The sequence below is a fragment of the Homarus americanus genome, unplaced genomic scaffold, assembly GCF_018991925.1.
Source record: "Homarus americanus isolate GMGI-L3 unplaced genomic scaffold, GMGI_Hamer_2.0 scaffold7063, whole genome shotgun sequence".
In the NCBI taxonomy this organism is placed as follows: Eukaryota; Metazoa; Arthropoda; class Malacostraca; order Decapoda; family Nephropidae; genus Homarus; species Homarus americanus.
In genome coordinates, this window is record NW_024740801.1 from 1 (window position 1) to 72,089 (window position 72,089).

At 41.5% G+C, this 72,089-nt stretch overlaps 1 protein-coding gene across 1 annotated transcript; it reads right to left on the reverse strand.

The window, feature by feature from the left end:
- Positions 1 to 14,202: 14,202 nt before the first annotated feature.
- Positions 14,203 to 56,838, reverse strand: LOC121875547. Its single transcript, XM_042380128.1, has 5 exons — positions 56,730 to 56,838; positions 32,963 to 33,046; positions 25,424 to 25,491; positions 15,183 to 15,335; positions 14,203 to 14,322 (listed from the first exon to the last, which is right to left on the reverse strand). The coding sequence occupies exons 2-5, from the start codon at positions 33,021 to 33,023 to the stop codon at positions 14,203 to 14,205; spliced, it is 402 nt and encodes a 133-aa protein (XP_042236062.1). The 5' UTR covers positions 33,024 to 33,046; positions 56,730 to 56,838.
- Between the last annotated feature and the right edge of the window lie 15,251 nt (positions 56,839 to 72,089).

A 72,089-nucleotide genomic window follows, 5' to 3' on the forward strand; every position in this document is an offset into this window, starting at 1 on the left:
CCCACTGCCTTTACCATCTATTAAATTTTAATAAACCCCAAGTCAAGTGAGAAATTAAAGTCCAGAATTCGAACCGTTACATATATATATATATATATATATATATATATATATATGTATGTATGTATGTATGTATGTATGTATGTATGTATGTATGTATGTATGTATGTATGTATGTATATAAATATATATATATATATATATATATATATATATATATATATATATATATATATATATATATATATATATATATATATATATATATATATATATATATATATATATATATATATATATATATATATACAGTAGTACCCTGATTTACGATTTACGCAGTCAATTGAACCCACAGGGTACCGCGGAAAGTGAAAACCACTTTAAGTGAACAACAGAACATATGGGATTAATTCCAATAGAGACTGGCCCGACCCCCAAACTCCACTTTTTCCGACACAATACCTATGTTGTAGTAAAAATAACATCTAAATTTTATGATGGTATGCTCACACAATTAATATTTAAGAGAAATACAGTCGCCAGGTTAATGTCCATTCAAATAATGGACTCAAATCCCCCCCCACTCTTCCCAGCTCACTGGCCCCTACCTCTCTGAGAAATGATTGGGTGAAACACTAGATTTTAACGTTTAGTAATAAATAATACCTCAGACTAAAGTTAGGATAATATAATTGACATTTCTGGATTCCTTGCAGGTCAGGGAATATTTTGAATGTAAACGTCATATATTTTGCACAAAAGATAAAATATTTGCTTTGTGTAAACCAAATTATTACGTTAGATCTAAAATTTGTATGTCTAATGCAAAATCCATGATGTTTATATTCAAAATGATCATCATATTGTAAGAATTCCAGCAATGTAAATTATATTCTGGCCGGGTAATTTGTATTACACTGCACTGCACTATACATTGTCAATATGTAAAATAAATTTCAAAATGACCAATAATTTGCTTGGAAACACAGAAAAAAGCATTTAGTTGAAGAGAGTCTCAAGCAAGATGTTACCTCCAGTGAAAACAGAGAGAGACTAACGCCTGTTTGCTGTGTTAAGAGGCTGGATGCCGCGCATAAAACTAGTCACTTTACCTTCACTTATGTTCAATAATTGTTAAAATGACTAAAAAATTTAATATTAAACTTTTAAAATTATTGAATAGTATAAACTTCTTGATATATACTAAAATAGTAAGGAATTTAAGCCCTAGAACCGATTAATGTATTGGCGGACTAATACTACAGCTAGTTGACCGCCCAGTGCAAGCCAAAACTTGTTGAGGTCGGCTCGTAAGAAACTCGTTAAACGAGGGGTTGCTCGTTAACCGAATTTAAGAATCTTATGGGAGGTAACTTGTTAACCGAAATCTCGTTAACCGAGGCGCTCGTTAACCGAGGGACCACTGTATATCAAGCACAGTATGAATAGAATATCATTGTAATATAACAGAATTTTAACAGAAAACTATTAAAAAAACGAGTAACATCTTAAGAACATGAGAAGCTTAGGTAAAGTCTTTTGTTTTCGTCATGTATTTTATCCTATTTTACATTGAAATACATCACGTTTCAGCAAAACTACTATTTATTTCCGAGAATATATTCATTCAGGCACAGTTTAGGTAAAATATACGTGTGATGTAATAGTTTTTTAACTGAAAACGATTCGAAAAACACGTACCCTCTAGCCCTGTTAAAGGAGAGGACTGGGAGAAGCTGTTTGGTGCTGCAGACGATGACAAGGAAAATGATTTTGATGGATTTTAATGAAAATATTCAGAAATATGGTATCGTAGTATTTATTCAAGTCAATTAGGATAGAATATTATTGTAATACGACTGTTTTTTAACTGAAAACCATTCGAAAAGCGATTACGGTAACATCTTTTGAACGAAAGAAAGCGAAAGTCATTGTTTTCGTCACGATTTTATCCCACTTTCCACTGTAATACGTACGTCATTTAAGCAAAAATATTACATTTCCGTGAATGCATTATATCAAGCACAGTATGAATAGAATACCATTGTAATATAACAATATTTTGAGTCCTACTCTTTCCATTTACAGAGTATTGTACAAGCCCATAATTATGGCTCCTAAAGTAGATAAACTTCGTTGTGTGAAGAGAAAGAAGAACACGTTGAAATTGAGTGACAAACTCGAAATAATTAAGAAACTAGAACGTGGTGTGAGCAATACTGTTCTAATGGAAACATATGACATTGGAAAGTCTACAATTTATGACATAAAAAAAAGGCAAAGAATAAAATTCTAGAATTCACAGCTTTTTCATTAAAACTGCTCGTTTTGATAAATGAAGCATGCTATATTTGCTAATGAATAAACTATCAAAATGTACCTGTTCATCTCTTCTTTATTCATCTTTAATTTTGAATTTTAAAAGTACTGCCTGAGAATCCGGAGCGACCCAATCCCCAAGCAGTCCGGATTTTTGGACTTCTACTGTAGTTATCAGCATACACCTGGATCATGTGCACCTACAGTTACGCATATATATATATATATATATATATATATATATATATATATATATATATATATATATATATATATATATATATATATATATATATAATATATACTATATATATATATAATATATATATATATATATATATATATATATATATATAATATATATATATATATATATATATATATATATATATATATATATATATATAACTATATATATATATATATATATATATATATATATATATATATATATATATATATATATATATATATATATATATATATATATACCTATACTATATATTAAGTAAATCACTGTAGGTGCACGTGATCTAGGTATATGCTGATAACCACAAGGAAAGAAGAAAACACGAAGTTCCCAAGCGCTTTCATGTAATTTACATCTTCGGGGGTGAGTACAGACTAAGGAGAAGTACAAAACAAGGTGTATATATACAGAGGAGGGTGAGATCAGGTCCACAATGGTCAGGTATTAGGTAATGACCCTACTAATCTTTAAATAGCACCTGACTACTGACCGTTGCAGTGCTATTTAAAGATTAGTAGGGTCATTACCTACTACCTGACCATTGTGGACCTGATCTCACCCTCCTCTGTATATATACACCTTGTTTTGTACTTCTCCTTAGTCTGTACTCACCCCCGAAAATGTGAATTACACGAAAGCGCTTGGGAACTTCGTGTTTTCTTCTTTCCTTGTGGTTATCAGCACGCACGCACACACACGCACGCACACACCCAAGACGGCCAAAGCTTGACCCAAGCAGGTGTAAGGCGTCAGTTGTCTCTCAGCAGTAATATTATTTACATTGCTGGATTCCTTGCAAGACAGCGAATAATTTGAATATATACATCATATATTTTTCACAAGAGATAAAAATCTTAGTCCTATAGTGTAGTGCAGGGGTTCTCAAACTTTTTTCAACCAAGGACCCCATATATACCATGACACATACAAATATTGTCAATAATCAAAGAATAAATCATAGTCCAAAGCATTTGTTCATTTCAACCCAAATCCAAAATATCCTGCGAATTGGAATCACCAAATCTCTTACAAACGTTAAACACACTATTTCTCAAAAACTTTTTGCGGACCCCAGTTTGAGAATCACTGGTGTAGTACATTTAAGTACAAAATTTTAAACTTGTATTTTTGGGTAGATATACAAAACTTTCTTCATTTATTTTCACTCATTTACATGCACACACTATCCTAAATACATAGTGTGAGTAAACTAAAAGAAATAATTGTCCTTAAGGGCAAACCTGTAGTACTGTACAGTATTACCCCGCCTAACGCGGTTTCACTTAACGCGTTTTATCATATACGCGGTGCCTCGCCAGAGCTGAACTTTCACTTAACACGGATTTTTTCCACATATACGCGGTGAGTGTCCGGCTCGAGACGCTATTTTTACATTTGCCCCACCCGCCACCCTGCCTGACTGCCTGTTTTAGCTCATAAAATTCATACAAATTACCCGGCCAGAATATAATTTACATTGCTGGAATTCTTATAATTTGGTGATCATTTTGAATATAAACATCATATATTTTGCATTAGACATACAAATTTTAGATAAAAATTTTTCTCAGAGTAACAATGTTATCTTTTGTGCAAAATATATGACATTTATATTCAAAATATTCCTGGTCTTACAAGGAATCCAGCAATGTCAATTATATTATCCTAACTTCAGTTTGAGGTATTATTTATTAAAATTTAGTGGTTATCCCACACATCTCCTTGGGACGGTTGGTGGGGGGTGGGGGGGAGGGAGGGACCGACCGACCATCTGTTACCCTGTGAAGAATTATTTTTTTTTTTATTAACTGAAGATATTTGTTTTAGCTCATAAAATTCATACAAATTACCCGGTCAGAATATAATTTACATTGCTGGAATTCTTATAATTTGGTGATCATTTTGAATATAAACATCATATATTTTGCATTAAACATACAATTTTTAGATAAAAATTTTTCTCTAGGTAACTATGTTATCTTTTGTGCAAAATATATGACATTTATATTCAAAATATTCCTGGTCTTACAAGGAATCCAGCAATGTCAATTGTATTATCCTAACTTTAGTTTGAGGTATTATTTATTAAAATTTAGTGGTTTTCCCCAAAAAATTTCTCTGAGAGGGAAGAGCCAGTGAGTGTAGTGTGAGAAGAGGGGGAGGGAGTTGAGTCCATTATTTGAATGGACATTAACTTGGCGACTGTATTTCTCTATTTCTCTTAAGTATTAATTGTGTGCATGTACCATCATAAAATTAAGATGTTATTTTTACTACAACATAGGTATGTGCCTTCAAAAAGTGGAGTTTGGGGGTCGGGCCGGTTTCTATTGGAATTAATCCCATATGTTCTGTTGTTCACTTAACGCGGATTTCACTTAACGCGGGACCCTCTGGGTTCAATTGACCGCGTTAAGTGGGGTACAACTGTACTCAAATGCACTAAATAATTACTATTCTTTTTATATCTAGTGCAAACTATCGCATGTTTATATTCAAATTAATCTCTATCTTACAAGGATTCCAGCAATGTAAGTTATATTCTTACAAATCAATTCACTGACATTTTATAAGATAAAAACTTTACTCCTTCTGTATGACTGATAACAACGCACTGGGTAATGTCCCTGCCGGCTGGTCAATACCTCACCTCACCCCCCTCCTCCCACCAACTGGCCCGTACCCTCACCTCTATAACCTCCCTCCTCAACCCTCCCCTACACCACCTTTGTCAAGCAGAAGTCGTCAATGTAAGTGTTATTTAAGATGTATCTACCATTGTTTTTCTTTATTAATGAGTAAGGTAAAAGAATATTTATTATGACAGTTACATGGTTCTTCCCCTAACCCGTACCATTTACATGTATTTTTATGGGAAAAATATTTATTTTAATTTAAGCATTTTTGTATTATGCTGTGATTTTAAAAACGTACCCCCTCCCCCCACGTAAAATGAGAGGTGGGTGTACAGGTAAAGGAAATTACTGTCTCTAGAACAGATGGCTCCCTGTCCCAACCACAAGAATGATGGCAATTTTAAAACTACCCGCAGACATTCTTGGGTACATCCAGGGTGCCATCCACGAATAATAGAGGACCACGTAAAAAAACCCACGAACTTGGGGGCCCCTCTACTTAACTTCCCCAGTTTGTTTGATTTTGTGTGTAAAGACATTTGATATACTGTACAATACATTGCTTTCCATTGACATACTTGCTCCATAAACCTCAATAAGTTGGATTTCAATATGTCTTGATTCATTTTTTCGGATTCTCTGAGGTGCTCACCACTCCTATATTCACCTGAAAAAAAAATAATCTGGAAAATCCAGCATCTGTTCAGACGGTGTGTGTGTTCATATATGCGGTTGAATGTCCGTGCATGAGTTCATGTGACACGTGTCTCACAAACTCGGACTCTCAGTCTCAGTTCTAGCCCTGCCTTCATATGCATACTACAGTAAGTCCTCGTTTAACGTCGGGGTTACGCTCCTGAAAACGCGACGTTATATGAAACAACATTAAGCAGATCAATTTTTCCCATAAGAAATAGATAAAATACTGGAGTTACTTTCCCCAGCCTCCCTTTGCCTCATGAAAAAGTCACATACTGTATACAGAAAATCATTGCCATTTCTATAGAGAATAGTACATAGAACTACAGTACTAAGTTTGTATTAGTACTCACTGATGGGCGGGGGTGGTAGAGCAAGTGTGTGGTGGGTAGTGGAGCGAAGGAGGAGGATGGTGGGATCGGAGGAGGAGGGTGGCGAGTCACTGAGACTCTGCGGCTGCCTCCTCTGACTGGGGTTCCTCCGCTGCTGGTTGACTTTGTAAAGCTAATGTTAACAACGTGTGTAACTCCACTTTTTCCTGGCAACCTCAATCTCTGATTAGATTATATGAATAGACATAGGAAATTCGCATGACCAGTGGCAATTGGGTGTCATAGTTAAATGTACAGCAACTGAGTTGAATGTAATTTCTGTCATTGCGTGATTAGCCTTTCTGGCATGTGTTCCGCAAAGGCCTGAGTTGCCAGTTAGCCCCTCACATTGCCGTGTCCCCATTCCAGCCAAATCTGCTAATCCAGTGCCTTGCCAGAACCTAGTATTCTCATACCCGCTGTCGCTAACGCCCATTACGCCGGAGAGTGTCAGCGCGACGCCATGAGATTTTCCCACGCCACCCGCCTGCCTGCCTCCTCCTCCGCTGGGCAAGCGGCGCGTAAGCGTTGGCGCAGTGTGCCCGTTATGTTATCACCGACGCGCCATATGACTTACGACCTGTGATTGCCATGCATCCCCAATACCCTCCTCTGCTGCCAGGCCAAATACTACGTAAAGTATTATGACGTATTCACCCCGGGAGGGAGGAGGAGGAAAGACGACGCTTGACCTAGCCGCCGAAGCAGTTTCATCCTCAAGGCCAATTCGTGTTAACGCCAGCATCCATTGTTCCGCTAAATGGTCTCCGCCGACCACCACCCCCAGAGAAAAACCTTTCCTTAACGGACCCAGCGCACTAAGCCAAAGAAGACACGACGCTTCCTGTTACGAGGTGAAGTACCAAATTGGCTCCAAGATTTGGAGAAAGGAACACGCAAGTTGATCTCGCTACCAGCATGGCGGCCAATGAATCTACGACCAGCACGAACAAGAAGGATGCAGCCAAGATCAAAGAGCATGGCGAAAATCACAAAGTCTGCAGGTGCCTGGCGATCAAGTATTTTCACAACCAGGTGCTTCTCAAGACAGAAAAATTACTTAGAGGTACTGCAGCGCCAGGCGCCGACGTGGAATATGGCGGTTTATTATCGCCGCCTAGAAGGACTACGACGTGAACTGTACATGGCAGGTAATTAAAGATGGGGAATTACAGAGCCCAAACCTTTAATGCTTCTGGGTGGTTACAGAGGTTTAAGATCCGAACAAGATCACCAATATAAACATTGGTGGTGAAGAAGCGAAAAGCGATCGTAAGCTGCGTTCGGGAATTTCTCCGCTTTTACGGAGATTATGGAGGAAGGACAGTACAGTGACGATTGCGGGTGTTTATCATGGACGAATCTGGTCTTTCTGGAGAAAAACTACCTTCCAAGTCCTACATTGTGAAGAATGCCAGCAGGATTCGGGGTCGAAAATGAGAAGGAACGCATCATTCTGTTTGCCACCAATGCCTCCGTACCTGTAAGCCTGCTATCGGTGATCCACACAGCACGAAGCCGACGCTTACAAAAAAACATGGACATGACCTTTCGTTAAATGTCCACTGGCTGACTGTTAACGTGAAGGGCATGGATGTTCTCTACATTGTCCCTCTCCTGGTTTGATGACTGTTTTGTTCCCTCGATAAAGAAATTCTGTGAGCAAACAGAATGTCCCATTTATTTTGTTGTTGCTGGACAACGCACTAGGACACTGCCTTACTGTTAGATCACACCCCAACGAAAAGTGGTCTTCTTCTCCCCTAACACTACGCCTATATTACAGCCCATGGACCAAGAGTTAATCTGTAATGTAAAAGCTGCATTCTCTACTTAAAAAAATTCAAACTCCTGAACACTACACCAACACTAGGGAAGAGTTGGCGCAACCTGGAGTGACACCACCACCTAGAGAAAAGAGCTAAGAAGATGAGATCAACAGTTGGCATTACAAAACACTGTTCAAACAATTCTGAGAGTATTAACATCAAGAAAGCTAGACTTTTGGTGAGTCATGGGATCAGCTAGTTCATTGCTACAATTGGGTCACGCATGGAGACATGTATTGCTTCTGGAATACCAGGTGAGTGGAGGAGTCAATCGTGACCAGGTGAGGTTCACAGACTGTTGCAGTAGCAGGGACCTTGCTAGAAGCTGCGAGATTGTTACAGTTCCAGGCTTCCGAGACCACCAAACGATTATCCTGGAGGTGATCAGAGATCCTTATGACTGCCGACGCAGATGATGGAAGAACAACACGTCAGTGAAGAGGAGGAAGAAGGTGCGCCAGTCTCCGGCTACCCATAATTTAAGTCATAGTGATATTATGTTGCGGAGTGTGTAGAGAAGATGAAGTCCTTTTCCTTTCCCGCAACAATGACGATGACCGCTTATGAAGTCTTCTCCATAACCGCTGGTGCAGGCTATGGAGCCAGACATCAAGGTGTATCAACACAAATATCAACGCCCAGCCGCCAAAGCATAACAGATTTCTTCACCCCAACCCACCACAGCCAGCCCAAGCCAGTGATAGTGACAGAAGTTGACTTGAGGATTTGTCAGGAAGCCCTGACAACTGTGGGGGTGACAGTGATGAGATTCACCCAGTAATGGTGATTCACCCAGGCTGCCAGCACCCGCCCCTGCCTCGAGAAATCCAGCCTCCATCCCCTCGTGATGCCTAATTCCATCTCTTCTACTACCGTAGTGTTACACCAAATTTTTAAGGTTTTTAACCTATTCTTTATTTTTCCTATGTTAACCTTTTATCTTTCCTAACCTAACTCCTTCTATTACTTGTTTTTTCATACCATCATAAAGTTAAGATAAAATTTACTACAACATAAGCGTGTCGTCAAAAGTGGAGTTTTGTGGATCAGCCTCGACTCCATTTCAATTAATCCCATATGTTATGTTGTTCACTTTACGCGTTCCTCACTTTCCGCGGGACCCTCCGGGTTACATTAACCGCGTAATGTGAGGACCAACTGTATAAGCTCATGCACAGGGGAGCGTCACACCAGTGACGCTTATCCATCATTATCTCAGGCACTGTGTGTGTTGGCACCACTACTGAGGTTCGGTAGCCGCCTATGGGCAAGATGGTTCTTGAAGGATGTCTTTAATATGGCGAGATTAGAATCCGAGGACAAGATTACCCAGGGAACACCGTGCAGAGACACTGCACCGAGTCTAACCCCCCGCGCCTTGCCAGTGAGTTTCGGCGGTTTGTGAAAACAAATCCCGCCACTAAGGGACGCAGTCTTGTCCGGTCCATTTATCTTGGCTATATGTATTGAGCAGTATTGATATCTATGATTGGGGATAATTAGCAGAAATATAGTTATCCCAGGTTGAGTATTGAACCCATGAATGTTGGTATTACCAGTGGTAACGTTGGCATAGGGGTTGAGTCCACCAACCAGGTGTACTACCACTGAGTCTAGTTAAAGTGTCATGTTGTTCATTCCAAACTAACTTGATGTGTTTAATAATATCTTAATTTTGGATCTTGTCAAGTGTTATATAATCATCTGTATTGACAATGAAGTAATATAATGAGTGTGTAATGTTGTAATCAAGAATTGAAGATCTATTTTGCTATGTAAAAGTAAGACCTAAGTGGTCCAGTCTTGTCTGAGTGTACTTAATTAACATCTTGCTCAATCCATATGCTAATAAATATTAAATTAGTAAACTACGAGTATCACCGCTCTATCCCTGCTACCCGTTGGTTCTCAGAAAATAACTTTGTAACTCACGTGCCAAGAAGCTCACTAGCACGCTACCTAACAGTTCAGAAAGATATGTTATATTCTAATAAAAGTCTGGGTGGTGGCAGGCTACCGTTGTAAATATAATAATTGTTATAATAATAATGGCATGGTTTCCCAGACTAATCCATGGTTTAGAATATAACTAAAACAGGATATAATTGAGAGAAAGTAAGGACATAAAATTCAGAAAATACAATAATATATATGAAAGAAGAAATAAAGTAAAGAAAAGAATATTGACTTGGAAAATATAAGCAAAGAAATATAAGATATACTGTATACATATACTGTAGAAAGAAAGTCACAGCATATGAAATAATTAAACTATGTACACCAGAAAAGATTAATATAAAAGATAGATATGAGCAAGAAAATAAGTAAATAAGTACATAAGAAAGAATAAAATAAAAGAGAAGAAATATATGAAATAAAATAAATCTGAAGGATAGAATAAAAAGAAAAAGTCCGCCCCTTACACCATTACCCTGCATCACCTACCATACCTCTGTGTCACCTATCATACCTGTGTCACCTACCATACCTCTGTGTCACCTATCATACCTGTGTCACCTACCATACCTCTGTGTCACCTACCATACCTCTGTCAAACCTCCTCTGTGTCACCCATCATACCTGTGTCACCCACCATACCACTGTGTCACCCACCATACTCTGTGTAAATATCATACCTGTGTCACCTACCATACCTGTCACCACCATTCACCTGTGTCACCTACCATACCCGTGTCACCTCATCATACCTGTGTCACCTACCATACCTCCTGTCACCCATCATACCCTGTGTCACCCATACAACTGTGTCACCCACCATACCCTCTGTGTCACCACCATACCCCTGGTCACCCACCATACCTGTGTCACCTACCATACCACTGTGTAAACACATACCCCCATGCCACATCATACCCTGGTCACCTACCATGTCTTCCCAGGTCACCCACCATACCACTGTGTCACCTACCATACCCTGTGTCACCCACCATACCTGTGTCACCCACTACCACTGTGTCACCCACCATAATCCTGCTCACCCACCACACCTGTGTCACCCACCATACCACTGTGTCACCCACCATACCCTGTCACCCACCATACCTGTGTCACCTACCATACCCAGGTCACCCACCATACCCCGTCACCACCATACCTGTGTCACCTACCATACCCTGTGTCACCTACCATACCTGTGTCACCCACCATACCTCTGTGTCACCTACCATACCTCTGTGTCACCCACCATACCTCTGTGTCACCCCATCATGTCTAGCCACCCACCATACCCTCTGTGTCACCCACCATACCCTGTGTCATCCCAACCTGTGTCACCTACCATACCTGTGTCAACAAATCTTCACCCACATACCTCTGTGTCACTCCACTACACCTCTGTCACCTACCATACCCCTGTGTCACCTACCATACCTGTGTCACCCACCATACCTCTGTGTCACCCACTACACTCTTGTCACCTACCATACCCTCTGTGTCACCCACCATACCTCTGTGTCACCTACCATAACTGGTCAATCACCCATACCCACCACCCACCATACCTGTGTCACCTACCATACCTGTGTCACCTACCACTCCGCATCACCTCTGTGTCACCTACCATAATGTCACCCACCATACTTCTTGTCACCCATCATACCCAGTCACCTACCATACCACTGTGTCACCTACCATACCTCTGTGTCAACACATACCTGTGTCACCTACCATACCTGTGTCACCTACCATACCTTGCACACCCATCACACCTGTGTCACCTACCACACCTGTGTCACCCATACCAACACCCACCACACCTGTGTCACCCACCATACCTGTGTCACCCACCATACCTGTCACCTACCATACCTCTGTGTCACCCACCACACCTGTGTCACCTACCATACCTCTGTGTCACCTACCATACCCAGGTCACCTACCATACCTCTGTCACCTACCATACCTCTGTGTCAACATCATACCCAGTCACCTACCATACCTGTGTCACCTACCATACCACTGTGTCACCTACCATACCAGTCACCCACCATACCACTCTGTGTCACCTACCATACCCCTGTATCACCTACCATACCTCTGTGTCACCCACCATGCCTCTGTGTCACCTACCATAATCCTGTGTCACCCACATACCCCTGTGTCACCTACCATGCCTCTGTGTCACCCACCATGCCTCTGTCACCCACCATGCCACTGCTGTCACCCACTATACCTGTGTCACCCACCATGCCCTGTCACCCACCATGCCTTCCATCACCTACCATTCCACTGTCACCTACCATGCCCTGCATCACCAATGCCTGTGTCACCTACCATACCTCTGTCACCCACCATGCCTCTGTGCCTCACCATGCCTGTGTCACCCACCATGCCTCAGTGTCACCCCACCATGCCCATGTCACCCACCATGCCACTGTGTCACCCACCACACCACTGTGTCACCCTCACCACCCACTGTCACCCACCACACCCCATGTCACCCACCATATCTCTGTCACCCACCATACCTGTGTCACATACCATACCACTGCATCACCCACCATACCTCCATCACCCACCATTCCCTGCATCACCTACCATTCCCATGAGTCACCCACCATACCTCTGTGTCACCCACCATACCTCTGTGTCACCACCATGCCTGTGTCACCTACCATGTCTCTATGTCACCTGACATGCCCTGTGGTCACCCATGCCTCTGTGTCACCCACCATGTCCTGTGCGTCACCCACCATGCCTCTGTGTCACCTACCATGCCCCAGGTCACCCACCATGCCCTGTGGCTCACCCACCATGTCCTGTGTCACCCACTGCCCTGTTGTGTCACCCACCATGCCTGTGTCACCCACATGCCCATGTCACCCACCATGTCTCTGTGTCACCCACCATGTCCTCTGTGTCACCCACCATGTCTCAGGGTCACCCACCATGCCTGTGTCACCCACCACCATCTCTGTCACCACCATGCCCCTGTCACCCACCATGCCCTGTCACCCACCACCACCTGTGTCACCCACCATGCCTCTGTACCCACCATAACTCTGTGTCACCCTACCCCTTCCCCTACTCGGTCACCATATCTCTGTGTCACCTACCATGCCTGTCACCTACCATGTCTGCTCACCTACTATGCCCTGTGTCACCTACCATGCCTCTGTGTCACCCTACCATGTCCTCTGTGTCACCATGCCTTGTGTCACCCACCATGCCTCTGTGTCACCCTACCATGCCTCTGTGTCACCCTACCATGTCTCTGTGTCACCCACCATGTCCTCTGTGTCACCTACCATGCCTCTGTGTCACCTACCATGCCTGTCTGTGTCACCCACCATGCCTGTGTCACCTACCATGCTCTGTGTCACCCCTCTGTCACCTACCATGTCTCCTGTGTCACCTACCATGCCTGTGTGTCACCCACCATGTCCTGTGTCACCTACCATGTCTCTGTGTCACCTACCATGTCTCTGTGTCACCTACCATGCCTCTGTGTCACCTACCATGTCTCTGTGTCACTACCATGCCTCTGTGTCACCCGCCATGCCTGTTGTCACCCGCCATGTCTCTGTGTCACCCACCATGCCTGTGTCCCACATGCCTGTGTGTCACCCACCATGTCTCTGTGTCACCCACCATGTCTCTGTGTCACCCACCATGCCTCTGTGTCACCTTGCCCTGTGTGTCACCTACCATGTCTCTGTGTCACCCACCATGCCTCTGTCTACCTACCATGCCTGTGTACCTGCCATGTCTCTGTCACCTACCATACCTCTGTGTCACCTACCATGTCTCTGTGTTACCTACCATGCCTCTGTGTCACCTACCATGCCTGTGTGTCACCTACCATGTCTCTGTGTCACCTACAATAAATAAATAAATTTGACGAATGCGACAACCCCTGATCAGGCCACCACAACCCCACCCCCACCCGCTTACATACACAGTGTCTTAGCTCTCGTTAGGCCTACAGCAAATTTGATTAGACCATTGTACAGTATTCAGTAAGCAAGTGTTGTTCTTTTCATAAAGATACTGTACTAGAAACTCTACAAAAAAAGTTCACATAAATGAGTGTAGGTAGTGAGGTGTGGCACACTGATACTATACATATGAAGGCAGGACTAGAACTGAGGCTGAGAGTCCGAGCCAGTGAGACACGTGCCACACGAACTCATGCACAGACGTTCAACCGCATATTCGTTATCTTCTATTTTCCTGTTGTAATCACCGATGAAGATCCTCTAGCACCAGTATTAAAGCTACACTAGAAGTAACATAATTAAATGTTTATGGGTTAAGTTTTTAAACACAAATGGTCTTTTCTCCATTTATCAAGAAAATAAACAACATACTGCACAAACAGTTATGATATTACTGTAATTAACACTATGAGATGTGAGCATTAACAAAAAAAAAGAGAGTACGTGTAACGAGCTCTGTGACCACACGTTTGCAGTGGGTGAGAGACTGAGAACGACTGGACAGGTGCTGTGTACTTACTGCTGACCCACGCATTCAAGGTACGGGAGAGGACAGTAGAAAAACACTGTCACATATACAGTTATGACTACTCACTGCTCATAGTCTAGTTACAGTGGGTGATAAAATGTATGTAGCCCACATTTATATAAGTAATGCGGTCTGTTTGATAGGGGCTAATACACAAACCGTCTGGACTGATGTTGGATTTTCCAGACAATTTTCCTGGTGAACAGAGGAGCGGTCCACAACACCTCATAGAGTCCGAAAAAAGCAAATGACAATATATTGAAGTCAGATTTATCAAGGTCTTACTGTGTGTGTACGTTTCCTTTTCTCCCAGTCTACAGTGAACAACAATGATGTTGTGTTATACCACCACAAGAAGTAAACTCTCCAAGTTTAATATCTTACACATGTGAATATCATTCTAACCTTCAATAGAAGATTGATCTGGCACCCAATAACATCTGAGGATGAACAATAACTAGACTCTTAGATATAAAATACATTACTTCTACATCAGCAATACTGTATCCTGTTTAATATTCATAACCCTGTACTGTACTGAATCTACCAAAACAGTACAGTACATAACAGTTGATCATAGTACTGTACTTACATCATTAACAATTTTGTGCTCATTAACTTGATCTGTGTAGTATTCAACATTGGCAGTAACTAGGCCATTGAAGTAGAGCTTGACTGTTAGTGTCATAGTGTCCGAGCAGCATAGCACCACGTGGTTCCCGCCTGGTACTTCACACACCGACGTCTGCAATAATGACCATTTTTTATGTAAACAAGGTAATCACAGGTGGCCATTTAACCATCTTGCTTCATTAACATGTGAAAAACCTCTCCCTCTATCTGACTCATTAAGCAACTTACCTCACTGGCCTACTGGTTCAAGACTGTCAATGTACAGTAGATAGTTATAATACTGTCAATGTACAGTAGTTACTTATAATACTGTCACTGTACAGTAGTTAGTTATAATACTGTAAATGTACAGTAGTTACTTATAATACTGTCACTGTACAGTAGTTAGTTATAATACTGTCACTGTACAGTAGTTACTTATAATACTGTCACTGTACAGTAGTTAGTTATAATACTGTCACTGTACAGTAGTTAGTTATGATACTATCACTGTACAGTAGTTAGTTATAATACTGTCACTGTACAGTAGTTAGTTATGATACTATCACTGTACAGTAGTTAGTTATAATACTGTCACTGTACAGTAGTTAGTTATAATACTGTCACTGTACAGTAGTTAGTTATAAGTGTCACTGTACAGTAGTTAGTTATGATACTGTCACTGTACTGCAGTTAGTTACGATACTGTCACTGTACTGCAGTTAGTATATGATACTGTCACTGTACTGTAGTTAGTTATGATACTGTCACTGTACAGTAGTTAGCTATAATACTGTCACTGTACTGTAGTTTGTTATGATACTGTCACTGTACAGTAGTTAGTTATAATACTGTCAATGTACATTAGTTACATATAATAATGTCACTATACAATAGTTATAATACAGTCACTGTACAGTAGTTAGTTACGATACTGTCACTGTACAGCAGTTAGTTATAATAACTGTCACTGTACAGTACTTAGTTATGATTCTGTCACAGTACAGTAGTTAGTTATAATACTGTCACTGTACAGCAGTTAGTTATAATACTGTCACTGTACAGCAGTTAGTTATAATACTGTCAATGTACATTAGTTAGTTATAATACTGTCACTATACAGTAGTTATAATACAGTCACTGTACATTAGTTAGTTATAATACAGTCACTGTACAGTAGTTAGTTATAATACAGTCACTGTACAGTAGTTATAATACTGTCACTATACAGTAGTTATAATACAGTCACTGTACAGTAGTTAGTTATAATACAGTCACTGTACAGTAGTTATAATACTGTCACTATACAGTAGTTAGTTATAATACAGTCACTGCACAGTAGTTAGTTATAATACAGTCACTGTACAGTAGTTAGTTACGATACTGTCACTGTACAGCAGTTAGTTATAATACTGTCACTGTACAGTACTTAGTTATGATTCTGTCACAGTACAGTAGTTAGTTATAATACTGTCACTGTACAGCAGTTAGTTATAATACTGTCACTGTACAGCAGTTAGTTATAATACTGTCAATGTACATTAGTTAGTTATAATACTGTCACTATACAGTAGTTATAATACAGTCACTGTACAGTAGATAGTTATAATACAGTCACTGTACAGTAGTTAGTTATAATACAGTCACTGTACAGTAGTTAGTTATAATACAGTCACTGTACAGTAGTTATAATACTGTCACTATACAGTAGTTAGTTATAATACAGTCACTGTACAGTAGTTAGTTATAATACAGTCACTGTACAGTAGTTATAATACTGTCTCTATACAGTAGTTATAATACAGTCACTGTACAGTAGTTAGTTATAATACAGTCACTGTACAGTAGTTATAATACTGTCACTATACAGTAGTTAGTTATAATACAGTCACTGTACAGTAGTTATAATACAGTCACTGTACAGTAGTTAGTTATAATACAGTCACTGTACAGTAGTTAGTTATAATACAGTCACTGTACAGTAGTTATAATACTGTCACTATACAATAGTTATAATACAGTCACTGTACAGTAGTTAGTTATAATACAGTCACTGTACAGTAGTTATAATACTGTCACTATACAGTAGTTAGTTATAATACAGTCACTGTACAGTAGTTATAATACAGTCACTGTACAGTAGTTAGTTATAATACAGTCACTGTACAGTAGTTATGATACTGTCACTGTACAATACTTAGTTATGATACTATCACTGTACAGTAGTTACTTATAATACTGTCACTGTACAGTAGTTAGTTATAATACTGTCACTGTACAGTAGTTAGTTATGATACTATCACTGTACAGTAGTTAGTTATAATACTGTCACTGTACAGTAGTTAGTTATAATACTGTCACTGTACAGTAGTTAGTTATAATACTGTCACTGTACAGTAGTTAGTTATGATACTGTCACTGTACTGCAGTTAGTTACGATACTGTCACTGTACTGCAGTTAGTATATGATACTATCACTGTACTGTAGTTAGTTATGATACTGTCAATGTACATTAGTTATTTATAATACTGTCACTATACAGTAGTTAGTTATAATACAGTCACTGTACAGTAGTTATAATACAGTCACTGTACAGTAGTTAGTTATAATACAGTCACTGTACAGTAGTTATGATACTGTCACTGTACAATACTTAGTTATGATACTATCACTGTACAGTAGTTACTTATAATACTGTCACTGTACAGTAGTTAGTTATAATACTGTCACTGTACAGTAGTTAGTTATGATACTATCACTGTACAGTAGTTACTTATAATACTGTCACTGTACAGTAGTTAGTTATAATACTGTCACTGTACAGTAGTTAGTTATGATACTATCACTGTACAGTAGTTAGTTATAATACAGTCACTGTACAGTAGTTAGTTACGATACTGTCACTGTACAGTACTTAGTTATGATTCTGTCACAGTACAGTAGTTAGTTATAATACTGTCACTGTACAGTAATTAGTTATAATACTGTTCCTGTACAGTGTACAAAATTACTTATGATACTGTCACTGAACATTAGTTAGTTATAATACTGTCACACTACAGTAGTTAGTTATAATACTGTTCCTGTACAGTGTACAATAGTTAGTTATGATACTGTCACTGTACAGTAGTTACTTATGATACTGTCAGTTTATATTAGTTATAAAACTGTCACTGTACAGTAGTTAGCTATAATACTGTCACTGTACTGTAGTTAGTTATAATACTGTCAATGTACATTAGTTACTTATAATACTGTCACTATACAGTAGTTATAATACAGTCACTGTACAGTAGTTAGTTATGATACTGTCACTGTACAGTAGTTAGTTATAATACAGTCACTGTACAGTAGTTATAATACTGTCACTATACAGTAGTTAGTTATAATACAGTCACTGTACAGTAGTTATAATACAGTCACTGTACAGTAGTTAGTTATAATACAGTCACTGTACAGTAGTTAGTTATAATACAGTCACTGTACAGTAGTTATAATACTGTCACTATACAATAGTTATAATACAGTCACTGTACAGTAGTTAGTTATAATACAGTCACTGTACAGTAGTTATAATACTGTCACTATACAGTAGTTAGTTATAATACAGTCACTGTACAGTAGTTATAATACAGTCACTGTACAGTAGTTAGTTATAATAGTCACTGTACAGTAGTTATGATACTTTCACTGTACAATACTTAGTTATGATACTATCACTGTACAGTAGTTACTTATAATACTGTCACTGTACAGTAGTTAGTTATATCTGTCACTGTACAGTAGTTAGTTATAATACTGTCACTGTACAGTAGTTAGTTATAATACTGTCACTGTACAGTAGTTGGTTATAAGTGTCACTGTACAGTAGTTAGTTATGATACTGTCACTGTACTGCAGTTAGTTACGATACTGTCACTGTACTGCAGTTAGTATATGATACTGTCACTGTACTGTAGTTAGTTATGATACTGTTAATGTACATTAGTTATTTATAATACTGTCACTATACAGTAGTTATAATACAGTCACTGTACAGTAGTTAGTTACGATACTGTCACTGTACAGTACTTAGTTATGATTCTGTCACAGTACAGTAGTTAGTTATAATACTGTCACTGTACAGTAGTTAGTTATAATACAGTCACTGTACAGTAGTTAGTTATAATACAGTCACTGTACAGTAGTTAGTTACGATACTGTCACTGTACAGTACTTAGTTATGATTCTGTCACAGTACAGTAGTTAGTTATAATACAGTCACTGTACAGTAGTTAGTTATAATACAGTCACTGTACAGTAGTTAGTTATAATACAGTCACTGTACAGTAGTTATAATACTGTCACTATACAATAGTTATAATACAGTCACTGTACAGTAGTTAGTTATAATACAGTCACTGTACAGTAGTTATAATACTGTCACTATACAGTAGTTAGTTATAATACAGTCACTGTACAGTAGTTATAATACAGTCACTGTACAGTAGTTAGTTATAATAGTCACTGTACAGTAGTTATGATACTTTCACTGTACAATACTTAGTTATGATACTATCACTGTACAGTAGTTACTTATAATACTGTCACTGTACAGTAGTTAGTTATAATACTGTCACTGTACAGTAGTTAGTTATGATACTATCACTGTACAGTAGTTAGTTATAATACTGTCACTGTACAGTAGTTAGTTATAATACTGTCACTGTACAGTAGTTGGTTATAAGTGTCACTGTACAGTAGTTAGTTATGATACTGTCACTGTACTGCAGTTAGTTACGATACTGTCACTGTACTGCAGTTAGTATATGATACTGTCACTGTACTGTAGTTAGTTATGATACTGTTAATGTACATTAGTTATTTATAATACTGTCACTGTACAGTAGTAATAGTACTGTCACTGTACAGTAGTAATAGTACTGTCACTGTACAGTAGTAATAGTACTGTCACTGTACAGTAGTAATAATACTGTCACTGTACAGTAGTTAGTTATGATACTGTCACTGTACAGTAGTTAGTTATGATACTGTCACTGTACAGTAGTTAGTTATGATACTGTCACTGTACAGTAGTTAGTTATAATACTGTCACTGTACAGTAGTTATAATACTGTCACTGTATAGTAGTTAGTTATGATACTGTCACTATACAGTAGTTAGTTATGATACTGTCACTGTACAGTAGTAAATTATGATACTGTCACTGTACAGTAGTTAGTTATGATACTGTCACTGTACAGTAGTTAGTTATAATACTGTCACTGTACAGTAGTTATAATACTGTCACTGTACATTAGTTAGTTATAATACTGTCACTGTACAGTAGTTTGTTATGATACTGTCACTGTACAGTAGTTAGTTATAATACTGTCACTGTACAGTAGTTAGTTATAATACTGTCACTGTACAGTAGTTAGTTATGATACTGTCACTGTACAGTAGTTAGTTATAATACTGTCACTGTACAGTAGTTAGTTATAATACTGTCACACTACAGTAGTTAGTTATAATACTGTCACTGTACAGTAGTTTGTTATGATACTGTCATTGTACATTAGTTAGTTATAATACTGTCACTGTACAGTAGTTAGTTATAATACTGTCACTGTACAGTAGTTAGTTATAATACTGTCACTGTACAGTAGTTATAATACTGTCACTGTACAGTAGTTAGTTATGATACTGTCACTGTACAGTAGTAAGTTATAATACTGTCACTGTACAGTAGTTAGTTATAATACGGTCACTGTACAGTAATTATAATACTGTCACTGTACAGTAGTAAGTTATAATACTGTCACTGTACAGTAGCAAAGTTATAATACTGTCACTGTACAGTAGTAAGTTATAATACTGTCACTGTACAGTAGTTAGTTATAATACTGTCACTGTACAGGAGTTATAATACTGTCACTGTACAGTAGTTATAATACTGTCACTGTACAGTAGTTAGTTATAATACTGTCATTGTATAGTAGTTAGTTATGATACTGTCACTGTACAGTAGTAGGTTATAATACTGTCACTGTACAGTAGTTAGTTATGATACTGTCACTGCACAGTAGTTATGATACAGTCAACTGTACATTAGTTAGTTATAATACTTTCACTGTACAATAGTTAGTTATAATACTGTTACTCTACAGTAGTCATAATACTGTCACTGAAGAGTAGTTATAATACTGTCACTGTAGAGTAGTTATAATACTGTCACTGTACAGTAGTTATGATACTATCACTGTACAGTAGTTATAATACTGTCACCGTACAGTAGTCAAAATACTGTCACTGTACAGTAGTTATAATACTGTCACTGTACAGTAGTTATAATACTGTCACCGTACAGTAGTCATAATACTGTCACTGTGCAGTAGTTATAATACTGTCACTGTACAGTAGTTATAATACTGTCACCGTACAGTAGTCATAATACTGTCACTGTACAGTAGTTATAATACTGTCACTGTACAGTAGTTATAATACTGTCACCGTACAGTAGTCAAAATACTGTCACTGTACAGTAGTTATAATACTGTCACTGTACAGTAGTTATAATACTGTCACCGTACAGTAGTCATAATACTGTCACTGTACAGTAGTTATAATACTGTCACTGTACAGTAGTTATAATACTGTCACCGTACAGTAGTCATAATACTGTCACTGTGCAGTAGTTATAATACTGTCACTGTACAGTAGTTATAATACTGTCACTGTACAGTAGTTATAATACTGTCACTGTATAGTAGTCAAAATACTGTCACTGTAGAGTAGGTATAATACTGTCACTGTACAGTAGTTATAATACTGTCACTGTACAGTAGTTATACTACTGTCACCGTACAGTAGTCATAATACTGTCACTGTACAGTAGTCATAATACTGTCACTGTACAGTAGTTATAATACTGTCACTGTACAGTAGTTATAATACTGTCACCGTACAGTAGTCATAAAACTGTCACTGTGCAGTAGTTATAATACTGTCACTGTACAGTAGTCATAATACTGTCACTGTGCAGTAGTTATAATACTGTCACCGTACAGTAGTCATAATACTGTCACTGTACAGTAGTCAAAATACTTTCACTGTAGAGTAGTTATAATACTGTCACTGTACAGTAGTTATAATACTGTCACTGTGCAGTAGTTATAATACTGTCACTGTGCAGTAGTTATAATACTGTACAGTAGTCATAGCTCTGTCGCAACATTGATCAAAATACTTTCACTGTAGAGTAGTTATAATACTGTCACTGTACAGTAGTTATAATACTGTCACTGTACAGTAGTTATACTACTGTCACCGTACAGTAGTCAATACTGTCACTGTACAGTAGTCATAATACTGTCACTGTACAGTAGTTATAATACTGTCACTGTACAGTAGTTATAATACTGTCACTGTACAGTAGTTATACACTGTCACCGTACAGTAGTAGTTATGATACTGTCACTGTACAGTAGTTAGTTATAATACTGTCACTTTATAGTAGTTAGTTATAATACTGTCACTGTACAGTAGTTAGTTAAAATACTGTCACTGTACAGTAGTTATAATACTGTCACTGTACAGTAGTTATAATACTGTCACCGTACAGTAGTCATAATACTGTCACTGTGCAGTAGTTATAATACTGTCACTGTACAGTAGTTATAATACTGTCACTGTACAGTAGTCAAAATACTGTCACTGTAGAGTAGGTATAATACTGTCACTGTACAGTAGTCAAAATACTGTCACTGTACAGTAGTTATAATACTGTCACTGTACAGTAGTTATAATACTGTCACCGTACAGTAGTCATAATACTGTCACTGTACAGTAGTTATAATACTGTCACTGTACAGTAGTTATACTACTGTCACCGTACAGTAGTTATAATACTGTCACCGTACAGTAGTTATACTACTGTCACTGTACAGTAGTTATAATACTGTCACTGTACAGTAGTTATAATACTGTCACCGGACAGTAGTTATAATACTGTCACTGTACAGTAGTTATAATACTGTCACTGTACAGTAGTCATAATACTGTCACCGTACAGTAGTCATAATACTGTCACTGTACAGTAGTATAATACTGTCACTGTACAGTAGTCAAAATACTGTCACTGTACAGTAGTTATAATACTGTCACTGTACAGTAGTTATAATACTGTCACTGTACAGTAGTTATACTACTGTCACCGTACAGTAGTCACTGTCACAGTACAGTAGTCATAATACTGTCACTGTACAGTAGTTATAATACTGTCACTGTACAGTAGTTATAATACTGTCACCGTACAGTAGTCATAATACTGTCACTGTGCAGTAGTTATAATACTGTCACTGTGCAGTAGTCATAATACTGTCACTGTGCAGTAGTTATAATACTGTCACCGTACAGTAGTCATAATACTGTCACTGTACAGTAGTTATAATACTGTCACCGTACAGTAGTCATAATACTGTCACTGTGCAGTAGTTATAATACTGTCACTGTACAGTAGTTATAATACTGTCACTGTACAGTAGTCAAAATACTGTCTCTGTACAGTAGTTATAATACTGTGACTGTACATTTTATCAAGATATGAGAGGACAGGAAGAAAATTAAGGTCTAGTTCAATGCACCGTCAAGGAATTAATTGCAGTAAATCTTGGGGAAGACATTACCTTACCCAGTCCGTGAATCTTTGTGGATAAATCATTGCTAAGAAGGACACATCAGACAGACACACACACAAATACTTTAAGAATACATATTCCCATTAAACACAATAGGGTACAATAAGCATAAAAAATTTTTGACTGCAGGTTGTTGATCTGACTCACTGCCTATTTACACACAATTGCAGGGTTTTAATTGTTTCTCTTACTTTGAATATATATATATATATATATATATATACTGTATATATGTGTATATATATATATATATATATATATATATATATATATATATATATATATATATATATATATATATATATATATATATATATATATATATATATATATATATATATATATATATCGGTTCTCACTATATATTTTTTTGTTCCCTTATTATTATTATGAATTATAACTGTTATTATTATTATTTAATATTTTTTAATAATTTTTTATCAATTTTGTTTAATTATTATTTTATTACTGTATTATTATTATTATTATTATTATTATTATTATTATTATTATTATTATTATATTTTTGCCCCCGGCCCTGATGTGGATCATTGACCTGCGCCCAGATGGGCTAATCCTGTTAAAAAATAACAACTAAAAATAACAGAGGATAAATACTTGTACAGTACAGTGAGTTTTGCTATAACGCGTGTTTTGATAACGCGAATTTGCTCTAACGCGATTTATGAATTAGGAACGATATTTGTATAACGCGAACGCTTGTTTGCTATAACGCGATTTTTGCTTACTATTTCTCCAATTTTGTGGTAGTGAGGTATGCTATAACGAATCTAATTGGTTCTAGAACCTTGTTCGTTATAGCATTCGTTCGTTATAGGATTAATCCGTTCCAGGCCCCAAAATACAACCACTTAACACTGAAAAATATAATATAAAATTGTAAAAATTGTAAAAAAGTGCATAAATATGCATCTAAACCCCTGAAATAAAGAATAGCATTAATATTTGTAATAAAAAAACAATAAATTAGAAAAAAAAAAATAAATAAATAAATTAAATAATGTTCGTTGTAGGAGTTTCGTTCGTTATAGCATTCTCAATTTTATAGGTAAAACCGTTCGTTGTAGGAATATTCGTAGTAGGATCCGTTCGTTATAGCATACCCCACTGTATTAGCTGTGAATATAGTAAAGAAGAATATCAACAAGAAGCGTTCTGGTGATAGAATTCCCGGTGATGATCGTAAAAGAAAGGATATAACACTTGAAGAGAAGCTCAATTTTATCAACCTCAAAATCATCCTTCTCCCCCATCAAGTAAAGTGATACATTTACTGTATGATTTCATTATTGGATATGAATGTAACATTTATTTAGACTGTGCTATCCTTTGTGTTAGGCTAATTACTAAATTTTTTCGATTTCGAGTAATCTGCACCTAACCCTATTTTCTCCATAAGCCCTGTTATTTCTATTACGCGTTTTTCTATAACACGATATTTTACAAGAACACAATTATCGCGTTATAGCAGAACTACCTGTAATACAAAATGAAGCTGACAGAAATATTGACACAACTTACCTCAGTTAACGGGCCTGAGAAGGTTTCTATGATGGGTAGTAGATCCTGCAGCAGAGTCTTCCTCTCCACTAGAATACAATGAAAAAATACTGTACTGTCATGAGGAGAAGTTACAGAGTGAGGGTGAAAGTCTAGAGTTGTGGTGATACGTAACAGTTGACTGTACAAGTCCATGGCCATCAGTTACCCAATGACAAACATGATTGATTGATTAAAGTATCTGGCGTCACAGCCTGTGGCCACTAGATGCCAAAAATTAAACTAATTTAAAACTATGATATAAATAAATAAAGTTCTATTAAGCTTAAATATAAAAATTAAAATAATATAAAATCATGTAATTATTTAAAATTATAAGTGGTTAAGTATCTTTAATGCAATTAAAATTTTAAAATCTCCACCATCAGCTACAGAACTTCTCTCACTGAGCATCTTCGTGATGGAGTAGGAACCATCCTCCTAACAGCGCTTGGCCAGAAAAACAACTCCTCAAGTCCCCATGACTGGGTCACTACCAGCAAGTGTCTCAAAGTCAGTGGCACCAGACAGTCATCACAATAGGGCTGTGGTCCTCTGGCCATAAGGAAATTGTGGGTGACGTCAAGTGTATCCAACACATAGATGGATAAGGGCAATCCAAGGATATTCCAACGGGTAGATTTTTATGTTTAATCTCTCGCAACTTGTTGAGAACAGATAAATTATCCCACTGTAGCTGCCAGCAGGTCTGGATGGCTGACCTAACTGCAGGGAAGTAATCTCTGTGAGGGAGGGAGCATGACGAGAGACAGCAAACTTGGCCACCTCTTCAGCTCTCTCCTTACCTCGTATATAAATATTTCACTTTAACGAGTTTCACATTACAGATTCATCACAATAACGTCATTAATGAAATGCAACACCTCAACGCACAAGTTGATATTCACTCTGGGCGGCAATCTTAAGGACATCAGTGAGCGGGGTGGTTTGTTTTGATCAGTTGAGTGTGAACATTAGGTTTGGTGAAGTGTGTGAACAGGAAGTGTGGTGTAACCTACTCAGTATTGTATAACCTCATTACCTGTGGAGTGGTGAAGCATAGATTATGAGTAGCGTAGGTGCTGGTGTTGCTGGAGGGTCAGGAGGTGCTGGTGTTGCTGGAGGGTCAGGAGGTGCTGGTGTTGCTGGAGGGTCAGGAGGTGCTGGTGTTGCTGGAGGGTCAGGAAGTGCTGGTGTTGCTGGAGGGTCAGGGAGGTGCTGGTGTTGCTGGAGGGTCAGGAGGTGCTGGTGTTGCTGGAGGTCAGGAGGCAAGCAGTTGCTGGAGGGTCAGGAGGTGCTTGGTGTTGCTTGAGGGTCAGGAGGTGCTGGTGTTGCTGGAGGGTCAGGTGGTGCTGGTGGAGGGTCAGGTGGTGCTGGTGGAGGGTCAGGTGGTGCTGGTGGAGGGCCGGGGGTGGTGCCAGGAGGGTCAGGTGGTGCTGGTGGAGGGTCAGGTGGTGCTGGTGGGAGGGTCAGTGTGGTACTGGGGTGCTGCTGGAGGGTCATCAGGTACTGGTGCTGCTGGAGGGTCAGGTGGTGCTGCTGGAGGGTCAGGTGGTGCTGTGGAGGGTCATGTGGTGCTGCTGGAGGGCTGTGGTGCTGCTGGAGGTCAGGTGGTGCTGCTGGGAGGGTCAGGTAGTGCTGAGGGTCAGGTGGTGCTGCTGGAGGGTCAGGTAGTGCTGCTGGAGGGTCAGGTGGTGCTGCTGGAGGGTCAGGTGGTGCTGGTGGGAGGGTCAGGTGGTGCTGGTGGAGGGCCAGGTGGTGCTGGTGGGAGGGTCAGTGGTGCTGGTGGGAGGGTCAGGTGGTGCTGGGTGGAGGGTCAGGTGGTGCTGGTGGGAGGGTCAGGTGGTGCTGCTGGAGGGTCAGGTGGTGCCAGTGGAGGTCAGGTGGTGCTGGTGGAGGGTCAGGTGGTGCTGCGGAGGTCAGGTGCTGGTGGAGGGTCAGGGTGGTGCTGGTGGAGGGTCAGGTGGTGCTGGTGGAGGTCAGGTGGTACTGGTGCTGCCGGAGGTCAGGTAGTACTGGTGCCGCTGGAGGGTCAGGTACTGGTGTTAAGCAGGTCTGGTGGAGGGTCAGGTGGTGCCGCTGGAGGGTCAGGTGGTACTGGTGTTGCTGGAGGGTCTAGTGGAGGGTCAGGTGGTGCTGCTGGAGGGTCAGGTGGTGCTGGTGGAGGGTCAGGTGGTACTGGTGGTGCTGCTGGAGGGTCATGTGGTGCCGCTGGAGGCCAGGTGCTGCTGGAGGGTCAGGTGGTGCTGGTGGAGGGTCAGGTGGTGCTGCTGGAGGGTCAGGTGGTGCTGCTGGAGGGTCAGGCAGTGCTGCTGAGGTCAGGTGGTGCTGGTGGAGGCCTGGGGTGGTACTGGTGCTGCTGAGGGTTAGGTGGTGCTGTTGGAGGGTCATGTGGTGCTAGTATAGCCTGCAGCTGGTGGAGGGTCAGGTGCTGGTGGAGGCCAGGTGGTGCTGCTGGAGGGTCAGGTGGTGCTGTTGGAGGTCAGTGGTGCTGCTGGAGGGTCAGGTGCTGCTGGAGGGTCAGGTGGTGCTGCTGGAGGGTCTGGTGGAGGGTCAGGTGGTACTGGTGTTGCTGGAGGGTCAGGTGGAGGGTCAGGTGGTGCTGCTGGAGGGTCAGGTGGTACTGGTGCTGCTGGAGTGGTCAGGTGGTGCTGCTGGAGGGTCAGTGGTGCCTGGGTGCTGGAGGGTCAGGTGGTGCTGCTGAGGTCAGGTGGTGCTGCTGGAGGGTCAGGTAGTGCTGGAGGGTCAGGTGGTGCTGGAGGGTCAGGTAGTGCTGCTGGAGGGTCAGGTGGTGCTGTGGAGGGGTCAGGTGGTGCTGGTGGAGGCTGTGTGCTGGTGGAGGGTCAGGTGCTGGTGGAGGGTCAGGTGGTGCTGGTGGAGGGTCAGGTGGTGCTGGTGGAGGGTCATGTGGTAATTGGTGTGCTGCTGGAGGGTCAGGCACAGCTGAGGTCAGGTGGTGCTGCTGGAGGGTCAGGTGCTGGTGGAGGGCCGTGTGGTGCTGCTGGAGGGTCATGTGGTGCTGCTGGAGGGTCAGGTGGTGCTGCTGGAGGGTCAGGTGGTGCTGCTGGAGGGCTGTGGCAGTGCTGCTGGAGGTCATCAGGTGGTGCTGCTGGAGGGTCAGGTAGTGCTGCTGAGGTCAGGTGGTGCTGGAGGTCAGGTGGTGCTGGTGGAGGGTCAGGTGGTGCTGGTGGGAGGGCCAGGTGGTGCTGTGGAGGCTGTGTGGTGCTATGAGGCCGGGGTGGTGCTGGTGGAGGGCACAGGTGCCAGGAGGGTCAGGTGGTAGCGAGGCCAGGTGGTGCTGTGGAGGCCAGGTGGTGCTGGTGGAGGCCAGTAAGTTTGGTGGAGGGTCAGGTGGTGCTGGTGGAGGTCAGGTGGTGCTGGTGGAGGGCCAGGTGGCACTGGTGCTGCTGAGGTCAGCAGCAGCTGGAGGGTCAGGTGGTACTGGTGTTGCTGGCAGGTCTGGTGGAGGTCAGGTGGTGCCGCCTGGAGGGTCAGGTGGTACTGTGTTGCTGGAGGGTCTGGGTGGGAGGGTCAGGTGGTGCTGCTGGAGGGTCAGGTGGTGCTGGTGGAGGGTCAGGTACTGGTGGTGCGGGAGGCCGTGTGGTGCTGCTTGGAGGGTCAGGTGGTGCTGCTGGAGGCCGTGAGGTGCTGGGAGGGGTCAGGTGGTGCTGCTGGAGGGTCAGGTGGCAGCGAAGTGGAGGGCTGCAGCTGCCGGAGGGTCAGGTGGTGCTGGTGAGGTCAGGTGGTGCCTGGAGGTTAGTGTGCTGGAGTGGCCGGGTGGAGGGTCAGTGGTGCTGGTGGAGGGTCAGGTGGTGCCAGTGGAGGGTCAGGTGTGTGCCGCTGAGGTCAGTGGTGCTGCTGGAGGCCGTGGTGCTGCTGAGGGTCAGGTGGTGCTGCTGGCCGGTGGTGCTGCTGAGGGTCTGGTGGGAGGGGCCAAAATGGAAGGCGGTGTGGCTGTGAGGTCAGGGTGGTGCTGCTGGAGTGGTCAGGTGGTGGTACTGGCGTTGGAGGTCAGTGGTGCTGCTGGAGGGTCAGGTGGTACCGGTGTTGAGGGTCTGGTGGGTCAGTGGTGCCGCTGAGGGAACAGTGGTGCTGCTGGAGGCCAGGTGGTACTGGTGCTGGAGGGTTCAGTGAGGTCAGTGGTACTGGTGTTGCTGGAGGGTCAGGTGGTGCTGCTGGAGGTCAGTGTGCCAGTGGAGGTTGGGTGCTGCTGAGGGTCAGTGGTACCGGTGCTGCTGAGGGTCTGTGGAGGGTCAGGTGGTGCTGCTGGAGGTCAGGTGGTGTTGCTGGAGGTCAGGTGGTGCTGCTGAGGGTCAGGTGGCAAATTGATGCTGGAGGGTCAGGTGGTACTGGTGCTTGAGGCCAGGTGGTACTGGTGCCGGAGGGTCAGGTGGTACTGGTGCTGCTGGAGGGTCAGGTGGTGCTGCTGAGGTCAGGTGGTGCTGCTGAGGGTCAGGTGGTGCTGCTGGAGGGTCAGGTGGTGCTGGAGGGTCAGGTGGTGCTGCTGGAAATGTGGGTGGTGCTGTTGAGGGTCAGGTGGTGCTAGTGGAGGGTCAGGTGGTTGTGAGGCCAGTGGTGCTGGTGGGAGGGTCAGGTGGTGCTGGGTGGAGGGTCAGTGGTGCTGGTGGAGGGTCAGGTGGTGCTGGTGGAGGTCAGGTGGTGCTGGTGGAGGGTCAGGTGGTTGCTGGTAAGGTTGGAGGGTCAGGTGGTGCTGGTGTTGCTGGAGGTGCCGGTGTTGCTGGAGGTGCCGGGTGTTGCTGGAGGGTCAGGGAGGTGCTGGTAAAGGTTGGAGGGTCAGGAGGTGCTGGAGGGTCAGGAGTGCTGGTGTTTGCTCTCTACAAACAATAATAACAGAACATGGGGATGCACAGTGCACTTTATTTAAACTTACATCACATAACACCTAGTAACAACTTTGGTTAAGGATTACACCACTGTATGTATCTGTGGATATAGCTACAATACTGTACTGATAATTGTAAACTTTTTCACAGGTCAAAATCTACAACACCTACACCCACCCAGTATAAACAGGTTCACTCTACACAGAGCTTTGATGAACCACGAGCCACGACACAGTACAGTAATATCAACACACGCATGTACAATAATAATATTATTAATAATAATAATAATAATATAGTGTAATACAGTAGAAGTCCAAAAATCCGGACTGCTTGGGGATTGGGTCGGTCCGGATTTTCGGATTTTCCGGATTCTCAGGCAGTACTTTTAAAATTCAAATTTGAGGAGGAATAAAGAAGAGATGAACAAGTACATTTTGATAGTTTATTCATTAGCAAATATAGCATGCTTCATTTATCAAAACGAGCAGTTTTCAAGAAAAAGCTGTGAATTCTAGAATTTTATTCTTTGCCTTTTTTTATATCATACAGTAAATTGTAGACTTTCCAATGTCGTATGTTTCCATTAGAACAGTATTGCTCACGCCACGTTCTAGTTTCTTAATTATTTCAAGTTTGTCACTCAATTTTAACGTTTTCTTCTTTCTCTTCACACAACAAAGTTTATCTACTTTAGGAGCCATAATTATGGGCTTGTACAGTACTCTGTAAATGGAAAGAGTAGGACTCAAAATTACATATGTTGTCACAGTTTGATTGCTTGTTTTAAAGTGGCGACTGCGTGGTCGCTTGTTGTCGCTGTGCAGCTGTGGCACTCACGCATGCGCACATGCACACAAAAGCCAGCTAAATAAAAAAAAAGTATGAGTTTTCGAAAAGTTCGAATTCTCGGGTGGTCCAGATTTTTGGACTTTTACTGTAATAATATTAAACGGTAAATTAATAGAGTTGCAGCAGGTGGCTGATTGGTTATGACAAAGTACAACCAATAACTTAGATGGATGTTGGAAATTAATGGAATTAATTAAATTATCATTTATCAAGTACTGTATTAATCATGGAATGTCGAGTGAACTTCTACGTAGATACACCATAATCTCCTGTAAGTAGCCAGTGTGAAGGTACTGAACTCTAAGGTAAGAAATATAAGAAGCACAAACACACACATCCCTGACCACCGTAGGGTCAAGACCTATTCAGGCGCTGCTCCTGCTGAGCAGCGCCTCCCTTGGCCAATGTTCGGCCCATTCCCCAAGTCCCTCTCCTCTACCCATCCTCACCACCGAGATATCAACATAATCAAAAGTGACAATTTCGTTTCGGAAAAAAGTGGGATCAGTGTTGAACAGTGTTTAAGCCAGTGAATTCAGCACCAGACAGTACCACTGAGATAAGCACCCCTAGGAACTAACCGCCATCTCCTCACAAGGAGGTGCTAATCAGTCCACCCTGGGAATAACAGTGGGTCGGCTTCAAACACCCAAGGACGAGTTACTACACCATGTGAACACCCACCACCTGGTGTCTCAATGACCAGTCCAGGCCCGGGCCATCAACTGTAAACTATAATAATTTGTATGTTCAAGTCATGTTCCTTCTTCTTTCAGTAATGAAAGCTTTTGTTAAATGACCCACCCACCTCATATCTTTTTAAGTAATAAGTCATTTTTGTCCAATGCATATTTTCAGCCTTCGGGCTGCAGAACTTTTTCAATAAACCATTAATTATTATTATTATTGTTGTTATTATTATTATTATTACACACACACACTACATCCTTGACCACTGAAGTGTCAAGACGTACCTGGCGCTCCTCTGGCAGCAGCCAGGTCAACTGTTAAGTTGGCCCATACCAACTCCCTCCCCTGAACCCTCCTCCCCACTGGAATATCAACAAGTTCTCGCCAGAAGTTACAATTTCATTTAGGAAAGGAATGGAACCAGTGTTGAACAGAGGTGAACAGTGCTTAAGTCAGTGAGAACAACTCAACAGTAACAGCTGAGTCGTACCCAAGTTAACCTTCACACAGTGAGGTCCCAGGTACCCAGTGATAACTGCCCCTGAGACCCAACAACAACCAGCGATGTGTTAATCCATCTATGTTAGGAAGGCCTGGGACCACACCTCACTCATATAACACCATCTGTGAGGGAATTATTACACCACGTCAGGTCCCTCATAACACCTGTGAGGGAACTACTACACCACGTGAAGTCCCTCATAACACCATCTGTGAGGGAATTATTACACCACGTCAGGTCCCTCATAACACCTGTGAGGGAACTACTACACCACATGAAGTCCCTCATAACACCATCTGTGCGGGAGTTACTACACCACGTGATGCCCCTCAACACCATCTGTGAAGGAGTTACTACACCACGTGATGCCCCACAACACCATCTGTGAGGGAGTTACTACACCACGTGTCTGCTGTTCAACACCTCATCGTACAAGATCTACGTGACCTCCACTGTAAACATTAATCTGTATGTTCCTTTACCTTTCTCTAATGAAGGCTTTTGTTAAACCACCAATTTATGTAATAAGTCATTTATGTCCAATGTATATTTTCAGCCTTCGGGCTGCAAAACTTTTTCAATAAACCATTAATTATTATTATTAATATTATTATGCACACACACACAACTCACCTGGGTTAGACACCTTGGCGGGGTTAACCCTAAAATCAACAGGAACCAAGTGACCGGCCATCTTTACTCCAACTCAGATGATTCCTGAAATAAAGGAATTATATTTAGGGCACAAAAATTAATTAACAAACTGCCATATATTCTTGTTTATCAAAAAATAAATATAAGGGTCTGATCATGAAAACCCAATACAGTATAAGAGAACCAGCGAGGATCGGCCCGGTAACACCAACACCAGGCTGTATTAGCCCCTAGTTTTTATATAAATGACAAGGCAGTACATTGGGTTTATATGATCATATCAGCCCCTGTAACTTTCCACTGGCTATGAGGTGACATGGTCACACCACATGATGGGTAAGTTCCTTGAAGGAGGGGCCCTAAGAATGTTAGGTCAGAACATAGAAGCCAGCTACTGGAGCACTCTTACTCACTCTCTCACACAAGCAGGATGTATTTTAGAAGAGCTATTTAATTTAGCCTCCATCCTCATTTAACACTGATAGCTACAGTGATATATACTTGGAACTGTATATGAGATAGTTCCTCAATAAATACAGAAAGGACAATTGGGTTTTGCAACTAAACCCTATACAGTCAACCCTCACTTTACGCGGTCCCACATTCCGCGTTTCCACGTTTACGCGGTGCCCTGCCGGAACCCAGCATGCTCACATTCCGCGGTGCGTGTACCCCTTTACGCTATTTTTAGATTCGCCCCACCCGCCTCCTCCCTCCTCCGCCTGGCCAAGCCGCGCGGTAAGGTTGCGCAGTGCATGTCTCTGTTGCGTTATCACTGACGTCATATGACGTATCGGACTGTGATTGGCCATGCATCCCTACCTCCCTCCACTGATAGCTGTAATTGGTATAAAGTAATATGACGTGTCCACCCGGGGGAGGGAGGGAGGGAGGGAGGGAGGAAAGACGACGCGTGACCTAGCCGCGGCAGTTTCATCCCTCCAGGCCACACCGTGTAATCGTGCATCCATTGTTCTGTAAAATGGCTTCCGCCGGACCACCACCCCCAGAGAGAAACCTTTCCTTGCCTGGACCCAGCCGCCTTAAGCCAAAGAAGACACGACGTTCCTTAAGCTACGAGGTGAAGTACAAGATCATCCAAGAGTTAGAGAAAGGAACAAGACAGGTTGATTTGGCTCACCAGCATGGTGTGAACGAATCTACGATCCGGACGATAAAGAAGGATGCAGCCAAGATAAAGGAGCACATGAAGATCACAAAGTCTACAGGTGCTTCTATGATCAAGTATTTTCACAACCAGGTGCTTCTCAAGACAATTACTTGTAGCAAGAAATTGCTTAGCTAGTGCATCAATGGCAGCGGAACATGGCAGTCGACCGCGCTCTGTTAAGGACTCATGCGTAGACTGTACGCCGCAGTGTACGAAGATGGGTACAGAGCCCAAACCGCTAATGCTTCCTCTGAATTGGTTACGGTTTAAGATCCGGAACAAGATCGCAATATAAACATTGGTGGTGAAAAGCGGTGCTGACGTGCTGCGGCTAAGAATTTCCTCCGTTTTACATTGAGATTATGGAGGAAGGACGATACACCGGCGACCAGGTGTTTAACATGGACGAATCTGGTCTTTTCTGGAAAAACTGCAGCCAGGGTCATACGTTGTAAGAATGCCAGCAAGATTCGGGGCGGAAGATGCAGAGGCGCATCACGGAATCCTGTTTGCCGCAATGCCTCCGGTACGCGATAAGCTCAGAGTTATCATTGATGCAACCGCATAAACGCCTACAAACCCATGGACATGACCAAGCTAAATGTCCACTGGCTGGCCCCGCTATAAAGGCATGGATGTTCTCTCACACTGTCCCTCTCTGGTTTGATGACTGTTTTGTTCGATGTAAAGAAAGTTAGGCGACAGTCTGCCGTTCAAGATTTTGTTTGCTACTGGACAACGCCAGGACACTTTCGCCCTACTGTTAGATCGTCACTAGCGTAAAGTGGTCTTCCTTCCTCCCAACACTCGTCTATGTGCAACCCCGCCGGACCGAGGTTAATCTGCAATGTAAAAAGCTGCATTCTCAACAAAAAGAATTCAAGCTCTGAGCGACTACACCAACACCGGGGAAGGATTTAGCAACCTGGTGACACCACCACCCGATAGCAAGCGAAGAAGATGAGGATCAACAGTTGGCACAGCAAAATGCTGTTCAAACAATTCTGGAGTATTTAACATCAAGAAAGCGCGGACTTCTTGAATTTGAGTCATAAGGTCAGCTGTCTATTACCACAATTCGTCCGCATGGAGACATGTATTGCATGGAATACCAGGTGAGAGGAGAGTCAATCTGGCGAACTGGTGAGGTTCAGACTGTTGCAGTAGCAGTGGACCTTGCCAGAAGCTGCGCGAACATTACAGTTCCAGGCTTCTCCGAGACCTGCGAGCAACATCCTGGGTGATAATGGAACCTGATGTGACTACGAGGAGATGGTGATGATGATGACGGCGGCGTCAGTGAAGAAGGCAGGTAGTGCGTCATCCCAGAAGAACAACACTTATCCCATAATGATATTAGAGTGCCATCGGTGTATCGAAAGCCAAGCTCCTCCTTTCCGGCAGCCTAGCGCAAGCAATTATAAATCACCACTACCCAGCTGTTGCGACTATAGACCCTACATCAAGGTGTATCACGACAACATCAACACCAGCCGTCAACCAACACAGATTTCTTAAGCCGCAACCCACCACACAGCCAGCCCAAAGCCAGTGATAGTGACAGTGAAGATGACTTTGAGGGATTTGTCAGAGCCCAGCATGTGGTGACAGTGATGAATTCACCTAGTAATGGTGATTCACCACGAGACCCAGTAATCTGCCCTCTGCCTCAGAGACAACCTCCATCCCATTATGCAAATACATCTCTTCTACTAACATAGAAGTGTTCCCCCCTTAACTGGTTTTCTAACCCTATATGTATTTTTCCTATGTTAACCTTTAACCTCTTCTATATTACTTGTTTTTCATAACATCATAAAGTTAAGATAAAATTTTTACTACAACATAGTTGTGTGTCGTCAAAAAGTGGAGTTTGGGGTTTCCGGCCCGACTCCATTTCAATTAATCCCATATGTTATGTTATTCACTTCAGCTGTTCCTCACTTTCCGCGGGACCCTGTGAGGGTTGACTGTATTCCTTTCATAGCTACTAGCCTATTATATAAATATATATATAGTTATACAGTAGGGTGTTATTAGCTAGCGTACATGCCTTTGGGCCATGAGTATGACAGGAGTCACCTGAGGTGAGACCTTAATGAAATAATTCTTAATACATTTATAGTCACCTAAGGTAGCTTTCTGTCTGCATGCCATAAAAAGGCCAGTAAGGTTTATATCTTCCCACCTGCAGGTTTAAAAAACACATTAGCTAATGTTTATTGGACCTATACCCAAAACACAGACTATACCGCTTATGACCTAGATCTGCAGGTCATAAAAATCCAATTAAATTTTATTGGGCCTATGGTCCACCAGTACACAGCAGACCAAGTCAATGTTTCTATTTTCCATAAGTTTTGGCCTTCATTAAACTTAGCTATACAAGATCAGAATTTTGAATATAGAGTAGCGACTTATTTTAAATTTGAAACTCATTTGCTTTTTAATTAAATTCATCATAAATTAATTAGTTTAAAATTCAAACAATTTAATGTAACTTGAAATATTTACAAATTTTAATAAATTCATAACTTTTCATTTGTTTTGAAATAACAGTTATACATATAGTAGGCTATTACCTCAACCAATCATATCATTTGCTCCACCCACATGTAGGCCTATGTCCAATAAGGTAACAATATTTCTAATAATTGTCAGGTTGTCCAATGATATTAACTTTGTTTCAAATTATCAAATCATATTCTTTGTTTGTCATCTTGCTCCACCCATGGAATAATCTATATATAGGCTTGGCATTGTATTTTCTAGACAGTGTTATATTAAGAAACTTCACTTGCCAATAGAACCCAGAGGGTCCTGCTAAGTGAAATTAAACAGAACATATGGGATTAATTCCAATAGAAACCAGCCCCAACCCCCAAACTCCACTTTTTGAAAACACATAACTATGTTGTAGTAAAATAACATCTAATTTTATGATGGTACATGACACAATTAATACTTAAGAGAAATAGAGAAATACAGTCGCCAAGTTAATGTCCATTCAAATAATGGACTCAACTCTCACACTACACTGCTGGCCTCTAGAGAAATTTTTGGGGAAAACACTAAATTTTAATAAATACACCTCAACTAGTTAGGATAATACAATTGACATTGCTGGATTCCTTGTAAGACGAGAATATTTTGAATATAAATGTCATATATTTGCAAAAAGATAACATATTTACTAGAAAACATTTTATCTAAAATTTGTATGTCTAATGCAAAATATATGATGTTTATATTCAAATGATCATCAAATTATAAGAATTCCAGCAATGTAAATTATATTCTGACCGTAATTTGTATGAATTTTATGAGCTTAAACAAATATCTTCAGTTAATAAAAAAAATACATATGTGTCCCCCCCCACCAACCTCCCAAGAGATGTGGGGGAAAAAAATTTTAACTTTTTAAATAATCTCATTAAAGTTAGATAATAATTGACATTCTGGATTCCTTGTAAGACAGGAATATTTGAATATAAATGTCATATATTTTGCACAAAAGATAACAATTTACTAGAAAACATTTTATCTAAAATTTGTATGTATGTAAAATATATGATGTTTATATTCAAAATGATCATCAAATTAAATTCACAAAATTTATTCGAGGTATATTGAGCTAAAACAAATTCTTCAGTTAATAAAAAAATATATTCTTCACGGGTAACAGATGGCTGTCGGTCCCTCCCCCACCAACCGGCCCAAGGAGATGTAAACCAGAATATTTAACTTTAGTAATACCTCAAACAAAGTTAGATAATATAATTGACATTGTGGATTCCTTGTAAGATCAGGAATATTTTGATAATGTCATATATTTCACAAAGATAACACATTTACTAGAGAAAACATTTTATCTAAAATTTGTATGTCTTATGCAAAATATATGATGTTTATATTCAAAATGATCACCAAATTATAAGAATTCCAGCAATGTAAATTATATTCTGGCCGGGTAATTTGTATGAATTTTATGAGCTAAAACAGGCAGTCAGGCAGGGTGGCGGGTGGGGCAAATCTAAAAATAGCGTCTCGAGCCGGACACTCACCGCGTATATGAAAAAACGCATTAAGTGAAACCGCGTTAGGCGGGGTAATACTGTATTTAACCTTATATTGTCTCATTCAGCAGTTGCTATATTTTTTTGAAAATAAGAATTTATTGAAAACATGCCTGGAAGAAAGAAGAGTGCTGTGGCCAGTCTTTTTAAAAACAGCTCAGGGCACTCAAAAACTCCAAAGGTAAAATGCAATTTTTGCAACCTGATTATGGCACACATGTTGAAAAGTGTAAGAAATGTGGTGATAGCATTAAACTGAAATATTTAAATATTGAAAAAAAGACAGAGGAAGGTGATTCTGATGAGGAAACTATTTGTGAGTCACCTGACTCACCAAAAGCAATGGATGTCAAAACACCTGCTAAGTCACCTAAACCAACTAGTAGTGTTTCGGAGTGTGCAGAGAAGGACCATCCATCTGTTAGTTCATATTTTCGAACTCCTACACCAACATCTACATACAGAGCGACAACACCCACCTCAAGTAGACCAACAACACCAGATGATCCTCCTTCAAGACCAAGTTCCTCCTCACAAGTAAAGAGAAAATCCTTGTTTACAGCTGCAGCCCAGAAGAACAAAATTAGTTCTTACATATACAAGGATCAGATGACGAAAAAACAGATCGTGAGTATTATAAAATAATGCCATTAATATCATTCTTGTATAATTTATGGATTTTGAAAAAATGAGTTACAGTTTCACAGCTTTAAATAGTCTAGAATTTGAGCCTACTTGTTTAAATCTAAATAACTTGAAACTATCCTCTAATATTTAGTTTCTGTTACAGGATCAGTCTCAACTTGAAGTAGCTCGAGCTGTTTATGGAACAGGATGTTCATTAAGAATGGCTGAACACCCACTGTGGAAAAAATGTTTGGAAACATTGCGGCCAGCTTTTAAACTTCCTAACCGTGACATGATGTCAAACTCTCTTCTTGAGAGAGTATATGAGGACACTGTTACAACAGCTAAAGAACAAGTAGCAGCAGCTTCTAGTGTGGTAATACTATGTGATGGTTGGACTAATATAAGGTAATATAATGGCTTGTTTGATGTATCTAGCTAATTACTATACAGTGACCCCTCCGTTAACGAACTCAATCCGTTCCAGAAGGTCGTTCGTTAACCGAAAAGTTCATTAACCGAAACCATTGTTTTAATGGGTTTTTGGGTAATTGGTTCCAGCTCACTGAAAATTTCCTAAATTCAACAAAAATGGTAGAAAAGTTCACTTACTTTGAGGTGTGTATGTAGAAGGCTCCTGGATGATGATGATGGGATTTAGAATGGGGGTGGAGGAGAAGGAAGAAGAGAAGGCATTGGGGTGGAAGAGAAGTCACCCCATGGCGCCATTTCACCCATAAAATTTTAGCTATCTGGTGTAATTCAAGATTATTTTCTTTAAATCAACACTGCACTGCATTATATATTGTCAATATGTAAAATATATTTCAAAATGACCAATAATTTGCTTGGAAACACAGAAAAAAAGCGTTTAGTTGAAGAGAATCTCAAGCAAGATGTTACCTCCAGTGAAAACAGAGAGAGAATAACTCTGTTTGCTGTGTTAAGAGGCTGGATGCCGCGCATTAAACTAGTCACTTTACCTTCAATTATGTTCAATAATTGTTAAAATGACTAAAAATTGAATATTAAACTTTAAAATTATTGAATAGTATAAACTTCTTGATATTTACTAAAATAGTAAGGAATTTAAGCCCTAGAACCGATTAATGTATTGGCGGACTGATACTAAAGCTGGTTGCCCGGTCAGTGCAAGCGAAAACATGTTGAGGTCGGTTCGTAAGAACTTCGTTAACCGAATTTTTTTTCGTTAACCAGATTGAAGATCCTAATGGAAGGCAGTTCGTTAATCGAAATTACGTTAACCGAGGTGTTCGTTAAACGAGGGGTCACTGTATTTAAATTACAAACAGTATAACATTTTGATAAAAACATCATATCTACTGGCATTTGTTCTAATCTAACATTAGTATCTATTTAATATAAAAGAAGTTAAATATTTGTTTTTATTTGTTTTGCAGGAATGAGGGAATCAATAACTTTGTTATTACAGTGCCCAGGCCCATATTTTGGAGCAGCACTGCAACAGGTTTGTTCACATTCATGTCTCACTCATATGGTGTCAGTGTCACCTAACAAAAAAAACTGAAAAACAATAAATTTAGCTTGGTGTCTTATATCTCAAACAATTTTATTTTGAAAATCTATTTTTACTATATGGTTAAATAACTGCGCTACTTATTCACAATACTAATTCCATTTACTTCTTCAATCTTGCTCATTTGATAACTTGTCCACACACCACTGAATGGCTTTGGCTCAAGTGGGATGACTATATTGTATACAGTACAATTAATAAATTACAAACTGAAAAAAGGTTTAGCATATGCATAATATATCACATACAATAATAGGCTATTAGCTACAAGGGTTATAAATCTCCATCATAATAATTTTGTTTAAATTTCTATAGGTGCAGGATGTCATACAGGAGAATACAGGGTATATGGCAAATCTGATAAAAAAAATGGTTGAAGAAATTGGTGCAATGAAGGTGCTTGCCATTTGCACAAATAATGCTTCAAACATGAAGAAAGCCTGGGCACTTATAAAGGAAGACTTCCCACACATACAGGCATATGGGTGTCTTGCCCATACACTCAACTTAATATTCACAGATACGGCCAATATTAAGTCAATTGATAGCAATCAGCGAGACTGTACACGTGTTGTGAAGGCTATTAAAAATTCCCAAAAGCTGACTGCTATTCTAAGAAAATGCCAGAAATCATTACCTGGCCACAGTCAAGAATCACTGAAACTTCCAGTTAAAACAAGGTAAGGTTTTTACATGCTTATTCATGGGTGGTCCGGAAGCTGGTGTAGATGAATCACTATATTGATAAATCCAACAAATAATGTACCAATAAAATTTTATGAGAAATTTATATTTTCTGATTTATTGTCACTTTATCATAAATGTCCCTAACTAGGCTATACAGTATAGGTATACACATAACTTTACAATTGCCAAGACTCCAGGCTAATGATGACGAAGCAAAGAAGGCTGGGCTAGACCAACCAATTAGAAATCTATTGCTCTCAGAGATTTTCTGGGATAGAGTGGATGGTTTTTTAAAATTGCTGAAACCAATAGCAGATGCCATTAATGGGGACAATAAACACCTGTCTATTGGACCCAAAATATTCAGTGACTTAGAACAAGCATTTAAGGATAACATTTCCTCAAGTCCTGTTCTGAAGAGTGAGGAAGAATGTCTGATGAGTACCGGTACCATCCCAAAAAGAAGGAAATTTTTACTGCAGCCCATCCACCTAGCTGCAAACTTACTTGATCCTCATTACAGAGGATCTCACATCTCTGGAGAAGAATCGGTAAGCTTTTATTCTCACAATTATTATCAGATACTGATATTCATCAAACTATAAATAAAGACCTACTTATTTTCACAAAAAGTCAAAAGTACTATACAGTCAGCCCTTCACATACGCGGGTTTAGCATACGCGGGTTTAGCATACACGGATTCGCAAATACGCGGATTGCCCCGCCGGAGGAATATTCTGTACATTGAAGAAATTGAAGTACATTCAACTCGCGGCCGGCACCGAACACGGGACACCGCCCGCTCCCGCAACCTCACACACACACGCATAGCTCTCCCTCACTCAGTCAGTCTCGCTGTAACCACGCTTGTGTTGACATCAGCATTGTAGTTGCAAAAATATTACATTTCCATGAATGTATTATATCAAGCACAGTATGAATAGAATATCACTAATATAAGAGTATTTTAACCGAAAACTACTAAAAAAACGAGTAACATATCTTGAACATCGGAAGGCTAGGTAAAGTCTTTTGTTTTCATGTAGTTTATCCTAATTTACATTGAAATGCATTACGTTTCAGCAAAACTACTATTTATTTCTGAGAATATGGAAATGTAATATTTTGCTGAAATGACGTACGTATTACAGTGGAAAGTGACGAAAGCAATGACTCGCTTTCTTTCGTTCAAAAGATGTTACCGTAATCGCTTTTCGAATGGTTTTCAGTTAAAATACTGTTGTATTACAATAATATTCTATTCTAATTCACTTGTGATGCAACAATTTTTTTAACTGAAAACCATTCGAAAAGCGATTACGGTAACATCTTTTGAACGAAAGAAAGCAAAAGTCATTGTTTTCGTCACTTTCCACTGTAATACGTACGTCATTTCAGCAAAATTATTACATTTCCGTGAATGTAGTATATCAAGCACAGTATGAATATAATATCATTGTAATATAACAGTACAGTGACCCCTCCGTTAACGAACTCAATCCATTCCAGAACGTCGTTCGTTAACCGAAAAGTTCGTTAACCGAAACCATTGTTTCAATGGGTTTTTGGGTAATTGCTTCCAGCTCACCGAAAATTTCCAAAATTCAACAAAAATGGTAGAAAAGTTCACTTACTTTGAGGTGTGTATGTAGAAGGCTCCTGGATGATGATGATGATGGGATTTAGAATGGGGGTGGAGGGGAAGGAAGAAGAGAAGGCATTGGGGTGGAAGAGAAGTCACCCCATGGCGCCATTTCACCCATAAAATTTTAGCTCTCTTGGTGTAATTCAAAATTATTTTCTTTAAATCAACACTGCACTGCATTATATATTGTCAATATGTAAATTATATTTCAAAATGACCAATAATTTGCTTGGAAACACAGAAAGAAAGCATTTAGTTGAAGAGAGTCTCAAGCAAGATGTTACCTCCAGTGAAAACAGAGAGACTAACTCCTGTTATGCTGTGTTAAGAGGCTGGATGCCGCGCATTAAACTAGTCACTTTACCTTCAATTATGTTCAATGATTGTTAAAATGACTAAAAAATTGAATATTAAACTTTTAAAATTATTGAATAGTATAAACTTCTTGATATTTACTAAAATAGTAAGGAATTTAAGCCCTAGAACCGATTAATGTATTGGCGGACTGATACTAAAGCTGGTTGCCCGGTCAGTGCAAGCGAAAACATGTTGAGGTCGGTTCGTAAGAAGTTCGTTAACCGAATTTTTTTTCGTTAACCGAATTGAAGATCCTTATGGAAGGCAGTTCGTTAATCGAAATTATGTTAACCGAGGTGTTCGTTAAACGAGGGGTCACTGTATTTTAACCGAAAACTATTAAAAAAACGAGTAACATCTCTTGAACATTGGAAGGTTAGGTAAAGTCTTTTGTTTTCGTCATGTATTTTATCCTATTTTACATTGAAATACATCACGTTTCAGCAAAACTACTATTTATTTCTGAGAATATATTCATTCAGGCACAGTTTAGGTAAAATATACATGTGCTGTAACATTTTTTTAATTGAAAACGATTCGAAAAACACGTACCCTCTAGCCCTGTTCAAGGAGAAGACTGGGAGGAGCTGTTTGGTGCTTAAGACGATGACAAGGAAAATGATTTTGATGGATTTTAATGAAAATATTCAGAAAGACCCTGGCACTGTCAAGGAAAGTGGCTGCTGAAGGCTTCCGGGACATGGCAGAGGACGAGATTAGGGAGCTAATTGAAGAGCACGACACTGAGCTGACCGAGGAGGATTTACAGGAGTTAGTAGACTCAGGCAAGGAAGAGGAAGCGAAAGGAAAAGAGGATGAGGAAGAGCACCAAGAAATAACGTTGGAGAAGTTGGGGGAGATGACCAGGAATATTGAGGCACTGAAAAACCTGGCCTATAGTATGGACCCCTCCATGGTGCGTGCCCTGAAATTCATGCGAGGGATGGATGACGTTTTCACTCCATACAAAAACATCATGGAAGAAATGAAAGAAAGAGACAACTCCCCAACACCATGTTCTTTGATCACCGAAGGAGAGATTTAACACCATCAATCACTGGCGACAGTGAGGAAGCAGCTGAATCCACAGTCGCCCCCACTTCACCACCTGTTATGGAATTGAGTGACGATGAGCCCGATGACCCCTGCCCTGTCGCCGAGGAGAGGTACAGTACAGTAAAGTGAAATTATCTCTTTTTTTTAATAGCTTTTCTTGCCATGTTTATTTTTTGTAAAAATGCACAGCACAGTACAGTTCAGTACAAGTACTGTACATAGGAAGTGGAGGTGCAGTTATTCACAAAACATTTGTGTTTGTTGTCGGCAGTAGTGACGGTGCGGAGGGAGGGGAGGGAGCGAGTTGGGAGGAGTGGTGAGGTGACCTTGGACGCAGGAGCAGGGACGAGTGGAGATGCCAGCCAGTATATTTCGGGTGTATTAATTGTTTTTATAGCTATTTTTGCATTTTAATATTAAATACTGTACATTACGTTTCAACAAAACTACCATTTATTTCTGAGAACATAGAAATGTAATATTTTTGCTGAAATGATGTACGTATTACAGTGGAAAGTGGGATAAAATTGTGACGCAAGCAATGACTCTCTTTCTTTCGTTCAAAAGATGTTGCCGTAATCGCTTTTCGAATGGTTTTCAGTTGTGGGATTATAAGGCTAATGATAGGATAGAATATTATTGTAATACAGTACGAGTACAGTACAACAGTTTTTTAACTGAAAACCATTCGAAAAGCGATTACGGTAAAATCTTTTGAACAACGAAAGAAAGCGAAAGTCATTGTTTTCATAATTTTATCCCACTTTCCACTGTACAGTAATATGTACGTCATTTCAGCCAAAATATTACATTTCCATATTTATTTCTGAGAATATATTCATTCAGTCACAGTTAAGGTAAAATATACTTGTGATGTAATATTTTAATGAAAATACGGTATCGTAGTTTTCTTTTGTATCAAATTTAATTAACAAAGATTGATGTTTCAAATGTAATGAACAAAAATTTATGTACAGTATCTATAAATAAACTTTAACAAATGAATACTTTGTTTTACATCGTCCTGTGTATACCATACCATGCATTTGGCTACTTTGGGCTTGCTATGATGACGCAAGAGATCTGCCCTGGCGACTGTACCGACACTCACAGCTGGTGGTGCGTTGGTGCGTCGTTTCCATTGTTTACTGGTAGTTACTGGTAAATATTTTTCAACCTAACGAAACTATTACCCTTTTAGAGGTCGACCCCCAATTTTTTGCAAAATAATTTGGTCTTAAAAACTCGAACTACACACAGGTATATACGGTAAATAAGGACATGGGGGGCCAGGGTTTTTTTTTGGGGGGCGGCAGCATATATACGCGGATTTTTAACATCCACAGCTATCTCTGTTACGTAACCCCCGCGTATGTTAAGGGCCGACTGTATATGAATATAAAAGAAGTGCTTGAATGTCAATAATATATCAACCATTTTGTTGTCAAAAGTACTGTATGCAAGAGCTTCACATTAATTCAAAACATTATTAATTGTTTATTTAATTGAATTTTGTACCAGTCCCATACTTCAATATAGCCCAACAATTTTTATAAATTGTATGCAGTGCCACAGTGGACTGTTGACTATAGGCGCAATGGTATTTACCTTGAACATTCAAAAACGTAACAAAATCTTACATTACAATTATTTTTTATTTTTCAGATAGATGCAATGGAAGTCATCCACAACATTGCAACAACCAACCCGCATGTGGATGAAAGTAAAGTTTTAGGGGAACTGGCGGACTACAGGTCTAAAGAAAATTTATTTGCCAAGTCATTTACCTGGAAGTCTGTGAAACAAACTTCACCTACCAGCTGGTGGAATGGCATCTGCTGCTCCACTCAATTATCAAGAATAGCCAGCGATATATGAAATCTTCCACCAACTAGTGCAGCCCAGGGTTACCAAATGGTCGTTTCCACGGCCAAATTTCTCTAATTAGGCCATAAAAAACTTCGCCTGGCCGTGAAAAAACGGATGGCCACGGCCAAACTATTTGGCGGTATTTTGGCCGAATTTTGTAAAACACGTATTAATTCCTCATCTAGTGGATTTTGAAGAAAAGTCTAGCAGATTTTCAAATTTCACAATGAAAATGCTGGCTCAGTGACCTCACCTTGTCATGGCCTCACCTAATCAGTGACCTCACCTCTTCACATGTTTACTTGACCTACTGAGCTGACTGATCTTTTTAGTTACTACCTTAGTTGTTAGTTCTCATATTTGAGTTGTTCAGGCTAAATGTGTCCAGCATATGGGTTAAGCTTCAGAGCTTACAAAGCCATCTGGGTTACTTTCTGAAATTCCGAGTGCTAGTTTTCAAAATGTCCACTAGTAAATGGAAAGGGTCCTAGGACAGTGGTAGAAAATATAACAAACCAGGAGACGATGACGAACAAGACGTTTTTGCTTACGCCAACTAGTGTTATCAAGTGCTCCACCATTATCATGCTCCACCACCATTTCAGATTAAGGTACCGGTAAATCTTCACTATAGATTATAGATATTATGTTTATGTAATTATTGGGCTCTCAATTCTAAGTGAAAATTTGGTTTTATTACAACATTTTCAGTGGATATTGTAGGGGATACTTTTATTTTGTGTGGATTGCAAAAATAGCCTTGTGCTTCCCATCCAAAAAGTTTTGGCCGATTTGGCCGTAAGATGGCGTGAAGTTGGCCGTGAAGCTTGTCGTACATCTGGCAACCCTGGTGCAGCCGTCGAGAGGTCGTTTAGTCGCCAATCATGGATTCACAATGAAAAACGAAACAGGCGAACAAATGACAGAGCTGAGAAATTAGTCTTTATTTCTCATAACTTGGCGTTAGATGCTGAAGAAATAGTAAAGAGGATAAACGTAGGAAGTTTTACAGGTGATTGTGATGAAGAAGAAGAAGATATTGGGATAACTGATTCTGAATCAGAAAATTCAGAAGTATCCATAAACATGGATGCATGTGATTCAGATGATATGCCTGATCTCTCTTAGTCTTAATATAATAATAATTTGTGGCTTTTTCCCTTTCTGAGATTTTTAAAATACAGTGGGGTATGCTATAACGAATTTAATTGTTTCTAGAACCTTGTTCGTTATAGCATTCATTCGTTATAGGATTAATCCGTTCCAGGCCCCCAAATACAACCACTTTACACTGAAAAATTTAATATAAAATTGTAAAAATTGTAAAAAAGTCCATAAATATACATCTAAACCCCTGAAATAAAGAATATCATTAATACTTGTAATAAAAAAACAATAAATTAGTATAAATAAAAAAAATAATAATAATAATGTTCGTTGTAGGAGTTTCGTTCGTTATAGCATTCTCAATTTTATAGGTAAAACCGTTCGTTATAGGAATATTCGTAGTAGTATCCATTCGTTATAGCATACCCCACTGTACCGTAATGTATTAGGCTTAATTAAATAAATAAATAGTTGAAAAAACCCTAATTTTATTTTATTACACCTTAAACCAATATTAAAGCTTAAATTACATTTCCCATAAGATATCGTAGACAATGCAAGATATACAGCTTAGATATAAAAAAGCATGATATTAAAAAAAAACAATGATCTTCAAAAAAAAAAAAAAAGTATTTTTTTTACAAAAAAAACAAAAACAAAAAAACACGGATAAAAAAAATTGTTTTTTGCAACTCTAGTTGTGACGGCACCGAGTGTGAGTTCTTTCAAGACCAAACTTGACCAACAGATACATTCAGGAGCCAGTACATGCCCAGTACTTGCCAACAGTGCGTAACAGAGAAGTGACCGATCGCTCAAGCGGGTAATGAGCCGATCAGTGGAGAAGAGATAAAAGTAAAAAGTACAAAAGTTATATAAATTAAAAAAAGATTTTGATTGCCTTCAATTAATGGACACAGCCATCAACCGAGGGTGGCAATATCAACAATATACAGCATACCTAGATTTTGCCAAGGCTTTCGACAGCATATCCCACAAAGTGTCCTAGCATGGTTCAGAGACTTTCTCTATGATCACATGCATCATTAATAGTACAAAATCGTCATGTGTTCCCGTGACAAGCTTTTTTACCACAGGGCAGTGTATTGGGCCCACCTTTGTTTATTTGCTTCATAAATGACATACCTGAAGCGATACACTCCTCCAGACAAATGTTTGTGGATGATGCCAAGTTATTTGGGGAAATTAAGAACCAAACAGTTGATTGAAAATGTTCAAAGGAGGGCCACCAGACTGGTGCCTGCACTTCGGCACCTCAGCTACCCTGAGAGATTGGAGCGCCTGAACTTGCCTAGCTTATACTACAGACGGGCAAGGGGCGACTTAATTGAGGTGTAGAAGCATTTCAAGGGGCACTACTCAGTCGAGTGTCCTTACCTGGAGCTGGCGGACGCTCGCCCCACAAGGGGTCACAGCACAAGGCTAAAGAAGCCGCATGTCCAGAAAACTGTGAGGGCAAACTTTTTCGCAGTGAGAGTTGTGAACTCTTGGAACAATCTACCAGAAAGTGTTGTGATGGCACCGAGTGTGAGCTCTTTCAAGACCAGACTTGACCAACACTGGAGCAGGTTCAGGTACATTCAGGAGCAAGTGCATGCCCAGTACCTGCCAACAGTGCATAACAGAGACGTGACCGATCAGTGGTGAAGAGGATGAAAGTAAAAAGTATATTGCCTTCTTGGTGAGTGGGTGTTTGTATATTGGACAAAAAAATATACATTTTCTTATACAGGTACAGTATAATTGTTTTCATTAAGAAAGCATTTTAGGTTAGGTTAAGTTCCACCATAAACTAGAGAACGTAGCAGTATCTGTATCTGATACTTGATTATCAACAACTACCAAGAATAATAATAAACCAACCTACCAAGGTTACCTTAACCTATCCTAACCTACCAATCCTACCTTAACCTATCAAATTTAACTTAAACTAACCCAACCTAAAATATCACTGTTATAATGCATTTTCATGCTCTAAAAATGAAAAGAACAGAGGTACGTGTAATCCAATAAATGACAACCACTCTAAACATGGCAGGTGGATCTTTTTTTCACTTTTACTTAAACTAAAGATATATAATGTGTAAAAATTATTTAAAAAAATGTACAGTACTGCCAACGTATTTTCCATCAATTCCATAAAATAAAAAAAGCGTTTATGTTCTATGGTGAAATGTCGTACAGTTGGTAGTTAAGGTGCACAACTGTTCTCAGTACAGGTTGACAATCCTTTATCCGAAATCCTTGGGGCCAGAGGCATTTCGGATTTCGAAATTTTTCGGTTTTCAGAATGGTTAGGGTTTTTTTTTTAAATATGTATTAGCCCACCTGGGCATAGATCACTGACCCACATTTGGGCCTAGGGGGGGGGGCGAAAATATTATAAAAATTATAATAATAATAATAATAATAATAATAATAATAATAATAATTCATAGATCTAGGTTGTGTTTCTCACTTTTGATCTTTTTTCATTCTTGTATTTCTTATTATTATTATTTTATTATTACAGTATTATTGTTTTATTTTGGTGTACAGTCGGCCCTTAACATACGCGGGTTTAACTCACACGGATTTGCAAATACGAAGATTGCGGCTGGAGGAATATACATTCAAAGGAATATACATTGTTCAAATCGCGCGCGACACCACACACACACACATTGCCCGCGCCACCCTGCGTTCCCTCAGTCAGTCTCGCTGTAACCACGCTTGTGTTGACATCAGCATTATCGTTGCAAAAATATTACATTTGCGTGAATGTATTATATCAAGCACAGTATGAATAGAATATCACTAATATAACAGTATTTTAACCGAAAAATATTAAAAAAAACGAGTAACATATCTTGAACATCGGAAGGTTAGGTAAAGTCTTTTGTTTTTGTCATGTACTGTATTTTATCCTATTTTACATTGAAATACATCACGTTTCAGCAAAACTACTATTTATTTCCGAGAATATATTCATTCAGGCGCAGTTTAGCTAAAATACACGTATGATGTAACAGTTTTTTAACTGAAAATGATTAAAAAAACACGTACCCTCTAGCCCTGTTCAAGGAGAAGACTGGGAGGAGCTGTTTGGTGCTGAAGACGATGACAAGGAAAACGATTTTGATGGATTTTAATGAAAATATTCAGAATTATGGTATCGTAGTATTTATTCACGTGAATTAGGATACAATATTATTGTAATAACAGTTTTTTAACTGAAAACCATTCGAAAAGCGATTACGGTAAAATCTTTTGAACAACGAACGAAAGCGAAAGTCATTGTTTTCGTCATGATTTTATCCCACTTTCCACTGTAATACGTACGTCATTTCAGCAAAAATATTACATTTCCATATTTATTTCTGAGAATATATTCATTCAGTCACATTTAAGGTAAAACATACTTGTGATGTAATATTTTAATGAAAATACCCAGTATTTAGAAATACGGTATTGTAGTTTTCTTTTGTTTCAAATTTAATTAACAAAGATTGATGTTTCAAATGTAATGAACAAAAATTTATGTATCTATAAATAAACTTTAAAAAATGAATACTTTATGTTTTACATCGTCCTGTGCATACCATACCATGCATTTGGCTACTTTGGGCTTGCTATGATGACGCAAGAGATCTGCCCTGGCAACTGTACCGACACTCACCGCTGGTGGTGCGTCGTTTCCATTGTTTACTGGTAGTTACTGGTAAATATTTTTCAACCTAACAAAACTATTACCCGTTTAGAGGTCGACCCCCAATTTTTTGCCAAAAAATTTGGTCCTAAAAACTTGAACTACACACAGGTATATACGGTAAATAAGGACATGGGGGGCCAGGGGTGTTTTTGGGGGGGGCAGCAAAAATAAGTGGATTCTTAACATTCACGGGTATCTCTGTTACCTAACCCCCGCGTATGTTAAGGGCAGACTGTATTTTTATTAAAAATTTTATTTACTAAGAATAATTATTATTATTATAATTATTATTACTATTACATTTTTGCCCCCCAGGTCCCGATGTGGGTCAGTGATCTATGCCTGGGTGTGCTAATCCCTGTTAAAAAAAAAATTTCGGTTTTCGGAATTTCGGATAAAGGGTTGTCAACCTGTATTACCAAGACACATCACCAGAACCTATATGCCTCTGGGAAGCCTTGACACAGATATGATAAACTTTCCCTCCACACCACACCAACATATGGTTTAAGGGTTTATGTCTCATATTTAAGGGTATTATTATAGGATTTTCAATTACCACCCTCCAAGAGAGCTCCTGTGTGTTCGTTTATTGGTTACTATGCTGTATTACGTATCGACCTGGGGGAGAAAAAATAGGAGTAAAATGAAATTAAAAATAGAAAAGAAAAGGTTGTATTAATCTACAGCACAAAGATGCCTGAAAACCAGCTGTTTTAGTGAGACAGATTGTATGAGTATGGAAACACAGAAGAAGGCAGAGCATTACACAGTTTGGCTGTGTGAGGAAAGAAGGAGGTACTATAACGGGTTATTCTAGTGTGACCGACATCCACAGAGAAACTGTGGGCACTGCGGGCAAGATGAGTATTATGAGCCCACGTCCTTGACGGCGGTACACAGGATGCCACATTCACCAAATTTTGCCCGTTAAAGTACCTGTTAAAGAGAGAGAGTGAAGCAACATTGAGGCGTAGAGGAAGGGAAGAGATATTATCTAACAGTTGGACAGAAGAAGATCCACTCCAGATATGAGAGCAGTACTCCAAGTTAGGAGTACTCCTGAAGCAACTGCTCAGGAGTGAAGTAGCTATGGCATCTGGACAGCATTCCCAGCTTTAGCAATGTTGAGGATGTGTGGCTTCCATGACATATTAGAGGAAATGGTGAGACCTAGCATATCTATTTTAGAACTTGGCAGAATAATTGTGTCCTGAAATGTGATAAGTGGGAGGCCGTCTAGTTTGGAGTGTACAAGTAGCTGGTAAATACAGTACTGAGTTTTATTACTATTGAATTTAACCAAGTTTCTCCCTCCCAATTCGGAGATGCTGCACAGATCTGCATTGATAGATGAAATGATGTCAGCTCTAGAAACAGATCTAGTTCGAGAATTAGGAAGAAGGGAAAAATGTGATGTGTAGAATCGTCAGCATAAGAATGGATAGAATTAGTTGTAGTGTGAAGTAAATCATTAATAAAAAGAAGGAAGAGAGTAGGTGAAAGAACAGAACCCTGTGGAACACCACTATTGGTAGAGAAAGAGCAAGAGATCGATCCCTCGACAACAACTGCCATGGATCGGTTCTCAAGGAAGCTAGAGATTAGAAGACAAAGTGGGGGAGAGAAACCATAAGAGGAAAGTTTAGAAAGAAAAGACTTGTGCCATAACCTGTCAAATGGTTTGCAGATGTTGAGGGCCACGACGAAAATTTTCCCATAATCCCTAAGAGAGGATGACCAGTAGGAGAGCAGATCACCAGTAGAGATCACTTGGCAAAAGCCATACTGGTGATCCAACAAAAGAGAAAAGTGTTAAGTTAGGTTAGCTTAGGTTGGGTTGAAATTATGTTTTCTGGTGGATTTTGATGTGTTTTGAACAATTCTTACCTTCTTTTCTATAGCAAATTACTACTTTTGTGATTTTCCCCCACCCCATGACCTCTGGTTCCCACTGGGGGAACACCCATTATCATTGGATAAGGGCAGTTTTGTCAGGTAACTAAACAATTTTACTGGAGTACTGTACTCAAGTAACACCTCTGGGTATTTTCTTTTTAAAAAGTATATTCCAATTTTTTAGTACTTTTACTTAAGTATGATTTTCTAATATTGTACATTTATTACCACAATTGAATACAAAAATCGTTACACATTACATGCCCCAAGTAATATATTTTTTAATTAACTAATTATTATCTATTGTAAAAGAGCTGTGTGGGTGGGGAGACACCACGCAACACAGAAGTGACCGATCACCCTAGTGGCTAACAGACCAATCAGTGGTGAAGAGGATAAAAGTAAAAGTATGAGAACAGCACTACCACCAGAAGTTGTCCAATTTCATTCATTTTCCACACAGTCTTATCATTACAATATATCGTAGTAAGTATTTTAAGTGATGGTAAAAATTCGTTTTGATCCCTATTGGAATAAAAACGAACATTAACCGAGGTGAGAGACTAGAATCTAATAGAATCTGACCAAACCAACCAAAGAAACTTCCCTAACCTTACCTAACTTCCTAGCCCCCCCGGACCCCTGTCATATGAAACAGAGTACATGAGCTCCTCTCCTTAAGAACATTTGACTTACAAACTATCAGAGATACAAACATCATCACTGAGGGGGTTACCTATTAGAACAGGTGTTTAATGTGGATGAGACTGGATTATTTTGAAGAAAATTCCAGATAAAACAAACATTACCTACGAGTGAGCCAGGTTTTAAGGCTGTATTGTAGGGTATAGCTGTACTAAACTTACATTATCTCTTATTTTTTACAATATGTTTGGTGTCTACAACAGTAAAGTTGAACTTACAAACAATTGGACTTGAGAACAAGCCTCAGGAACATAACTCATTTGTAAGTAAAGGAGCAACTGTACTCATTATGATACCTGGTACCAGTGAAGCAACTTTGTTGAAGCATTACCGGATAATTTTACATTTTTTGTGGACATGAGTATGCCTGGACCAAGTGGGTTGGTTGTAAATTGAGTAGACAAGAAAATGCACTGACTTTGCGTATTTTTTGGAGGAAGAGTTAAAGTAAATAATATTCTTTTTCACATACAAAGCACATAGGTAAGAGACATCATTTCAGGATAAAATTTTTGTTTCGGTCATCCCTGTAAAGTATTTAGATATCCAATCTAATCTAGGCTAATATCCATGACTATACCACCAATGCATTATTTGTTCACCCACAGCAGGTGTTAAGTTAGGTTAGGTTTGGTTAAACTTTTAAATAAATACTTTTTAAACACATTTGCCATAACTACCACAGTGAAATTGCAGCGTTTTTAAATTAATATTCTATGAAAACTCCGCAAGGGAAAGTCGTCAATAATTACCTAAATCTAATCTAACCCAACCTAACCTAGCCACAGCACCCAGGAACTACTGTATATCAAACCCAACCTAACCTAGCCACAGCACCCAGGAACTACTGTATATCAAACCCAACCTAACCTAGCCACAGCACCCAGGAACTACTGTAGTATATCTAACCCAACCTAACCTAGCCACAGAACCCAGGAACTACTGTATATCTAACCCAACCTAACCTAGCCACACCCAGGAACTACTGTATATCTAAACCCAACCTAACTCAGCCACAGCACCCAGGAACTACTGTATATCAAACCCAACCTAACCTAGCCACAGCACCCAGGAACTACTGTAGTATATCTAACCCAACCTAACCTAGCCACAGAACCCAGGAACTACTGTATATCTAACCCAACCTAACCTAGCCACAGCACCCAGAACTACTGTGTATCTAACCCCAACCCAACCCAGCCACAGAACCCAGGAACTACTAGTATATCAACCCAACCTAACCTTGCCACAGAACCCAGGAACTACTGTATATCTAACCCAACCTAACCTAGCCACAGCACCCAGGAACTACTGTGTATCTAACCCAACCTAACCTAGCCACAGCACCCAGGAACTACTGTAGTATATCTAACCCAACCTAACCTAGCCACAGCACCCGGAAACTACTGTATATCTAACCTAACCACAGACTCGCCTATGAGTCCCCGGATGACTGAAACTAAAGTAATACCTGTATCCATTTTAGTGTCATATGATCACTTTTTCACAGTTTGCTAAATATTCATTTAATGGCTGAGGCTCCTTTTTGTTTTGAGAATATTTTTGGTGCATAGTTAGGTGAGTATTACTCAAATCTGACCTTTCTTTTTGGGCAAATGAGCAATTTTTTTTTTAATTAAAAGAAATATAATTTTTTAGCAGTAGATATCTTGCTGTTACTACTAACGCTATTTTACCGTGAGTGTACTCTGATTGGCTACTCATTCATTACCGTGGGTCAATGGTTGTGTAGATATAAATATACTTAGCCATATTTCTGTTGTACCTGGAAGCTATTAACCAAAATAGAGGTAAAGATTCGTTTTAGGTCGAACATGGACTTTCATATTTATATTTATATCGGAAGAAAGCAAATAAACTATGTTCTTTTACGTTTCCGAAGAAAATTTATATTTTTTGAGTATTTTAACAGACAACACCACCCCAATTACCAACAACATTGGTTGTTCAAAGTGGGCAGCAGAGGGAAAATGTGGGGTAAAATACTAAAAACACCGAACATGCCTTTGAAAACCTAACCTAAATTTACCGAACTTGTAAAAAGGCTAAATATACGGTAATGTCTGAGAACACCACTACCACCAGAATGAGTCGTTCGATTTTGTTCATTTTTTCCACAGAAGTTTTTATTATAGTAAAGGTGTAGAAGAGGGTGACCACCAGAAGAAATTGTCTGAATTAGTTTAATTTTTTCTAAACATCTGACCTAACATACCCATAGGTTGGGTATGTTAGGGCAAGGCAGGTCAGGTCAGGTTAGGTTTGGGTTTGTTGGTTGGTTGGTATTTTATTTATGCGATTTATTCAAGAAAAAATCAAACGTTTTCCGTTAAGATTGTTGGGTGGGGGAGGACGGGGGATTCTCTCAAAAACTAGTGATTTTCGGCGGAAATGAATATCAAATTCGTTCGAAACTCATCAATTATCATCGTAAAAACATATTTTTAATATCCAAACAAAGACCGTGCATAAGTAAAAATTTACCATTGTAAATGGGGCGACATTTACTAGAACCTGACCTAACCAACCAAAGAAACCTACTTAACCTTACCTAACTTCCTTGCCGGGGGGAGGGGGGGGTAGACTCCGTCACATTAAACGGAAAGTACTTAGCCAATCAGAACGATTTCAGGGAAAATAGCATTGGTAGGAACTTAGTCGATTGTGGAAAAATATACAGGATGTACTTAAAAAAAATCACTCATTTGCACAAGAAATGAAGGTGATATAAATAAAACACACCGAAATACACAAACACTAGTCTCATAACATTTTCCACTTTCAAATCATTGTTGAAACCTAACCTAACCTTGACTTCAAAGTCCTGCCAACTTTAAAGTAATATTGTTGGTAATTTTATCTATCAAAATACTCTAAAAATAAATAAATTCCGACGGAAATGCGGTAGATGAAAGGTGTCTTTGACTATTCTGACTGAAAAACGTATTTTTCATGGAAAAATCGACGCCTGGCTATTATCATAAATTGACCAATGAACGAAATCGAACAACTCCTAATGGTAGCAGTGTTCTCATACATTACTTACAAAATAAATAAGGATATACGGTAGTTTGTAAGATTAGTATAAAAGATAAGTCAATCACCAAAAGTTACAACAATCAACGTGTGTAATTTGAGTATTTCTCAGTGTATCAAACAAAAACTCGTTCCTTATATTCCACTTTCATGTATAATGTAACAATTCTTAGCGGACACTGGATAAAGTGTTAGTAATGAAAACTACACATTTCTCACTTGATGAATGAAGCAGTAGCTGTAAACAGTATAAATCACTACCAAAGCTGCCGGGTGACTGAGGTCTGTGATCAGGGTTGCCAGATGTACGACAAGCTTCACGGCCAACTTCACGCCAGCTTACGGCCAAATCGGCCAAAACTTTTTGGATGGGAAGCACTGTAGCACAAGGCTATTTTTGCAATCCACACAAAATAAAAGTATCCCCTACAATATCCACTGAAAATGTCGTAATAAAACCAAATTTTCACTTAGAATTGAGAGCCCAATAATTACATAAACATAATATCTATAATCTACAGTGAAGATTTACCTTAATCTGAAATGGTGGTGGAGCATGATAATGGTGGAGCACTTGATAACACTAGTTGGCGTCAGCAAAAACGTCTTGTTCGTCATCGTCTCCTGGTTTGTTATATTTTCTACCACTGTGGTAGAACCCTTTTCATATACTAGTGGACATTTTGAAAACTAGCACTCGGAATTTCAGAAAGTAACCCAGATGGCTTTGTAAGCTCTGAAGCTTAACCCATATGCTGGACACATTCTTTTATCCTCTTCGCCACTGATCGGCTTGTTAGCCGCTTGGGCGATCGGTCACGTCTCTGTCACGCACTGTTGGCATATACTGGGCATGCACCGGCTCCTGAATGTACCTGAACCCGCTCCAGTGTTGGTCAAGTCTTGTCTTGAAAGAGCTCACACTCGGTGCCGTCACAACACTCTCTGGTAGATTGTTCCAAGAGTTTACAACCCTCACTCCGAAAAAGTTTGCCCTCACGGTTTTCTGGACTTGCGGCTTCTTCAATCTTGAGCTGTGACCCCTTGTGGGGCGAGCGTCCGCCAGCTCCAAGTAAGGACACTCAACTGAGTAGTGCCCCCTGAGATGCTTATAAACCTCAACTAGGTCCCCCCTTGCCCGTCTGTAGTATAAGCTAGGCAAGTTCAGGCGCTCCAATCTCTCAGGGTAGCTGAGGTGCCGAAGTGCAGGCACCAGTTTGGTGGCCCTCCTTTGAACATTTTCAACCAACTGACAGTCCCTAGCATATCTCGGGGACCAGATGGGGTGACAGTACTCCAGATGGGGAAGCACTTCACTCCTGAAGATCGTCACGAGGGACGGACCGTCTAGATATCTGAACGACCTTCTTATAAGACCCAATAATTTATTTGCCTGATTTACCTTCTTCTCACAATGGCCCGAGAACTTCAGCTCATTGTCAACATACACACCTAGGTCCTTCTCACACACAGTCTCAACTAGTGCATTTTCTTCATCCCGTTGGGACATATGATACGCCTCCTTACCGTTGGTACGCCCCAGGTGCATCCTCTTACACTTCGTGACATTGAATCTCAGCAGCCATTTCTTCGACCATTCCTGGAGCCCACAGAGGTCCTTCTGCAGCTCTTCACAGTCCGCTTGGTTCTTAATTTCCCGAAATAACTTGCCATCATCGGCAAACATTTGTATGGAGGAGTGTACAACGTCAGGCATGTCATTTATGAAACAAACAAACAACAGCGGGCCCAATACACTACCCTGCGGTACCCCACTTGTTACAGGTACAGATGACGATTTCGTGCCATTAATCACCACACATTGCTTGCGGTCATGTAGAAAGTCTTCTATCCACGCTAGGACATTTCCCCGAATTCCGTACCCTTCCAGTTTGATTTTCAGCCTTTCGTGGGGTACACTGTCGAAAGCCTTGGCAAAATCTAGGTAAATATTGTCGATATTACCACCCCGTTCTAGAATATGGGTCCAAATATCCAATACCTTGAGCAATTGTGTTAAGCAAGAGCGCCCCGGCATAAAACCGTGTTGGCAATCTTTTACAAGGTTGTTTCGTAGTAGATGTTCCATCGCGGCATCTCTGATAATACTCTCAAGTACTTTACATATTATGCTGGTCAGGCTCACTGGTCTATAGTTGTTCGTGGAATGACTATCGCCCTTCTTGAAGATAGGACTCACATAAGCCACTTTCCATTCACTGGGGACCATTTGTTCATCCAGGCATTTACAAAACAGAATCTTCAGAGGCTCTGCAAGCTCGTTGCACAGCTCTCTTAGCACTCTAGGATGCACCATGTCAGGTCCGGGACTCTTATGGACCTTTAGCCTGGACAGTTTATTTCTAATACCCTCTTCTGTGAACACAATGTGGGTCAGTGCTGTGTCGAACCGTCTGTCCTCAAACGCAGGAAGGTTAGTTGCATCCTCTCTTGTGAACACTGAGGAAAAGAAGCTGTTCAATGCCTCAGCTTTATCCTGGTCAGAATCTGCGTAACTACCATCTTCAAGCCTCAGGTCTGATACTCCTACTCGCGTTTTCAATTTCGACTTTGCATAGCGGTAAAACGCCTTTGGGTTTGACTTGACCTCGCGTGCAACCAGCCTCTGGAACTCCTTTTCAGCCCTCCTACACTCTATCTTTGCTTGGTTTCTGGCTCTTGCATACATCCTCCTGTCTTGCTCATCGTTTGACCCAACCCACGTCTTGAATTTCTGGGTTTTCTTCTTAATTTTGTCGACCGCCGCATGGTTCATGTGTAGGGATCCCCTCGTATTCCTAGAAGCACTGGGTTTGGTCTTGGGTATATATTTATCGATCAAATGGGTCATTTTACTAGTTATGATATTCAGCGTAGTGTCTGCGTTCTTGTACCTTAATAAGTCAGGCCAGTTGATACCCCTCATCTCTTCCCTCATCCCATTGTAATTTCCCTTGTAATATTTGCACCTTGGCCTGGCCTTATCTTGAACTAGGTAACAGTTAAATCTGAATGACAACACTGTATGGTGACTGGTGCCAACTGGGGCAAGGTGTTCCAGTTTGGCCACCATACCCTCCTCGTTTGTTATGATGAGGTCAAGTGGCTTGGGTGTTTGCTCCCCTCTGTAATGTGTCGGGTCTCTCACATGTTGGAACAGAAAATTATCTCTCAGAGTTTCTACAAAAAGAGTAGCAGGATTATTCAAGTCATTCGGGGTGGACTCGTTTCTCCAGTCGATGTCGCCATAGTTAAAGTCCCCCATGATAAGGAGGTGGCTGGGGTTGAGCATCGCCGCATTGTTTATTAAGGTTCTTAAGTTCCTTTGATTTAGTGGGCCACAGTTTGGGGATCTGTAGATACACCCGACGATAAGTAAGTCCCCTCCCTTTAATTTAATTTTACACCACTTGGACTCTTCAAAAACATCCTCTCCCTGTACCCTCGCCTGGCTGGCTCTAAGGTCTTGCCTAGCGTAGATAACCACACCCCTCCTGCAGGATTCTTGAGTTAGGTTCGTAAATGAGTCATATCCAGCAATACTGAACTCACATTCCTCTGGGTCGATTCTCCTGTTCTTGTACAACAGTTCTACAACTCCTACAATATCTGGTTGGTGTACTCTTAGTAGTGTTTCAAACTCCTCTCTCTTATCAAGGAACGTGTCAGTATTAGTGTACATGACATTCAAGCCAGAATTTGTTCTCGGTAACGTCTCTGCTCTTAGTAATAAACCCGCTCCACCCACATTCTCAGAAGCTGCAGCATTTGCTAAGTACACTGTATTTTGCAGGGTGTGGTTAGAAATGTCATTGTTTACACGGCGCTCGTTCCCTCCTGTCCGGTAGGCTGAGCTGGTGCCGCCTCCCGGGTGGGGGGTTGAGTGGGTGGAGGGTGCACTGCTGCCCCCTGGCCCTGTGTCGGCACACTTGTTTCCACTACCCTCCCCCTGAGTATAACCCATGTACACCTGTCCCCGTTCCTCCTCGACTCCTCCCTCTTCTGCTTCAAGTCCTGCAGGAGCTTCTTGTGCTGTTCCCTCTGCATTACCGTGCGGTCTGGGTGAATAAATACATCCCGAAATGCCTCGCTCCTTGCTAAGTTTTTTGCCTGCCGAATAACTTGCCATTTCTCCTCCTCACTCCCTAGTGTGATCCTGAGGGGGCGAGGCTTAGCCCCCTGCTTTTGTCCCAGCCTCCTCACATCCTGAGGGGTTGCTGGAATCTTCAGAACCTCTGTGCAAATATTTTGAAACAGCACCTTGTCGTGTGTTTCCTTACTCACAGTTCCCTCCGCCTGGCTCTCGGTGACTCCAAAAACTATTACATTGTTCCTGCGCTGGAGCCGTTCCTGGTGTTCCTCCTCTCCCCTAACAGTAGGTCCGTTAATTTTCATTTCTTCGACACACTTTTTCAAAGTCCCAATCTGCTGTAGAACCTGTACTGATTCTGCATTACTCTCCGCCCCCCCCCGTGGCCCTCCTAATACGTCAGCATAACTCCTCTTAGCAACCACCTCCATTCTATTAGCTACTTCCTCAGTCTTAGCAAGGATCTCTTTCCCAACTTGCTCCAGTTTGTCAACCAGCAGGGCTCCTGCTTCATCTATTTTCGTCCCTAGAGAACTCGTTCCCTTATGGATTGCAATCGCTTCATTCACCTTGACTATGCAGCCAGAGCAATACCAGCAACAGCCATCATGCTTTACGGCAGTTAGTAACTTCCTAAACGTTGCATTAGTTAGGCCTGTATCCTCCATATCCGACGTCTCCCTGCAGTAATCACATATCAAACTCATGGTTGTTGTTGTTGTGGGGGGGGGGGTGCAGACTGTGTATAAATCTACACCTATTTCAAAAAAATAAAGAGAGAAAAAGTACTTAGCTACTCTCTGTTGCCTATAGAGTTGTCGTCTGCGACTGCGTACACTGTATCTCCCTGTGAATGGTGTATTGTAGGCACAGTTTCAGTCCTTGAGAAAGCACACAATCAAAATAAAATTTAAAGTCTCTGTGGCACCTATGACACGACTTGGTTTCAGCTGGCACGGTGCCTTTCCAGCTTGCTTGCTAGTGAGCGCTCACTTTAAGTTATTTACAACTTCAGCGGTCACTGATGACACTATGAACTATCACTGTGTACACTGTATCTCCCTGTGAGTGGTGTATTATAAACACAGATTCAGTCCTTGAGAAAGCACACAAACAAAATAAAATTTAAAGTCTCTGTGGCACCTATGACACGAATAGGCTGGCAGTTGTCCTTACCAGCTCGATTGCCAATATGTATTCACTTTAAGTTATTATAGACTCTTCTGCATTCACTGATGACAAATATGAACTGATTTAACTGAAGGCACAGTACTACACTCCCTGGTTGGCCTTTATCACAGCCGTGACCACAACACCCTAAAAAATAAAATAAAATAAAAGCTTTGTCATGTGGCAGTGATTGTGTGGTTATAGGCCTGTGACCCTGGCTGTACCTCCAACTCGGTGGAAATTGAGTTTTCAAAAATACAATTGTGTCTAGCATGAAAAGTACCTACATCGATTTACACTTTCACCTCACTAAGACGATCTTGACGAACTTATGTAATCACTGTCCAATTTCTGCCGCTCTACATCGAAGGCCCGAATGCCGAACACGCTTTGTTACAGAGACGCAACACGACCCGCCCGCTACAGCCCAGAAGTCTCAAATATGAGAACTAACAACTAAGGTAGTAACTAGAAAGATCAGTCAGCTCAGTAGGTCAAGTAAACATGTGAAGAGGTGAGGTCACTGATTAGGTGAGGCCATGACAAGGTGAGGTCACTGAGCCAGCATTTTCATTGTGAAATTTGAAAATCTGCGAGACTTTTCTTCAAAATCCACTAGATGAGGAATTAATACGTGTTTTACAAAATTCGGCCAAAATACCGCCAAATAGTTTGGCCGTGGCCACCCGTTTTTTCACGGCCAGGCGAAGTTTTTTACGGTCTAATTTGAGGAGTATGGCCGTGGAAACGGCCATCTGGCAACCTGGAGGCGGCGGTCAAGGACAAAGTCAAGGATGGCTCACTCAAAGTTAATTGTTTTTGTCCTTCGCGACGGTGGCGTCACATTGCACCTTATATAATATTGCACGATAACACCACCTTGATAATATTAAGAATTTATACATATTTAGTAGGTTATTAACTTTAGATATCTAGAGAAAATTCTAAATGCAAGACATATTATTTTGCAGGAAAGGATAATTATTTGCCTACTTAATTATGGAGCAATTTTGAACGTGCAGCTAGTTAACTCACTTTTACTTTACTTTTATCCTCTTCACCACTGATCGGCTCTTTAGCCGCTTGGGCGATCGGTCACGTCTCTGTCACGCACTGTTGGCTTTTTAGTTTGATGAATTTATTGACAAAGCTTGGAGTACAGTTTGCCTATTCTAAGTAATTCAGTCAGGTCTTGACACTGAGGGTGGTATTGTAGTGGATTTCTCCCCTACAAACGCTGTTTATCGCTGAGTAGCCGACCCCACGAATTCCCCAGTGTATGCCTCGTGGTCTAGGTCAACCAGAGCCGCCTTACATGACGGAGGTCAACTATTAAGCCACGCCTACCTCCGCTATAAAAGACCTGACCTCGTGGTGACCTCTCTCCCTTTTCTACCTACACCAACCAGCAAGCAACACCTCCTCCTCCGCCGCTGCCTGGCGGCCCTCGCTCCCGCCGGCGAACATGGCGACCCACAAGCTGTCCTCCTCTGAGCATCCTGTCATGTGCCCATAACCCCATAGCAACAAGCATGTCGTGTGGTATCTGTTTACACCTCCACTCCACACAAGCTCTTAATAACTTGTTATTTTTACTATTATCTTAATGTTGTTCTTAGTTACTTAGGTTAATTGTTTATCTATGCATGTCATTAATATGCATCATTTGTGTTACTCTGTTAAGTCAAACCAAGAGTAGTATTAATTAGTTATAAGACTATTTGGCAACTGTCCTGAGTCACGTGATCTATGACGCTCCTCACTCATATGCTGGGTGGGCAGAGACTGACTCTCTAGTAACCGTTGGTATAGGCCAGGGGTCACCAAACTTTTTTCACAGTGGGCCGGATAACTGAAAGAATGACGAGCGCGGGCCGCATAAACATTCTGTTCAATACTTGCAAGCCAGAACGAAAGCTCTGGTAACGTCAGAGCGTAGGCGGAGCTACCACAAGCCGGGGAAGGACTTGGGATCTGGCCCGCGGGCCGTAGTTTGGTGACCCCTGGTATAGGCTATAGGTAGGACGTGTCCACACCCACCCAGTACAGACGTGCTTTGTTCAGTTATGTACAGTACCCTACTGGTATCTGGTAAATAGTGGCACGTTAACTTAGGCCTAGGAAGGAATCCTGGTGTTAAGGAATCTCCTATTTGGTAGGAAATAACCAGTTGGTTGGGATTGCTGTGTATATATTGTGATGTCTGTGTTTAATATAGTTAATGTTAAGTAGTATTCATTTGATTTAACTCCTTAACTGTATATTTTCACCCTTCCGGCATCACTCTTATATTAATACATATACAATCACTTAATCCCTTAAATTCCATGGTTGCTAGACAGTACTCCCTTAAGAACATAAATTGAATTATTTAATTATCTTCCCATTTGTGACTCACTTACTCCAATTTGTTCTTATTTATTCAAGTACATTCAGTTGAGTCGGGTTTTGTGGGGATAATTATTGCCGTGTTCCCTGTTTGTTCCTTTATTTGATGATAACTTGGGGTAGGTTTCACTCCCCAGGTATAAAAGATATTGGGATCACGACAATCCTCACCAACCAGCTCTCTCTACATCACGCTTGTAACCACGCTGCCACTTCCCAGCACCAAGCTGCATTGTACATCCAATACAACATGTATACAGTGAGCACATTGTGAGTTTCCTTTCTCCATCCCATCCTGAGCGAACCCAAACATCCCATACCCCACAAATGGTGACCCACGGAGATTCGCACTCACACAGGATGGAGGAGAAACAGATCACGCTCCCAGTCTTCAAGCAACATGGAAGACTGGCTTATCCACCCAGAAGCAGCTCTCATCGGCTCTACAGCTACTGTCTCTAAACCGCAGGTTAGACGCCCTAAAGCAGCACTGCTTCTCTAAGCAGGCACCAGCTCCTCTTCCTGCCCCAAGCACCACGTCCTACCGACCCCAGCACACCCGTCCTGCCTCAGATGCCGCCCCCGGCCCAGCAGTACCCCCTGCTGCTCCTCCTGATGCAGCCCCTGCTCCCGACGCGGCCTATGCGCCTGAGTGCGGACCCACACACCCCTCTTTTCTCCCTCAGGTACTCCCTGCTAATGTCCTGCACCCTGCTGCTGTCGTGGACCCAGCTGCTGTCACGAGCCCTCATCCGCTTCTGCTGACACAGCCCCTGCTCCTGACCCAGGCCTGTATGTATATTATGTATGCTGGATTATGTATTATGTATGTATATTATGTATGTGCTCCATTTACATTTATTCAGCCTAGCTAGCAGCGTGTGGCAATGTTATTACCATATCCCACACGCTTAATTAATGTGCCTGGCGACGTATGGAAGCTGCTAATGTATCACTTGCCATACGTCGTCTATGGTAGTTGACCAGGACCTTAGCTAGGGAGCAGTGCTACCCACCTCTGTGTACATACTCTTATCCAGTAAACCGAACCTACAAAACTATACAGGTGTTTGTGTTCTCTCCTGTATATAGAACTTATTACCCAGAACACCTAACATGGCGCAGTGCGTAGTTTTACTGGATTATTACGAGTGATTAGTGCAAGTTTGTGGAAAGCCGGCTGATGGATCCCCGCCTTGGGTCAACCCCGCGTCATCCCTCGAAGAATTTCGCAACTTTGAGCAGTGTCAGTGACAGTGATTTTCTGTGAAGTGTTTAGTGCATTGTGTGTTTCGTGCCATTCATGTGTGACCTTGTTCGAACGGATTTCCAAGGTATACGGCATGTTCTGGGCATTTGTGGGGTGTAGAGCTCAGCGCACCCTCCTCTGACCGTTTACAGAGAGCGACTGAGCTACTCCTATCTCCACCCCCCTCCCTCACAGCGCCGCCTCCACCCCCCCTCACAGCTGGGGCGAGACGCTCTGCCTGCCTGGGACACACACACATACATGTACTAACACTTGCTGACCGCGCGGCTTCATTATATATATTTTATATATATAACCTACTTATCTGTGTATTTAATTAAATTTTTTTGTCTGAAATCTTGTTGATACGACGGGCTGACCGGTCAACACTGATTTAAGACACAGTACACAGATAAAGTAGTTATGTCTCATGCCTTACGTAGCCGTGGACCCAGCGCCTGGATGAGTCAAGCGGATGATAGTCCCCCAGAGATGGATGACCAGGCCGGCCCAGCTCCCACAACATCGCGCAGCCCTTCACCTCAACATTCAGCGTTATCTCCAGAGATAATTGCCTTAATGAAGTTTATGAGAGATGAGAGACGCGAGGATGAAGCTCACAGACGTTTGGCGGATGAGCACAGAAGGCAAGCAGAGGCAGAACGAGACCACCAACGGAGAATGGAAGACAGTGCACGGTTTGAAGCCTTGATATCTCGCCTCACTGTTAACCAAGCCCCTGGCTCTAACACTGCCTCGGTACTGAACGGTTCAGATACCTCATCCATGCTTCCTTCACGCCCCCCAGCCCCACCTAAAGCAGCAGCTCAAACACCGCCCATCTTGGAGCCTGATGTAAATTTCCAGACTTTTCGCGAATGGCGGCGGCGGTGGGCTGATTATGCTACAATGGTGGATCTCCAGAGTTTGTCACAGCCTAAACAACTCATCCAGCTGCGTATGTGCCTGTCCTTGGAAGTTCAGCGTGTCTTAGAACATACGTTGCAGGTACCCCCAACCTCTTCGCTGTCTGTAGAGGAGGTACTGGACGTTCTACAACGGCACATCAAAGGACAGCAGAATGAAGCTCTGCGCAGGAGGGAATTGTTTAGCTGCAGACAGATGGAGGGTGAGTCTTTTGACGCTTTTTATGTACGTCTTAAGAGAGCCTCGGAAGAGGTAGATATATGTTTAGGCCACCACCAGCAGTGTGAGGAGACCCAGTTGAAGCAGGTGATCTTGATGGGTGTTAAGGACGAGGAACTTGTCCAACGCCTCACCTCCCTCGACTCTTCCTCTTCTCTTCAGGATGTGTTGACGATATGTCGCTCCTATGAGGCTGCCAGGTGTGCCACCTCTGCCATCCGAGCTCCCCCTACAGCTGTACGCGCTGTTTCCCGGTACAAGAAGGACAAGAAGTCTGCTCCTACGCCTTCGCCCACCACGTCCACGCCCGGTTCATTTTGCAACAACTGTGGTAAGCAGCACGGAACACAGGTATGTCCAGCTGCTGAGTCTACCTGCAACAGTTGTGACCGTAAGGGCCACTGGTCACTCACAGTACGGTGCCCAGCCAAACGCGTCCAGTGCAATGTGTGCGGTCGTCTGGGCCACTATGACAAGTGTTGCCCTACCCACGAACCCAAGGGACAGCGTCGGCGGAAGCTTCGGCGCCCTTCTACCAGTGAGGGCCGCCCACAGTCGCCAAATCAGAGGCACGACGACCCTGGACAAAGCCCGACCCATTTTAGGAGGGTGTACTCCTCGCATCCCAGGACCAAAGTCCCCCAGTACATCAGCGTCATCGTGACCTACGGCGGTGTGTCATCCCGTCTTCAGATGTTGCCCGACACCGGCGCTGATGCTACAGTCATCGGTCCCCAGCATTTGCGATGCTTGGGGCTCTCTCCAAGCGATCTAGGACCGCCTCCCGAGGACCTCTGCGTCACGGCAGATGGTTCACAGATGGCCCCAGCCCTGGGTTCACTCTATGCACATGTCACCTTTGGCAACAGGTCGTGTCAGGCCTGGATTGACGTGCATAATGGTGTCCCGACTCCCTTGCTGTCCTACAGACATTGTCAAGAGTTGGCCATCATCTCCCAGGACTTCCCAACACCGATTCTCGAGGTAAATTACGCCAACAGGGTGCATGAAGGGAGCAGCAACTACCCTGCTGCCGCCCTACCCCTACCTCTGGCCAGTGACACCTCTCCTTCGGTAGTTGTCCCTGCTGCATCACGTCCCCACGCCTTGGCTCGCCTTCACGACAGTCACCGTGGAGCTGAGGCCACCAAACGACGTGCACGACAGACTGTGTTCCGGCCTGGCATCGACCCCGACATCTCCAATGCTGTCCAGGTGTGTAAGCCCCGCCACGTATTACAACCCAGCCAGCAGCAGGTACCCTTCATGAGTGACGACAACCCCACCCGCCCCTTTGAGTCTGTGTCGGCCGACTTTTTCTGTGTGTCAGGAAAGTCCTTCCTGGTTATCGTCGACCGTCTCTCTGGTTGGCCGGTTGTCATCAAGGGCGGTAATGACACGACGTCTGCCGCCACCATCAGCAAGTTCCGCCACTACTTCCGTGACGTGGGCGTTCCTGTACGCCTGCGAACCGACGGAGGGCCTCAGTTCACAAGCCGGGACTTTGCTGCGTTCCTCGACCGATGGGGAGTCCGGCATGTGTTGTCATCGCCCCATTACCCGCAGTCCAACGGCCACGCTGAGGCTGCTGTCAAATCCTTGAAGCACCTCATCCTTAAGGTGGCCCCTTCTGGGAATATTGACTGCGAGGCCTTCGACCGGGGTCTTCTTGAACTCCGCAACACACCCAACTACACCGGACGCTCCCCTGCCCAGGTTTTGTATGGGCGCCCCCTTCGTTCTTGTGTCCCTGCTCACCCTCAATCCTTCTCCAAGGAGTGGCAGGCTAAGACAGAGGATTGTGATCGCCGAGCCGCCGAACGTGTTCAGGACGTCGTCGCCCGCTACAACGACCACGCCAGTTCTCTCCCCAGGTTGAGTGTCGGCACCCAAGTCCGTGTTCAGGACCCGACCTCCCTACGTTGGGACAAAGTAGGCGTAGTCATGGGTCTCGGCAGGTCACGGGACTACCAGGTGCGGTTACCCAGTGGTCGTGTGTGGTGGAGGAACCGCCGTTTTCTCCGCCCCGTAACAATGCCTTCTGCTGGCCCCGCCACCAGTGTTGAGTCCCATACCCTTCCCAGTGATGAAGTCCCTCGACGCTCAGAACGGATCCAGAAGAAAAGGTCCGCTCAAGACTTTGCTATGAGCGTATAGGGGGAAGGGAGGTGTATGTATATTATGTATGCTGGATTATGTATTATGTATGTATATTATGTATGTGCTCCATTTACATTTATTCAGCCTAGCTAGCAGCGTGTGGCAATGTTATTACCATATCCCACACGCTTAATTAATGTGCCTGGCGACGTATGGAAGCTGCTAATGTATCACTTGCCATACGTCGTCTATGGTAGTTGACCAGGACCTTAGCTAGGGAGCAGTGCTATCCACCTCTGTGTACATACTCTTATCCAGTAAACCGAACCTACAAAACTATACAGGTGTTTGTGTTCTCTCCTGTATATAGAACTTATTACCCAGAATACCTAACAAGGCCCACATACCCCAGCAGGCGCATCTGACGACTCTGTACCTGCCGTGAGGGAAGCACAACATTCATCGCCTCCACACACCCTTTTTCTCCCTCTCGACTCCCACAGATATTGTGTATCTAGACAGTTGTCTCCTCTAGCGGCCGGCTCATCCACGCCATCGCCGTTATGGCTCACATGTGGCATGCACTGCCCGTTCTGCCTCACATGTGCCATGCAACCCTGCAGACAACAAGTCTCCTACACCGCCTGGAGGGAAGGGGGGAGTATTGTAGTGGATTTCTCCCCTACAAACGCTGTTTGTCGCTGAGTAGCCGACCCCGCGAATTCCCCAGTGTATACCTCGTGGTCTGGGTCAACCAGCGCCGCCATACATCACGGAGGTCAACTACTAAGCCACGCGTACTCCCGCTATTTAAGACCTGACCTCGTGGTGACCTCTCTCTTCTTCTAGCTGCAGCCACAGCAAGCAACACCACCTCCTCCGCCGCTGCTTGGCGGCCCTTGCTCCCGCCAGTGAGCATGGCGACCCACAAGCTGCTTCTCCTCTGAGCACCCTCACCAACCAGCTCTCTCTACATCACGCTTGTAACCACGCTGCATTGTACATCCAATACTGTGAGGGCGCGGGTTCCCTCTCTGTAAATCTTCACCACCCTCATCTTACTTACTTCTCTTAGTCTTACTCTTACTCAGTTCCGTCACCTATTCTTTGGTAGCATGGACATTCTTTTGGTAGCATGGTCTTTCTTTTGGTAGCATGGTCGAGGGTCTAGGCACGTGGGTATGGGTATGGTAATTCTGGTATCAAGTCACTTGGATGGAAATAAAGGTAAAATACTGTGGGAGAAAGGAATACACCTAAAGTACTCCAAAAACAAGTTTATTAACATGCAATCAATGGGGAAAGATATTGTATTAAACATATAACTACCAGGCTCAACTCCTGGGCTTAGTGCAAACTCAGTCCCTTCTTCTTACTCTTACTCACAACATTATTGGTGTTACATTACATGGCACTCATTGTAGATTAATTTACTCCACATATTCGTTAATACTGACACTAGCATATACAGGGGTCCACTACCCAACATGGGATAATTATTTCCATCTAATTATCCCTAACATACACGTCACAACCCGCTCTGTGGACATACACTTCCAAGGAGTAACCCAGGGTAGAGCACTGGGGCTCACGACCGTTGTTATTGTGGGGTAGCCAGACACATGGCGGGTCTGGGGTCTGGCCCAACGAAGCCGTGGGGCACATTAATCAGGCCGCATCGGTGCCATCGTTTCGTATATGATCCCTGTTGGTCATCTACTACATCCGAGGCCGTTGTTGAATGGTAGAGCGATTCAAGAATCACAATGGGATCTGGAGAAATATTGAAGCAGCGTCAGAGAGCATGACAACACAAACAAACTCTCTTGTCTAGACGACAGACGTATTTACGTTATATTACTTCTATACTGGGTGAATGACAATTCAACTGTTAAATCATGAACACTGGTGAACACTGATATTCAATACAATTGACTGAATTAACTGAATGGCTACACAAAACATACCTGGAGAAACATGGAAGCAGCGTCAGGGAACGTTCTCCCTGGCTTGTCTTACGTATATATACCCCAGAGTTGCCAGTGATCGCTACTCACGCAATGACAATAATTACAAACAAACTAACTGTTACTCATTCAAAGATGACCCTCAGTTGACAAAGGTCTGGCGAATTACTTGAGTTGATTTACACAGACTAATTCAAGATTGAGCTTCCCAGGAGAAAGTGGAATAAACCATGCATTGATAACTGTCTTCACAAAGGCGGGACTCTGGGAGGGAACACAAATGTAGCGTCCATGGGGAAAAAACACGTCTTCTCAGGGGTCGCTAACTCACTCATGTTTTGCGGGCGTGGAGTTTAATAGGAATCATTAGTTAAGTAGATCAGCAGTCAACGTGACCATGACAATACAATATGTATACAGTGAGCACATTGTGAGTTTCCTTTCTCCATCCCATCCTGAGTGTGAACCCAAACATCCCATACCCCACAGTATCACTTCTCACTGCCACGCAGGACAGAGGTTCATACACAAAGAATTACATCATATTTGTTTCGAACCATGCCATCAATTGTCATGATCTACCTACCCAGCACTACGAACCACGCCATCTATTGTCATGATCTACCTACCCAGCACCACGAGCAACGCCATCTAGGGACGAAACCCGAGTATGACTAGTCTTAGTTACCACTCCGGGGTTTCCCTTCTCCATATCCTGGTTGTTGCGTCACCTCCTCCAAGTCTTCCTCATCAGCTCCAGTTCGATGAGAGTTCAGTTCACTCTGGGAAGTGACCACAGGATCACCTATCCTGGAAACCTACGGCACAGTGACTACCTACCGTCTTCTACAATACTCAGCCTTACTCGTCAGCCATCTCAGCTCCGCACTTAAGTATTTGTAATCTTATATTGCCTCCCCACCTCCACCTTGCTTCAAATTATTGTATGTTGTATAAATATGTATATACTGTTAATGTTTAGGTTAAGTATGGTTAAGGGTAAATTATAGAAAGCTGAATATTTTGTTAAGGAATTTATGGTACTTTATTATACACAACAAAAACTCGCATCCTTTGTCTACCTTTTTATAGTCCGATTGTCTTTGTTTTTTTATTGTTGTTGCCTGTTGGGATCTGGGTAGACTTTTAACTATATTCTAAATCCCCAACTCGTAACAAATGGCGACCGTGACAGGAGCCGACCTTAAGTACCATATTCCTTCCCCCCTTGTTACTCATTGTTAATTATTCCTCCCAGTCACTTCTGTTCACAATTGCTTTACGGTGGTTTAAAGTTCCCTTCATATGTGTGTGCATATATTGGTATTACCGTACAGTAAGAGTGACAGACGTAGGATATTAGGTTCCAAGTGTCATAAGGCTTACCTGTTATTACACGTGGCAGTCGAGTAGTAAGTCTTATCGAGTGTAGGGAAGAATCCGGATCTGTTTAATGCCGCACCCTCGCT

Bases quoted from the DNA above. Each gene is read 5' to 3' on its own strand.
- LOC121875547 (XM_042380128.1), bottom strand. From the start codon at position 33,023: ATGGCCGGTCACTTGGTTCCTGTTGATTTTAGGGTTAACCCCGCCAAG. The intron at 15,336-25,423 runs GTAAGTTGTGTC...TCATTATTGCAG, and splicing joins TCTCAGGCCCGTTAACTGAG to ACGTCGGTGTGTGAAGTACC. The intron at 14,323-15,182 runs GTAAGTACAGTA...TACTGGTGCTAG, and splicing joins AGCACAAAATTGTTAATGAT to AGGATCTTCATCGGTGATTA.